This window comes from Aphelocoma coerulescens, unplaced genomic scaffold (assembly GCF_041296385.1).
Source record: "Aphelocoma coerulescens isolate FSJ_1873_10779 unplaced genomic scaffold, UR_Acoe_1.0 HiC_scaffold_60, whole genome shotgun sequence".
In the NCBI taxonomy this organism is placed as follows: domain Eukaryota; kingdom Metazoa; phylum Chordata; class Aves; order Passeriformes; family Corvidae; genus Aphelocoma; species Aphelocoma coerulescens.
In genome coordinates this window covers 1,484,757-1,552,008 of record NW_027183949.1, presented here as the reverse complement: position 1 = coordinate 1,552,008, position 67,252 = coordinate 1,484,757, and the positions used below count along the sequence as shown (strand labels likewise).

Below are 67,252 nucleotides of genomic sequence, written 5' to 3'. Positions count from 1 at the left end.
GATTTCTAACAGCAGGAGCAGAGATAGGGAACTCATTTAACCTCAGTAATTGCTGGGTGCGTGCAAGTCCAGAAGGATTCGATGACTGGCCTTGGCTGGCCCATCTGGCCCAACCCAAATGGTGGGTTAGAAACTTGAGCACAGTTCACGATAAAAACAGAGCTCTAGACCGAGGGTGGCGATCCCCGACCGCTGCCTTTTCATAGAAAAGGCATTTCTTGCCTAAATCGGATAAAGAGGAATATGTGTAGGAAAAAGTGTCTGTGGATGGATGTTGTCTCCTGGAATAGGTTGTATGCACCCACACTGTAAACTGTTCAATTGCAGCCAGTATAAAGGGAAATGGAATCAAACTCACGGACAGCTCTTTAATCATGGCTGGGTTAAGCGTTCCTATGAAGATTGTGAAAAGATACCCTTAAAGCACTTCCCGTATGATATTTTGGCTTGTCAACAAAGAATTTCTAATACTTAAATCTAAGATTGTAGGATGAAAAGAATTGTTATGAAGGTTGCAGTTTGTCTCTAGGTCAAAGGACTGATTGAAGTAGTGAGGCCTGAACAACAGGCCCTGACTGAGGCCTGAACAACAGGCTCTGAGGCAAAGTTGACATCTAGATGAACCTTCCAACCAAATGTTCTATTTGTATCTGCTCATTAACAAAGCATTAGTAGCAATATGCTCTATGTTCATTGGTGAAACACGGATTGACCTTTCTGTATTTAGAAACTGGACGAGGCCCCATCTGGCCTTGTTTGGGGCTTTAGGATCAAACTCCCTCGGTTCCTCCTTGAGCCCTGGCCAGGCTTTGGGAGAAACCAAAGAGGAGAATGAAACCAGATGTTCCCACACTAGCAGTGATGTCGGCTTGTTTGTTCAACGCTGTCAAAGCTGGGCCCTCTCACAGCGAGGTTGAAGCCTCGTTGCCCGCAAAGGTGGATGCACCTGCAGGAACTCCCAGGGTGCGGGAATGGCTCTCCAGTCCTTGGCTGTGACAGCTTCCCCCAGCTGATGTGAGGATGTGGATGATGGCAAGGCCTGAGGGTAACTGGTGCTGTCTCTTTCTTAATCACTACGGGCAATCTTTGGTAGGGATGATTGGGTGCTTTGCTGGGCTTCTCCTTTTGTGATTCTTTGCAGTTTTGCATTCTAATAACTTACACTATTCCTGAACTTGGTGTCTGTGTCTTTGGGGCTGACCCTGCCCACTGGCAAAACAGACGCTGAGGGCCCTCGGAGAACCAAAGGTGCCTTGCGACACCGTGGGGCCTCGTGTAACCAAGGGCACCCCAGTGACAGCGTGGGGCCCAAAGGAACCAAGGGGCCAGCGTGGCACTGCAAGGCCTCGTGGAACCATGGAGAGCATTGTGACACTGAGGGGAGTCTTATAATCAAGGGTCCATTGTTTTCCTCTCCCTGCCCCGGCCCCAGCCCTGCAAAGAAGCCCAGTCCTGTCTGGCCCTGCAGCAGGAACTGGAGGCACTGGAGGTGCGGGACAGTGACTCTGTGTCTGGAATGCTCAGGAGATCCTCAGCTCGGGCAGCTCCTGCAGCCCCAGGGCCCCGCTGCCCAGCACAGCAGCAGAGAGTTGGCTCTGGGGCTCCTCAGGCTGCTCCTGCTGCTATCCCAGGGACAGGGCAGCCTCTTGCCAGGGCTCCTCTGCACACACACGAGCTGCTGCTCTTCTCCTGGCCCATCCCAGCTCCCCACAGAGCCTTTCCCAGGGGAACACGTCTGTGCTGGCCTGAGCAGCCCTTGCTGTAGCCTCTGCCCTGCTGCCCACAGCCCCCGAGCTGGGGGTGCTGCTCTGCAGAGCATGGCGGCTGTGCTGCCCGGGGCCATGGGCTGCCTCTGCTGGGCTGTGCTGCTCAAGCTGGGAGACAGAGCTCTGCAGCTGATGGTGCTCCCTGCACGGACCCCCTCCCACACAGGCTCTGCTGTGGCCATGGAGGGTGCTCCGAGGTGCCTGCCTTGTTCCAGGGCTGGCGCATGGGCTGGGGCTGCCCTGGATCCTCCTCTGCAAGTTCCCAGAGGGTCAGACAGGTCACTGCCCAGACTCCTTTCCCTGTACCTGCTGTGTCCCCTGGGGCTGCAGAGCTCTCATGGCTCACAGGAAACATTCAGTCCTTTATCTCTGGGTGAGCCCACCCTGGACAGGCCTGTGCCCAGGGAGCTCCACTCACGGCTGATCCCTGGCACACACTGTCCCTGCAGGTCCCCTGCGTTCTCCTGGCAGCTCCCAAGTCCCTCCAGAAGAACATTCCCCTGCCATCAGGCCTGGCACAAGCTGCAGAGCCCCAGGAAGGTTCATCACAGACCATTCACCATCTGGTGGGCACTGGCCACCACCAAGCAAAACCTGAACCACACCTGAGTCTCTTGAAGGCCACACTGGGACCCTGATCTCATCCCACTGAGCCCTGGGAGAACAAGGAACACAGGCAGCCTCTTTAGAGTCTCTTCCTTGGGCCTCTTCCTGACAGTGACTGTGCAGGGAGAGCAAAGCCTTCCTGCAGTGCCTTCAGGAGATGCCCTTTGCTGATGGAACTGCTGTGGCGGAGCCCAGCTGTGTCCCAGCAGTGCCCATGGCCTGTCCCTGCCTGTGACACGCAGCAGGACTCGCACCACCCGCACAGAGCTGTTGGCCTTACACCATCACAGCAGCTCCAAAGGAGAGAGTGGAAGTAATAAGAGAGGAGCTCTGAAAAGACCAAGCTCTGCTGCTCCCTGGCTGTGCTGCTCTGCTGGGACTCTTCCCTGCCCCACCCTGCAAAACTGGTCCTGCCCTCCAGCTTCAGGGATGGACTCAACCAAAGGATCTTGAACAAAGACCTTGCTGATGGGTCCTTTCTTTCATGTGAATACACACAGAGCAGACTCCTCATTGACACAGTCCCTGTCAACAGTCCCATTCAGCCTGTAAACAGGGAATAAGATGCATAACAAAATCTTTTGGGTACAACATTAACATAGGAGAAGAAAAAAAGCCCCCAAAGCACCACCACCAAAACAACCTGAGAAGGCAGGCTGGGCCTCTAATGATTACACTTTAGCCTATGGAGCTGAAAACAGGCAGGTTTTTGCTTCTGGAAAGCATCCAGTCATCATTTTCCTCAGGGCATCCTTGAGCTCCTGGTTCCTCAGGCTGTAGATGAGGGACTTCAGGGCTGGAGGCAGCACTGAGTACAGAACTGGCAGTGCCAGGTCCACGGATGGGGAGGACCTGGAGGGGGGCTTCAAGCAGGCAACAAAGCCAGTGCTGAGGAACAGGGAGACCATGGCCAGGTGAGGGAGGCACGTGCAAAAGGCTTTGTGCCATCCCTGCTCAGAGGGGATCCTCAGCACAGCCCTGAAGATCTGCCCATAGGAGAAAAGAAGGAACACAAATGAACCAAAAGTTAAACAGATGGAAAACACAACAAGCCCGAGTTCCCTGAGGTGGCAGTGTGAGCAGGAGAGCTTGAGGAACTGTGGGATTTCACCCAAGAACTGGCCCAGGGCACTGCCCTGGCACAGGGGCAGGGAAAATGTATTGGCCGTGTGCAGCAGAGCATTGAGAAAGCCACTGGCCCAGGCAGCTGCTGCCATGTGAGCACAAGCTCTGCTGCCCAGGAGGGTCCCGTAGTGCAGGGGTTTGCAGAGGGACACGTAGCGGTCGTAGCACTCGACGGCGGCGAGGAGGGAAAACTCCGCTGAAATGAGGAAGACAAAGAGAGAGAGAAAGAGAAAGAGAGAAAAAGAGAGAAAGAGAGAAAGAGAGAAAGAGAGAAAGAGAGAAAGAGAGAAAGAGAGAAAGAGAGAAGAGGAAGAGGAAGAGGAAGAGGAAGAGGAAGAGGAAGAGGAAGAGGAAGAGGAAGAGGAAGAGGAAGAGGAAGAGAGAAAGAGAGAAAGAGAGAAAGAGAGAAAGAGAAAGAGAAAGAGAAAGAGAAAGAGAAAGAGAAAGAGAAAGAGAAAGAGAAAGAGAAGGAGAAAGAGAAAGAGAAGGAGAAAGAGAGAAGGAGAAAGAGAAAGAGAAAGGGGCTGTGCAGCACCTCCTGCGTAGGAGGTGGTTGTGGTGTCCCAAAATGGAATTGTGCATGGCTTTGGGGACAGTGGTGCAGATGGAGCCCAGGTCGGTGAGGGCAAGGGTCAGCAGGAAGAAGAACATGGGGCTGTGCAGGTGCTGGCCGCAGGCTCCGGCGCTGATGATGAGGCCGCTGCCCAGGAGGGCAGCCAGGGAGATGCCCAGGAAGAGACTGAAGTGCAGGAGCTGCAGCTGCCGCGTGTCTGCCAATGGCAGCAGGAGAAAGGGGCTGATGGAGCTGCTGTTGGACATTGGCTGTGTGTGGACATGGGGACCTGTTCATGGAGAAAAGTCAGTGACAGCTTAAGGGAAACGGCTCTCAGCCAAATCAAAGCCATGTCCCACAAATGCTTCTCCTGTCACACACTGACACCTTATGGGGATTCAGAGTGTCGCCACGGAGAACGGCTTTGGCTGGCCTGGGGCCTTGCGAGAGACGAGAGACGGGGCGGGCCGGGGCCGCGTCTGGCAGGAGGCGAGACAAAGAGCAAGAGGCGAGACAAAGAGCAGGATAGTTAACGGGAGATTGGGCGAGGAGATGGTAATCTGTAGCCCTTGGAGATGTAAAACATATAACCTTAGAAGCTGAAGTTTGTAGCTGCTGAACTGTGGGTTTGGAACAGTATATAAAGATGTGACTCGTGCGAGGAAATTTGGCTTTGCATGCGGCCGGCGAAGTCCGTGTTCCATCACCGACAACACCCTTCTGTTTTTCTAGCAGATCTTCCTTCAGCTCCAGCCGCAGCCCTGCTTGGTGCTGGCTGCGTGCGACATGAGTTTCAGGGCAATTGCTCCGGGGGGTTTTATAATTCAGCCTTGCTGTGCAGAAGTGGGAGGGGGACAGCCACCTGTCCTGGTGTTACACTTTGAAACCCCAGCTAACACAAGGGCACTCCCAGGGCCCAAGAACAGGAATGGCAAAAGCTGTTAAAGTGTTCTAGAGGTTTTTACAGCTCCTCTTCATCTCCCCGGCTGACTGGTTTTGGATGTCAGAAACACTCAGCATTGCTGCTGTCCTCGGGGAGAATAGAGCGAGTTCTGTGAGGCAAGGCGGTGAGTGGAGAGTGAGGGGAGGTGCTCTGTCACTCTGTCCTGTTCCAAGATCCTCTGGGCTTTCACCCTTGTCAGACAGAGGATAATCACCCTCCCATATTTCCCTTAGAAACCATCCCAACACTGCTGAGAGCAGATCGATCCACCACAGCCCATCAAATGTCCACCCCCTTCTCGAGGTCTCAGCCCCACATTGGTAGCCAAATACACACATGGCTCATTGCACCAACCCAACAGCACTTTGTCCATCATCAAACTTCTGTGTCTCACTGTGGGGCTTTCAGGTAACACAAAGATGCTACACGACCTGTTTGCGTCCTGGAGGGAAGCTCCGAGCTTAGGGGGAATCCTCAAGAAGAAAGCCAAGTGTCCTAATGATGGCATTGGATGTAGGGAGATGGAGCTCCTTCCCTGGCTGCATTGCCCACAGCCGGGCACTGGGGCCAGCGTCACCCTGAGCCAGCTGAGCCAGCTGTGCCCCCTCCCAGAGCCCCCCAGTGCCAGGCAGATGCTCCCGGCCCTGTGCTCTGCAGAGGGAACTGGGCCCGGGACCGCAGAGCTGCCCCACAGCTCTGCTGCAGCTCTGCCTGCACAGGAGGGGCTTCACGCCTTGGAGCCCCGGCCCTGAGGGCAGAGGCTTGGCTGAGGGAGAGAGGAGGGGAGGGGGCTTGTTCAGAGGGAGGGGCTGCACTCGAGGGCATCCTGTGGAGGTCTCTAAGCTCTCCGTGCCACAACATTTCTGCCTTTTGTTTTCTCTCATTGCCTGATCTTCTCTCTGCTTGCTGAAGATCTTCCTCCTGGAGATGTTTCCCTGTGCCTGATCTCTTCCTGCCAGCACTCACAGACCCCATATCTCTGTGCACTCTCCTTGGCCCTACAGAAACCTGCCTGTTTGCAGGGCACTGGCTGGGGACAGGTTCTGTTTGCAGGTGGGAGAAAGGACAGGTCAGACTAAGCCTGGCGGGTCCAGCAAAGGTGATGCCGGTGCTCTCCGTGGGCAGAGGAGTGCCTTGAAAGCACTTTAGGAAACTCCTGCAGAGCACTCAAGTTACACTTCCCATGCCTTAGGGACTCTTAAAAATGAAGAATTCCTTTATCACTTCCCCCCCTCCCATTCCGCAAGAGTAGGAAACGGAAAACACTCTCAGGAAATTTCATCTTTATAGAAAGGCTTGTCTTGGAAATATTACTGGACTGAGCCTAAGCCCTGAGCATGTCCTCATGTTCTACACCAGGGATACTCAGAGAATGTACTTCCTGAATCCACAGTCAGTGGTATGTTCCAGCTTGAGGAGATCATTTCAGGAACTGCAGCTGCTTTGTCCTGCAGCCAGAGGCTTCCTGTGTCAAGGGCTGGGAATGATTCTCCCCCGGTCACTTGTCAGCATCTTCCCAGCCCTAACTGATGGAACCCCTCTGTGCCTCTGTGCCGTGCCCGGGCTGGCTGCAGGCAGTGCCCCAGCTGCCGGAAAGGCAGATCCTGTCCCTCCCTCATTGCTCGGGACTCTTCCCGGGGCACTGGGATGTGGGCATGTGCAATGCCAAGGGCAGGACCATGGGGTGGCCCCTGCCATGCTGCTGAGCAGCAAAAAAGAGGCAATGAGGCCCCAGGGCTGCAAGGGTCACTTGTCTCCCAACTGGCCCCAGGGGCAGGGACAGCAGCCCTGGCCAAAGTGCTGCAGAAGTTGCCTCTGTCAGGGCCTTGCAGCTTCTGCACATCCCTCTGCCCTCTCCGGCCCAGGCTGTCCTACAGTGTCCGTGCCCTGTGTCTCTGTCCCTGCAGGCTGTCCTCATCCCCCCGGCTGCCCCACCTCCCCGGCCCCTTCCTTTGCTGATGGCTCTGCGGCCTGCCTGGCTCTGCCTTGGCACGCAAAGCCTTGGGCTGCTCCAGACTCCTTCTGGGGGACACGTGGCACCACAGCACTGCCCTGGGAGAGAAATTCCTTTCTCCTTGTGTCCAGTCTGGACCTCCCCAGCTGCCCTTTGCATTAATTCTTTCTTTTGCCGGCTGTTCTCTACTATGTCAAAAGGATCCACCATCTCTGAAACCACCCTTCAAGCCCTCCCAGGACTCTCCTCCACTGTCCTCAGGCTCCACTCCACTGAGCACAGAGCCCCTTTGTCCCTATGTAGTGATCATGTGCTTGAGGCCACGGGCACCTGGACAAGAAGGTCGGTTCTTTTCTACAGGAAGGAAACCACAGAACCCCAGTGTTTTGAAGGCAGATGAGAGGCAGCCACCAGAGGCCAAGGCAAGCCAGACCTGTCTGTCCTTGCAGCTTCTGTCTGAAAGCAACCCTTGGACATATGGGGAGTTTTGGAGGTGGAGTTCCATTTCAGCTGTGGGTGCCTGGACCGGAATGACAGCTCTTCTCCCCAGGAAGGAAAGGGCAGAGCCCCAGGGTTTCAAAGGCTGATTAGTGGTGGCTCAAGGAGGCCAAGGCCAGCCAGACCTGTTTGTCTTGGCAGCTTTTGTCTTGGAGCGATCCTTGGATAGAGGGAATTTGGGAGGCCAAATCCCAGTTTTGTCCATGGACGTCTGGCCAAGAAGGACAGTTCTTTTCCATTGGCAGAAAAGTGAGGAGCCCCAGTGTTTCAAAGGCAGATGAGAGCTGGCCCTCAGGAATGCAAGGGGAGCTGGACATTCCTGGCAGCTTTTGTCTGGGAGCTATTCCTTGGATAGATGGAATTTCAGAGGTGGATTCCCAGTTTTGGCCATGGATGGCTGGACTTGAAAGATGTTTTTTTCCATGGGAAGAAAAGCACAGCCCCCCCGTGTTTTGAAGGCAGATGAGAGGTGGCCCCTAAGAGGCCAAGGCCAGCCTGAGCTGTCTGTCCTGGCAGGTTTCACATGGGAACAATCCTCGGATAGAATCAAATTTGGAGGTAGAATCCTAATTTCAGCCATGGGTCCCTGGAGGAGAAGGACAGTTCTTTCCCACAGAAAGGAAAGCAAGGAACTCCAGCATTTCAGGGGCAGATGAGAAGCAACCCTCAACATGCCGAGGTCAGCCGGACCAGGCAGGTGGCCCCAGGGGGCCAAGCCAACCAGTCCTGTTCCATGTTCTTTGGATCCTTGGGGCCCTGCAGCATCACAATTTTGTTCCCCTGAGGCCCAGCAATATCACAGTGGTCTCCTTGGCTCTACAGCGGCACAAAGGCCCCTTGCTTCCATGAGGCCTTGCTGTGTCCAAACGGTTTCCTTGCTTCCATGGGGCTGCAAAATAACACTATTGCCCACTGGTTCCATGAGGTCACAGAGTGTCACAGTGGTCTCCATGATTCCATAAGGTCCTGCAGTGTCACAATGGCTCCTTGGTTCTATTGGGCTCCCCAGGATCACAGTGGCCCCTTGGTTCCACAAGGCCTGGCTGTGTCACACTGGCCCTTTGCTTCCATGAGACCTTGCAGTGTCACAATGGTTTCCTTGGTTCTATGAGGCCCTGTGGTGTCACAATGGCCCCTTGATTCCATTGGGCCTCTTACTGTTACGTAGTTCTTAGTTCCGTGATGCCCTGTAGTGTCACAGTGGTCTCCTTGGCCCCATGGTGCCACGCAGTGTCCCAAGGGCCCCTTGGTTCTATGAGGCCTGGCTGTGTCACAATGGCCCCTGGCTCCCATGAGGCCCTGTGATGTCACAATGGTCTCATTGGTTCCACGAGGCCCTGCAGGTCCACAATGGCCCTTCGGTGTCACAAGGCCTTGAAGTGTCATAATAGTCTCAGCGGGTTCCCCCGCTGCTTCACAATGGCCTCCTTGGTTCCGTGATGCCCCGTAGCGTAACAATGGTATCCTTGCTTCCACACAGTCAGAATGGCCCCGTGGCCTCATGGAGCCCCACAGTGTCACTGCGATCCCCTTGATTCCACGAGGCCCTGCCGTGCTACAATGACCCCTTGGTTATACAAGGCCCTGCGGTGTCACAATGGCCCCTTGGTTCTGAAGTGTGCAAGAGCCTAATCATAGGAGAAAGGCTCCAAAAAATGCTTTGTCATTATCACTGCTCAGCACCAGAAAGGCTTCAAAAGTGCTTCGTCATTATGGCTGCTTATCATAATCACTTTTGAACGCCTGGAAACTACGTGCCGTACGGGCCGTGCATAGCCCGCCTGGAGGCCCATAAAAAGGAAGGCAAAACTGGTGCAAAATGTGGAGGCGAAAGCGAAAGGTAGAATCCCTGCCCTTTGCCTTTCCCCACACCACCACCATCGCCAGCCACGAGACACCCTGAGGCCTCCGGGAGCCGACGCCGCCCGCCTGGGGAGAACCCCCCAATCCTTCACCCTGGACTGAAATCCCGAGTGAGCTGTGCAACCCCTACCCCTGCTCCTTCGTCCCAGGCGGACCGAGGTTCAGCTGCAAGCATGGAGCCTGCATCTCGGAGGACGGGCCGCCGCTTTCCAGCCAAACTGCTCCAGAGATGGGAAGAGGCAGATAAGACGCTTCAAACAGCAGGAAAAAAAAAGGCAAAAACTTCTCCACTTCCCCCACCCTGTCTCAGCAGCAACAAAGGTAGCACAGTGTGGTGGTGACTTATCCTATGCTTTTAGAGTAACCTTGGCTTTTTCTAACTCTTCTCTACTTTTCTCCTTCTTTCTCTTTGCCTCTCTTACCATTAGATAAACAGATACCCATTTTTTTGGCACCAACATTTAATCTCGTTTGGTTTTAATCTCGTCTCTGGGAATATTTTGAACCTTCAAAGTTCTTTCCTTTTTATACTCAGAGATTTTGTTTTCTTTGCCCTTCTGGGTGTAAATCGGATAGTAACAAAGTGTCATAATGGTCTCCACGCTTCCATGAGGCCCCACGATGTCACAATGGACTTTTGGTTCCATGAACTTTCGTTCTGTCAGCAACAGTCTCCTTGGGTCCGCAGTGTCACAATGGACCCTTGGCTCCATGAGGTTCAGTAGCGTAACATGGACGCCTTGATTCCATGAGGTTGTGTAGTGTCACAATGATCTCCTTGCTTCTGCGGCCCTGCTGTGTAACAATGGGCCTGTGGTTCCATGAAGTTCTGTACTGTCAACCATGATCTCCTTGCTTGCACAGTGTCATAACTGACCCTTGGTTCCATGAGGCGCCTGGCCTCCAACAGCCTCTAAGAGACCCTTATGGCCCCTCAAGGCCCCTCACAGCCCCTCATGACCCCTCGGTGCCCCTCACAGCTCCCCAGGGCCCCTCATGGCAGCTCACAGTCCCTCACAGTTCATGGCCCCTCATGACCCTTCACAGCCCCTAACAATCTCTCATGGCCCCTCACAGCACCTCATGGCCCCTCATGGCCCCTCACGGCCCCTCACGGCCCCTCACGACTCCTCATGACCCTTCACAGCCCCTAACAAACCCTCATGGCACCTCACAGCCCTTCACAGCCCCTCATGGCCTCTCACAGCCCAAGGCATGGGACTCCTTCCGAAGGAGAAGAGATCGGGCTCTGCTTGTTCTCCTTTTATTTTGGTCACTTCACAGTGATGAGTAAAGGAAAGCTGAAATGGAGCCTTTCCCCAGCATTTCCCTCTGGGATAATTGCGGGGCTGAAGCTCTGTGCTGGCGCTGGCCCATGTGTGAACATCGCTGCAGCCCCCCACAGCCTTTGCTGTCCCCCGTGTCCATTCCCGGTCCCTGAGACCCGCCCAGCTCTGGCAGCAGCAGGAGCCACCGCGCAGTGGGCCCTGTACCGGCACAGCCGGGGCTCCCGGCCAAGAGCAGCAGCAGCGCCAGCCCCTTCCCACCTGCTTGTGCCTCGGCTTCCCAAGAGGTTTTTCCCGGTGAATTTCTGGACTAGAGACACAATCAGCCACAAACAGACCTGATTCCTCAGAGCCCGGCTGTGCTGCCCTGATGCAACCTTCAGAGAAAGAAAGGATCCGGTTCCAGCACTGTTCCCAGCACTGTTTCACTCATCCTCAGGTGACAGCAGGAGGCTTTTCTTGCATTTGCCTTGGGAATTACAGATCATGGCTGCTCTTCCCCCTCTTCTGGTTGCCACTTGAATTTTATCTGAAAAACTGCAATTGCCTCTTTTGATCGGTGCTAGCCACAGTGCTTTTCTGATGGGGAATTCAGATGCTTTGTTGCAGGCATCCTGATTAGCAGATCTTGAAATGTTCACAGGTCTATAAGCAAAAAGTCGAGGAGAATGAAAGCCATACAGGCCACATTCACAGCGCTCAAACACAGCCCTGTTGCTGGTGCTCTTGAAATAGAATCAGCTGCCAGAGGCCAGCACAGAAATTGCCTCTGGAGTGTGGAATGAAACGAAAAAATCCACCGGGAGAAAGAGGAAGCAGAACTTCTGCACTCGCTTCATTGCTTCTTCCCAGCAGCAGGAGACGTGGATGTCCAGAGGTACGTCCCGCTGCTGCTGACCACAGTGAGAGCACAGCCTGCTGCCCAGTCCCAGCGGGACCCCGAGCCCAGCCCGGGGAGCTCCCGCAGCGTCGGCAGCTCAGCGGACGCGGTGCCAGGGCCGCAGCCCCGGGAACACGCCCGCCCATTGTGGGGCAGCGGCGCAGGCCCAATGTCCTGCGGCCCAAACTTGCTGCTGCTGCTGCTGCTGCTGCTGCTACGCAAGGCCCATCCTTCTCCCCCTGCTCCTCTCCCAGCACGGCGCAAATTGCACCTCGCGGGATGCTTCCCCGGAGGCTGCTCAGGCGCCCCGCTCCTCTTTCCACCTGAGCGTCACTGCGGAGGAATCTTTGGCGCACTTCCGTAAGCCCGGGCCTCTCGCTTCGTGCTGAATCGGGGATGCAAATGGCCTTGTTAGGAAAGTCAAAAGCCAAGGGAACGGATTAGGAATTATTCAAAAAAAACTACCCTTCTTCCAGGCAAGGTACACCAAGTCATTTCCCGCATTTCTCCTTTGCTGATTCTTTCAGTCGCCTGCTCGGCGAGCTCCAGCTTCTTCTGCTGCTTCCTGTGAACCGATTGCACTCTCGATTTGAGCACCAACGCACCAGATGTGCAAGCATCTACGCTGAACTCAGAAACCAACTGCCTCTGTCAGACCATTTTCACAGTCCAGCTCACTTGCAAGATGTCCACTGAGAGCTTGGAAGGATTAGCCCCCAGCTCTCCACTTCTGGCTGCAGGCTCCGGAGATTCTTTCTCTCCATTCAGCCAGCCTAACAATTGCTGCTACCCCCTCCTCCTGTTTCCTTAGCCTACAACAGTAACGACGAAAACCTTACCCACGGCACAACTCGCTAGTCCACCAGGAGGAGAAAGGACAAGTTGTCAAGCTCTCAAAACCTTGGTCCTGCTTTGCTGCAAGAGTCCTGCTGCACGCACAGTGTGGCAAGCCAAGAGAAGCTGCATGTGATGGCACATCTTGTGACAGGAGCTCCAGCTCGGTCTCCAGGAAAGGGTCTTGAAAAGAGCAAACATCACTGTGGACAAGATTCTTGCAAAAGCAAAACAGCTTCCCAGAAGGGACATGCAAACGGAAAGAAACAACCCAAGATGTTCCCGTATACTATTAATTGCTTCCCTTCTATGCTCCCCTTTTCTGTCTTGCACTAGTTCTACCTCACAGTCCTTCCAAACTGATCTTACCTCAAACACCTAGGACTTAGCAAGTTTGAGACACTCTACAATACCAAGAGCTACACACAGCTTGCCTTCTCCCTGTTTGGCTTTGAAAGCAATGCTGGAGACCCCAGAAGCCTGCCAAGGGAAGATTTTAGAGCCCAGTGCCTTGCTCGGCTCTGGCTTCTAGAGACAGGGCATGTGCTCCCATGGGACTGCACCCTCAGCAGTGACAATAGACAGCAGCAGCAACAAAGGTGATTCCCATGACACTGTCGCAGGGCTCAAGACTCCGTGTCTTGGCTTCACATGGCAAAGCTCACTGTCCGTTTGGACAGACTCAGCATCCAAACTAGTCTGCTTTTCTACCTGTGTCAATGAACAGAAGGAGAGGGAAACCAGCCAGCAGTTTCTTTGCAGAGAGGGCCTTTGTTCCAGGCTGAAAGTGCTGGATTGGCAGGGAGGAGGCAAACAGCTGAGAGCTTAGCTGCTCTATTGGACCGGCATCAGAACTCAGCAAAAAGAGTGTTTCCACTCTTTTATTTGAAGCCTCCTATCGGCAGTCTCCGATTTTCACCTGGAACCGGACAAGAAAACAGCAACAGCCCTGGCGACGAGGGCACCGCGCCGGGCACGGCCCCGCCGCTCGCACTGCCCACGCCGAGCGGCCGGGGAGCAGCGCTGCACCGCGCAGGGGCTGCACGTCTCCCTCCTCACGTCCTGCTCTGCCCTCCCACGGGGCTGCCTCTGCCTGGCGCTGGCAGGCTCCTCATTCAGCACTTTGCTCTGCTCCAGGCGAAAAGCGCGGACAGCGCTTTGGTTGCTCGCGAGCAAGAGACCGCGGCGCGGGGCGAGCCAGCAGCAGCAGGGGCAAGTTGCAAGACTGCCGCAAGGAAGAGTTACAATCTGGTGAAGAAGAAGCTAAACAAGACGGTGCGTTTGGCGCGGCTGCGGGAGGAAGAGATGCTCCGGGACTCCGCTTCGGCCCCGGAGCGGCCCGTGCTGGCCCGGGGCGCGCGGGGCTCGGCCGCGGGGCGCGCGGGGCAAAAACGGACACCCGGGCAACAGACACACGGACACGCGGACCAACGCTCCCAGCGCTTCGGCGGCAGCAGCGGCAGCAGCAGCAGCGGCAGCAGCGGCAGCAGCAGAAGAGCAATACAAGAGCAGCGGTTCTCCAGACCCTCTGCGTTCCTTCTCCTGTTCCTCCTCTCCTTCTCCCAGTGTCCCGCATCCCCTGTCCCGCTCTCCCTTCAGTGCTCCACCCCCTCCGCCCCTTCCGCGGCCTCCCTCTCCCCATGCCAGGCCGGGCCATGCGCCCGGCCCGCCCCCGGCCCCGGGCGGGGCTGCGCCCTCCCCGCCCCCGGGCGTCCCGCCGCGGTCTCGCCTCCGCCCGGCTTCTGCCCTACTGGCGGTGGCGCCGCTGGGCGGGCATCAGTGCCTGCCTCTTGGGCAGCACTGTTAGCCTCTGGCTCCGGCTGGCCCGGCCCCGGCCCCGGCCCCGGCCCCGGCCCCGGCTCCTCCCGGGACCCGCCGAGGAGACAGACGGCGCGGCCGCTCCCGCCGCGTCCGCGGCGTCTTCCCCGGTCCGAGCTCTTCCGCTCGGCAGCGCGGCCCCCGCCCCCGAGCCGCCGGTGTCCCCTTCGAAAGAGGCAACATCTGGGGATACCCGGCCCGGGGCGGTTGAGGAGCGCCCGGCGGCCGTTTCTGGCCCCGGGCCGAGCGCTGACAGCCGCGTCTCGCCGGCAGGGAATGCGCTGCAGGGCCTGAGGGAGCGCTACCTGGAGGGTTCGCTGCTGGGGCGCGGCGGCTTCGGCAGCGTCTTCGCGGCCACGCGGCTCTCGGACGGCGCCCCGGTGAGTGGCGGGGCCGGCGGCGGGCGCAGGAGGCGGGGGGCAAAGGAGGGCGCAGGAGAAGGAGGATGGGGCTCGGCAGGGCGGGCGGCGAGCTCAGCCCGCTGCTCCCCTTGGCTTGCAGGTGGCCATCAAATGGGTGCCACGGACCCGCATCCGTCATTGGGGCGAGCTGGTGAGTGAGCGGGGGGGATGGGGTGGGGGTGGTGGGCAGCGGGAGAAGGCGGGGCATGACGGGCGGGGATGAGCCGAGGCCCGGGAGGGTGGAAGGCGCCAGGACGCCTCGGGGGAGAGCGGGCGTGGGGGCAGCGGAGGGCGCAGAGCATCCCGGGCTGGGCGAGGGCTTCCCGAGCCCTGGCACGGCATCAGCCCCACTGACGGCATCGTGCTCCTCCCGCAGCCCAACGGCACCAGCGCACCACTCGAGGTCGTGCTGCTGGACAAGGTGTCCACCGGCTTCCCTGGTGTGGTGCAGCTCCTCGAGTGGCTCGAGCTGCCCAGCAACGTGGTGCTGGTGATGGAGCGGCCGGAGCAGTCTCAGGACCTGCTCCATTTCATTCGAGCGCGGGGCTTCCTGTCCGAGGAGGTGGCACGGGAGCTGTTCCGCCAGGTCCTGGAGGCCGTGCGGCACTGCACCAGCTGCGGGGTCCTTCACAGGGACCTGAAACCAGAGAACATCCTGGTTGACCTGGCCACGGGCCAGGCCAAATTGATTGACTTTGGCTGCGGCACCTACCTGCAAGACACAGCCTACACCAGCTTTGCAGGTGAGTCCTCACCAGGGTAGGCTCCCGGTGCCGGCATCTCGCGGCCCAACCTGGCTGTGGCAGCGGGGATTCTCCCTTTTGATGCCAGTCATGGGACCGAGTTTTCAGCCCAGTTGCTTTTGAGTGCGGGTGGCCGGGGGGCCATCTTCCAGCCCTGCTGGCAGCCTTCGCCAGCCACTCTGCCCAGGACTGGCGCTGGGGCTGGGGCAGCCAGTGTGACAAAAACACACCCATGGGTGGGGGTAGCAGAGGGGGGGGGGCCAGAAGCTGTGCACCCGCCGGTTTGGTGTGCAGGCAAGAACCGGCTTGGACTGCTCAGCTCGCCTTGTTTGCCTTGGCTTCAGAATGTTTTTTTGGGGCAATGCAGGCAGGGAGGGTGAAGGCATGGTTTTCCCACCCCCGGCACTGAGCGGGTTTTCCCTTTGCATGGAATGCTTGAGCCTTGCCAGGGCTTCCGCTGCCCTCTTGTGACACCGGTGGCTTCTTTTACAACCCCCAGTTTGTCCACAAGTCACAGGCGCTGGCGAGAGGGCAGCGGGTCATGCCGCGTGCCACCGGTGCGGCCCCTGCGTGCCCAGGGATGCTGGGGCGAGGCTCCGGGAGCAGGCAGCATCCCGCTAATGAAGTGCCTCTCTATTCCGTAGGAACACCAGCGTACAGCCCCCCGGAATGGACCCATTTTGGCTGGTACTACGGCGAGGCAGCTACCGTCTGGTCCCTGGGCATCGTGCTGCACCAGATGGTCTGCGGGCGGCACCCGTTCCCGAAGGGCCGGAACATCAGCTGGGGCCAGCTGTCGCTCCCAGAACGGCTCTCTCAAGGTGGATGCTCATCCCTGCGGCACGGGGGGAATAGCAGTACTGGGAGACAGCAGCGGGCTCATGAGCATCCCGCTCTGGCAGCTGCCGAGGAGGTGGCACATGCCTCGCTCTCCTGCTCTCCTCCAAAACAAAGAATGGATGGGAAAGTTCAGGCACAGCTCGGAGCCCCCATGGCATGGCCTGGGCATGGCAATAGTGGGGCAAAGCGGACAGGAGCCTTCTGCAACTGACCGGCGCTTTCTGGTTTCTCCCCACAGACTGCAAGGAACTGATCAGATGGTGTCTGTCCCTGCACTCCTTGGACAGGCCCTCATTAGAAGACCTGTCGTGTGATCCTTGGCTGCAGGATATTCATCATCCATAGAAGAAGGGAGAGAGCCACAGGCACACTTTGATCCAGGGAGCCGGTAAGTTACAGCTCCACACGTGCCTTGGCCAGAAGAAGCCAAGAAACGCAGGCTTTTTTGCCCTGCCTGTATTGCTGCGCAGGGGTCGTCAGATGGGGACCCGCAGCCCTTGTGCTGGCGCTGAGCTGCTCTTCCCAGCACTGGTGGCCGCCGTGCAAGCTGCTTTTGCTTGTCCTGCTTCACTGACAGCCGGGGCCCTGGGCGGGGCACTGACAGCCTGCTCTCAGCCGCAGGGAAGAAGGAGCCCCTGGAGAAGCTGTACTCCTGCTGCTGCTGGAGACATGGAGGACGACGTCAAGGATGGCAAGCTCTTCCTCGACCTGGCCACCGGCAAGCTGAAGATGATGGGCTTCGATTCTGGCACCTTCTTCAAAGCCAGGCTCCACAGCGAATTTACAGATGAGTCCACAGCCAGGGGGATGCTCCCAGATTTGGGCATTGCACGGCCTGGCCGGGAAGCAAAGGTTCCCCCCTTTGCTGGGGCGGATGCAACTAATTCTTCAGCCGGCTGCCAAGCTGCTTTTCGGCAGGGCGGGCGGGATGGGCTGGGGTGCTTAGGAAATGGGAGTCGGCCCCTGGCCCTGCCAACAGCCCCCACCGCCCACTGTTCCCCGGGCTGGGGCTGGGGCAGCCAGCCCGACACAAACAAGCCCCCATGGCAGGAGCAGAGGTGGCACTCCAGGAGCTGTGCACGGGCTGCTTTGTTTTGCAGGAAAGGAAGGGCTTGGGCTGCTCCACTCGGCTTGTTTGCTTTGGGCTCGCTGTGCCTGTTGGGGGTCAGTGCGGGGGGGAGGGGAGAAAGCGTGGGCTTCCCTCGCCCGAGGGTGGGTTTTTCCCCAGCATGTAGGGAAGGTTGGGCCTTCCTCAGGCCCCCAACAGAGAGAAGACTTTTTACCTTTTTTCTTGTTTCTCCTTTTTGTCTGTAATCCCTTTTCATTAATTTGTTGTTTGTTTCCCTTAAAGGAGGTGTTGTAGGTGGTGTCCAGTCTGGATCGGGAAGTGCTTGGGACCAGCTGCAGCGTGGATGGGACGGGGCCTTGGAGAAGGCTGAGGACATCGCTTGGGAGCAGCTTTTCTTCCGGCGGCGGGTGGCGTGCGGTGGGTCCCCGTCTTCTTGGCACGGCTGGGATAAGGGCTTTTGGGAGATGGCAGCGAGCACAGGAGCATCCCAATGGGCAGCTGCTGAGGAGGTGGATCTGCCACGGCTGGCTGCGGGCGGTGGCACGTGTCCTGCCATCCTGCTCTCCTGCCAAAGGCAGCAGTGACGGGCGGCTTCGGGCACCGCTCTGAGCACAGCCAGCACGGCCTGGGCACCACGGGCGGCTGGGACAAGGGGGACAGCAGCCTTCAAGTGACGGGCGGTTTCTGCTTTCTCTCCTTGCAGCCGGGCTCTGTGGATGCTGAGGCTGCTCTGGGCTCCGCCAGGGCTCTGCTGCGGCTCAGCACCGGGCCGGAAGAAGCCAAAGAAGAACCGGTGTGAGCCGCAGCAGAGACGTGCTCGAGCATTTCGGCAACGCAGCTCAAGCCTGCAGAGTGCACGCCTCCAGGGGAAAACATGACACCCCCCCCACCCCCAAAATAAACTTGTTCAATAACTTGTGAAATGAAATCAATCTGGGATGACCCCAAATGGCATTTCTCAGCTTGCTCAAGCTTTAGCTCAGCCCTTCTCTGAACAGTTCTCTGCCCCGCCTGCCTTTTACTTCACAAGTGCTCCCTCTTTTCCCCCAGTGAGTTGCCAGCTCAGGGCAGTCTCTGTCGCACTGTAGCCTTCCTTGATGCCTTTGACCACGAGGAGGAGCGAGCCCCAGGTTTAGGGACTCATCCTGTCACTGGCAGAAGAACAGCAATGTCTCAGAGGTCCGGTGAGACCTGAGTGTCATTCAAGAGCTGCCCTCCAGGCCTCAGCTCTCCTCACTGTTAGCTTCCCACTGCCCCTTTTCCTCGTCCTTCCAGCAGGATGAGCTCTGTGAATGCCCTTGACCCTCCCCACTCCTGCCAGCCCAGCCACCCAGCTCAGTTTGGCTTAAGCTGAAGCTTCTTTGTCTCCTCTGGCACGCCAGTGCAGTTCCCTCTGCGGGGAGCAGCAGCCCCAGAGCACAGCAGGCAACAGCGCAGGCCGCACCTGCACCGGCTCCCCTCCACGCGTGGCTGGGCTCTTGGTGGCAACTAAATGCTCCCTGTTTGCAGCTGTCCCTGGAGGATGGCCCCAGGGCAGAGCCCAGCCCGGCTCCCACTGCATCCCCCGGAGCTTGGGGCAGACAGTGGTCCCAGAGCTGAGGTTCATGGTGCGCAGCCGGCGCTGTGGCTCGCAGTCGGTGTTTGCAAGTGTTGCGTTCTCACCTCCTGCAACTTGTGGGGAAAAGGAGCTGTGCGGCCGGGCCAGCACTGCCCCTCTGGGCAGTGACACGGCTGAAGGTCTTTGCTGTTGCAGAGGAGCCGGCATGGAGCCTTAGCAGGGCCTGGCAGGTGTGGAGCCGGATCTCGCCCGCTGTCCGGGGCTCGCTGCCCGCCAACCGCCCCCACCCGCCGCGCTCCCTTCTGCAGGGACGGAAGGCTCTGGCTGCACAAGGGTTCCCATAATGTCTTTGTACCCGTGGCTGCGGAACGAACACGGAGAGCGAAAGTGTCAGTCACGTTGCTTGCACATTCCTTCCTTTAGATACAAGGCACAGATCTCTTAAAAGGATAGGCAGGGATAGAGATTTCCCACATAGCCCTCTTTGGCGTAACTCACCTTGTAAGCTGGCGTCAGGGGCATTTTTTTCCCGGCCCTGTGGGAGTAGGTGTCCAAGAGCTGAAGTGAGCAGCATTTAGAAGCAGTTTCAAGATTTCTAGGCAGGAAGTGGAGCTGACAAGCATCTGTGTAACTCACCGTATTCATCGTGGAGACACGAGACCTGGAAAAATCCCAGCTCTCTGTGCATTTGTGCAAAAGGGGGAAGCAGCAGAAAGACTTTGTGTCTGCTTGTCCAAGCTCCAAGGAGCTGGGGTGGCAAAGGGTGGCCTGGGCTGGTGGCAGGTGAAGTCCTGTTTCATGTCATCATAGAGTGGCACAGGACAAAGCTAAAAGCACCCACAGCCACACTGATGAAGTCTTTCTGATGCTGCACATCCTAGAGGAAAAGCTGCTGTCACACAATCCATTGGTATTTATAACTTTTATTTGCAATACTTTAGGTCCAAGTTTCAAACCGCAATATTTTTACACTCAAGACACGGTCATGCACAATCCATATTTCAATTTCCTATTGCTTCAACCACAATTTAAAATAACTTAATATTGACAGCAAAACGCAAAATCTTTAAAAAAGGATGCTGAGGTCAGTGAGATGGATCCATGCCATCAGCACATTTGCAAAGTAAATAACTTTGTTCTCTTTTTAAAAAGATCAGTTACCTCTTAATCCAAAGTTACAGAAGATTTTTCACTACACATTTGGTTTTTTCTCTTTCATATTTTTTCTGGTTTTTCTTTTTTCTAATTTTTTTTTTTTTAAGAGATAACACGTCTTAAAAAAGGATTGTACAGCAAAATGAGATACATTTCTGCTCAACAATGAAAATGTAGGCTCCTCCTCTGTTTACTTTTGTCTGGATACCCTGAAGAAAAAATCTAGCAGACACCAGCAGAGGTGTAAACGGGTTGCTTTGGACTAAAGTGGAGTTTAGCACTGGTGACATCCTGACCCAGTCAAGAGTTGCAGAATTCTTTTGCAGATCTCGAACCATGTCCTTGCGGGCACAGCACCTGCAGTGCTGATGCACCAGGGCACGAGAAGAACTCTGTTATTCCCGCACCGAATTTGGGCTCTGCCCAAGCAGGAGGTGCTGCAGTGCTTTGCTCCTCGTTGCCGTGTGGAGCAGCTCCCTTCCTGCTGGCTGAGCTGCTCAGGCAGAGCCCGGCAGCTCCTGACCCTGAAGGGCTGAGGCCTTTCCCCTGCTGCTGTGCTACAGACGGATTCAGCAGCATTGCTGTACGTGGGGATACACAGCGGGACCAAAAGCAGTTGCCTTTGTAGACCCTAAGCTGAAAGGTGAAAAATCTCAAGAGACGAGGATGGAAGAGACTGGCAGGCTGCCTGTTTGCTGTGCTGCCCCACTTGTGAGCGGCCCAGCTTTGCGTGAGGCAGAGTGAGAACAAGGGGCAGCTCCCTCCCTCCCAGCCCCGCAGCCAAGGGGTCCCTCCAGTCCTGGGGCTTGGGGCACCATCAGAAGCTTCCAAGCAAAGGTTATCTTTGAACTTGCTCATTCATGAAATGCGCACGGTCATGAGCGCTCTGATAGATGTATCCACCCATTAGTGAAACATGGATTGACCTTTCTGTATTTGGAAGCTGGACAAGGCCATGAAATCTGACATCTGGCCTTGTTTGGGGCTGTATGGTCCAAGTCAACTCCCTTGCTTCCTCCTTGAGCCCTGGCCAGGCTTTGGGAGAAACAAACGGGAGAATGAAACCAGATGTTCCCACGCTAGAAGTGCTGTCGGTTTGTTAGTTCAACACTATCAAAGGTGGGCCCTCTCACAGGGAGGTTGGAAGCCTCACCTGTGAGTGGAGGCACCTGCAGGAACTCCCAGTGTCCGGGAATGGCTCTCCAGTCCTTGGCTGTGACAGCTTCCCCCAGCTGATGGGTGGCTCTGGGTGATGGTAAAGTCTGAGGGTAACTGCTGCTGTCTCTTTCTTAATCACTACGGGCAATCTTTGGTAGGGATGATTGGGTGCATTGCTGAGCTTCTCCTTTTGTGATTCTTTGCTGCTTTGAACTACAGTAAATGACGCTGATTCCTTGAGTTGGTGTCTATGTCTTTGGTCCTGACCCTGCCCACTGGTAAAACAAATTTGATATAGTCTGGCCGGATCTCAACAAAATGCTGCTTTTTAAATGTAAGTGTAAGGAATCGGTCCCATCCAAAATTCCCGCATGGGAAGACCTTCCCTAGGGTTTGCTGGCTGTGGCGTGGGCTGAGGTCGGAGCTCCGTGCGAGCAATGAGGACGTCAATTGAAAGAAGCTGAAGCACTGGATGTATTAAAATGCATCCCAAAATTGCATATGGAAAAAGGAAAAGAACTTGTGGGTTTGGGAAGATGAGGGTGAATTTTGTTAACAGCATCTCAGAAACAGCACCAACAGAAGGAACGATTGTTGTTGAAACGCTCCCACATGGAGCGACAGAAGAAGTTTTTAATCTTGAGCTTGGATTTGTTTGAGCAAAGGAAATAATAATAATAACAACGAGAATAATAACAAAAAATAATGATCTACATGTTCATAATAAAATATAATAAAAATCGATGTTTATGTTTTCACATGTATATAATGACATTGTGAAATAATGCTCCAAATACCCATTTGTTAGCTTTGGCTGCTCAGGGATATAAGACTAAATACGCTACAGAAAAGGACTGGCCAGGACCCCAGCATCGCTGGGAAACTGTGGGAGATTGTATACAACAGATGAAGGAGGAAGGGATGAAAGTGGCTGTTTTTATAGGGTTTGCTGACGCTAGGACGTGGAATGCTTTGTCTGTTACTGCGAAAAATAAAGTGAGTAAGACTGCTGGGTTTTTCATATCCCAGACTACCCACAAGCTGCAGAACTGATTGAACAGATGAAGGGGTTGTTAAAAGAGCAGTTGAAAAATATAGGAGATGGGAATGTGTCGCAATGAAAAACCCACCTCCCAGATGTGCTCCATATCCTTAACAATGGGCCCACTGGGGAAATGGAAACCCCCTGGATGCGCATGGCTGCACCCAATTTGCAAATAGAACCACGGACAGTGACACTTTGACTTCCTGGGAAATTGTTCCGGGGGTGATGGTCCCTGACAGGGCCATCGCAGAGGCTGCAGGGCTGGACCTTTACGCATTAGAATTAATTAGGAAAAATCAGAAGCAAATGAGAATTATCAGTACCGGCAGAGGAATTCAGGTTCCTCCGGGACACTTTGGTTTGATAACTGCCCACTCAAGCTTGGCCTTGACAAGTGTTCATATGGTGGGAGGAGTGGTTGGTGCAGATTATCAAGGAGAAATTAAAGTAGTTCTGTTAAACAATAGTGAACAACACTGGATTATTCAACCCCACGGCAGGGTAGCACAGTTATTGATATTGCCAGTTTTTAAAACAACCGTGAAAAAAGGACATCCACTTCACATCACTACTGTTCATGGAGATAAAGGGTTTGGATCCACCAGTCCTAATCATGGAGCCAGAGTGTGGGTCCAGAGGCCAAATGGCCTGCCCGAGCCAGCTGAAGTAAGAGCTGTAAACAAAGACAACACTGTTTGAATCCTGAAACCTGGGTGAGAAAGATGGGCACATGTCCCTGCAGCCAAGTGTTCTGTGAGAGAACAAAGAGATGTTACAGGATATTGTTTTGCAGAGCCTGCCAGACCAAATCTCCCTGTTTGCCCCAATGGTCCCTTTGGAAAGTGCTCTGATCCACGGCGCTCGATGTGAAGACTGATGTGCCACTGAGTGAGTGACTTCTGCAGACAGAAAGGGACCACTTAGCAGTGAAACTATTGTTGATCTTGTTGATTTAATGTTTTCCTTGTAATCGGAGCACTGGTTGGGAAAATAGATTTCTAACAGCAGGAGCAGAGATAGGGAACTCATTTAACCTCAGTAATTGCTGGGTGCGTGGAAGTCCAGAAGGATTCGATGACTGGCCTTGGCTGGCCCATCTGGCCCAACCCAAATGGTGGGTTAGAAACTTGAGCACAGTTCACGATAAAAACAGAGCTCTAGACCGAGGGTGGCGATCCCCGACCGCTGCCTTTTCATAGAAAAGGCATTTCTTGCCTAAATCGGATAAAGAGGAATATGTGTAGGAAAAAGTGTCTGTGGATGGATGTTGTCTCCTGGAATAGGTTGTATGCACCCACACTGTAAACTGTTCAATTGCAGCCAGTATAAAGGGAAATGGAATCAAACTCACGGACAGCTCTTTAATCATGGCTGGGTTAAGCGTTCCTATGAAGATTGTGAAAAGATACCCTTAAAGCACTTCCCGTATGATATTTTGGCTTGTCAACAAAGAATTTCTAATACTTAAATCTAAGATTGTAGGATGAAAAGAATTGTTATGAAGGTTGCAGTTCGTCTCTAGGTCAAAGGACTGATTGAAGGAGTGAGGCCTGAACAACAGGCCCTGACTGAGGCCTGAACAACAGGCTCTGAGCCAAAGTTGACATCTAGATGAACCTTCCAACCAAATGTTCTATTTGTATCTGCTCATTAACAAAGCATTAGTAGCAATATGCTCTATGTTCATTGGTGAAACACGGATTGACCTTTCTGTATTTAGAAACTGGACGAGGCCCCATCTGGCCTTGTTTGGGGCTTTAGGATCAAACTCCCTCGGTTCCTCCTTGAGCCCTGGCCAGGCTTTGGGAGAAACCAAAGAGGAGAATGAAACCAGATGTTCCCACACTAGCAGTGATGTCGGCTTGTTTGTTCAACGCTGTCAAAGCTGGGCCCTCTCACAGCGAGGTTGAAGCCTCGTTGCCCGCAAAGGTGGATGCACCTGCAGGAACTCCCAGGGTGCGGGAATGGCTCTCCAGTCCTTGGCTGTGACAGCTTCCCCCAGCTGATGTGAGGATGTGGATGATGGCAAGGCCTGAGGGTAACTGGTGCTGTCTCTTTCTTAATCACTACGGGCAATCTTTGGTAGGGATGATTGGGTGCTTTGCTGGGCTTCTCCTTTTGTGATTCTTTGCAGTTTTGCATTCTAATAACTTACACTATTCCTGAACTTGGTGTCTGTGTCTTTGGGGCTGACCCTGCCCACTGGCAAAACAGACGCTGAGGGCCCTCGGAGAACCAAAGGTGCCTTGCGACACCGTGGGGCCTCGTGTAACCAAGGGCACCCCAGTGACAGCGTGGGGCCCAAAGGAACCAAGGGGCCAGCGTGGCACTGCAAGGCCTCGTGGAACCATGGAGAGCATTGTGACACTGAGGGGAGTCTTATAATCAAGGGTCCATTGTTTTCCTCTCCCTGCCCCGGCCCCAGCCCTGCAAAGAAGCCCAGTCCTGTCTGGCCCTGCAGCAGGAACTGGAGGCACTGGAGGTGCGGGACAGTGACTCTGTGTCTGGAATGCTCAGGAGATCCTCAGCTCGGGCAGCTCCTGCAGCCCCAGGGCCCCGCTGCCCAGCACAGCAGCAGAGAGTTGGCTCTGGGGCTCCTCAGGCTGCTCCTGCTGCTATCCCAGGGACAGGGCAGCCTCTTGCCAGGGCTCCTCTGCACACACACGAGCTGCTGCTCTTCTCCTGGCCCATCCCAGCTCCCCACAGAGCCTTTCCCAGGGAAACACGTCTGTGCTGGCCTGAGCAGCCCTTGCTGTAGCCTCTGCCCTGCTGCCCACAGCCCCCGAGCTGGGGGTGCTGCTCTGCAGAGCATGGCGGCTGTGCTGCCCGGGGCCATGGGCTGCCTCTGCTGGGCTGTGCTGCTCAAGCTGGGAGACAGAGCTCTGCAGCTGATGGTGCTCCCTGCACGGACCCCCTCCCACACAGGCTCTGCTGTGGCCATGGAGGGTGCTCCGAGGTGCCTGCCTTGTTCCAGGGCTGGCGCATGGGCTGGGGCTGCCCTGGATCCTCCTCTGCAAGTTCCCAGAGGGTCAGACAGGTCACTGCCCAGACTCCTTTCCCTGTACCTGCTGTGTCCCCTGGGGCTGCAGAGCTCTCATGGCTCACAGGAAACATTCAGTCCTTTATCTCTGGGTGAGCCCACCCTGGACAGGCCTGTGCCCAGGGAGCTCCACTCACGGCTGATCCCTGGCACACACTGTCCCTGCAGGTCCCCTGCGTTCTCCTGGCAGCTCCCAAGTCCCTCCAGAAGAACATTCCCCTGCCATCAGGCCTGGCACAAGCTGCAGAGCCCCAGGAAGGTTCATCACAGACCATTCACCATCTGGTGGGCACTGGCCACCACCAAGCAAAACCTGAACCACACCTGAGTCTCTTGAAGGCCACACTGGGACCCTGATCTCATCCCACTGAGCCCTGGGAGAACAAGGAACACAGGCAGCCTCTTTAGAGTCTCTTCCTTGGGCCTCTTCCTGACAGTGACTGTGCAGGGAGAGCAAAGCCTTCCTGCAGTGCCTTCAGGAGATGCCCTTTGCTGATGGAACTGCTGTGGCGGAGCCCAGCTGTGTCCCAGCAGTGCCCATGGCCTGTCCCTGCCTGTGACACGCAGCAGGACTCGCACCACCCGCACAGAGCTGTTGGCCTTACACCATCACAGCAGCTCCAAAGGAGAGAGTGGAAGTAATAAGAGAGGAGCTCTGAAAAGACCAAGCTCTGCTGCTCCCTGGCTGTGCTGCTCTGCTGGGACTCTTCCCTGCCCCACCCTGCAAAACTGGTCCTGCCCTCCAGCTTCAGGGATGGACTCAACCAAAGGATCTTGAACAAAGACCTTGCTGATGGGTCCTTTCTTTCATGTGAATACACACAGAGCAGACTCCTCATTGACACAGTCCCTGTCAACAGTCCCATTCAGCCTGTAAACAGGGAATAAGATGCATAACAAAATCTTTTGGGTACAACATTAACATAGGAGAAGAAAAAAAGCCCCCAAAGCACCACCACCAAAACAACCTGAGAAGGCAGGCTGGGCCTCTAATGATTACACTTTAGCCTATGGAGCTGAAAACAGGCAGGTTTTTGCTTCTGGAAAGCATCCAGTCATCATTTTCCTCAGGGCATCCTTGAGCTCCTGGTTCCTCAGGCTGTAGATGAGGGACTTCAGGGCTGGAGGCAGCACCGAGTACAGAACTGGCAGTGCCAGGTCCACGGATGGGGAGGACCTGGAGGGGGGCTTCAAGCAGGCAACAAAGCCAGTGCTGAGGAACAGGGAGACCATGGCCAGGTGAGGGAGGCACGTGCAAAAGGCTTTGTGCCATCCCTGCTCAGAGGGGATCCTCAGCACAGCCCTGAAGATCTGCCCATAGGAGAAAAGAAGGAACACAAATGAACCAAAAGTTAAACAGATGGAAAACACAACAAGCCCGAGTTCCCTGAGGTGGCAGTGTGAGCAGGAGAGCTTGAGGATGTGTGGGATTTCACCCAAGAACTGGCCCAGGGCACTGCCCTGGCACAGGGGCAGGGAAAATGTATTGGCCGTGTGCAGCAGAGCATTGAGAAAGCCACTGGCCCAGGCAGCTGCTGCCATGTGAGCACAAGCTCTGCTGCCCAGGAGGGTCCCGTAGTGCAGGGGTTTGCAGAGGGACACGTAGCGGTCGTAGCACTCGACGGCGGCGAGGAGGGAAAACTCCGCTGAAATGATGAAGACAAAGAGAGAGAGAAAGAGAAAGAGAGAAAAAGAGAGAAAGAGAGAAAGAGAGAAAAAGAGAAAGAGAGAAAGAGAGAAAGAGAGAAAGAGAGAAGAGGAAGAGGAAGAGGAAGAGGAAAAGGAAGAGGAAGAGGAAGAGGAAGAGGAAGAGGAAGAGGAAGAGAGAAAGAGAGAAAGAGAGAGAAAGAGAAAGAGAAAGAGAAAGAGAAAGAGAAAGAGAAAGAGAAAGAGAAAGAGAAAGAGAAAGAGAAAGAGAGAGAAAGAGAAAGAGAAAGAGAAGGAGAAAGAGAAAGAGAAGGAGAAAGAGAGAAGGAGAAAGAGAAAGAGAAAGGGGCTGTGCAGCACCTCCTGCGTAGGAGGTGGTTGTGGTGTCCCAAAATGGAATTGTGCATGGCTTTGGGGACAGTGGTGCAGATGGAGCCCAGGTCGGTGAGGGCAAGGGTCAGCAGGAAGAAGAACATGGGCGTGTGCAGGTGCTGGCCGCAGGCTCCGGCGCTGATGATGAGGCCGCTGCCCAGGAGGGCAGCCAGGGAGATGCCCAGGAAGAGACTGAAGTGCAGGAGCTGCAGCTGCCGCGTGTCTGCCAATGGCAGCAGGAGAAAGGGGCTGATGGAGCTGCTGTTGGACATTGGCTGTGTGTGGACATGGGGACCTGTTCATGGAGAAAAGTCAGTGACAGCTTAAGGGAAACGGCTCTCAGCCAAATCAAAGCCATGTCCCACAAATGCTTCTCCTGTCACACACTGACACCTTATGGGGATTCAGAGTGTCGCCACGGAGAACGGCTTTGGCTGGCCTGGGGCCTTGCGAGAGACGAGAGACGGGGCGGGCCGGGGTCGCGTCTGGCAGGAGGCGAGACAAAGAGCAAGAGGCGAGACAAAGAGCAGGATAGTTAACGGGAGATTGGGCGAGGAGATGGTAATCTGTAGCCCTTGGAGATGTAAAACATATAACCTTAGAAGCTGAAGTTTGTAGCTGCTGAACTGTGGGTTTGGAACAGTATATAAAGATGTGACTCGTGCGAGGAAATTTGGCTTTGCATGCGGCCGGCGAAGTCCGTGTTCCATCACCGACAACACCCTTCTGTTTTTCTAGCAGATCTTCCTTCAGCTCCAGCCGCAGCCCTGCTTGGTGCTGGCTGCGTGCGACATGAGTTTCAGGGCAATTGCTCCGGGGGGTTTTATAATTCAGCCTTGCTGTGCAGAAGTGGGAGGGGGACAGCCACCTGTCCTGGTGTTACACTTTGAAACCCCAGCTAACACAAGGGCACTCCCAGGGCCCAAGAACAGGAATGGCAAAAGCTGTTAAAGTGTTCTAGAGGTTTTTACAGCTCCTCTTCATCTCCCCGGCTGACTGGTTTTGGATGTCAGAAACACTCAGCATTGCTGCTGCCCTCGGGGAGAATAGAGCGAGTTCTGTGAGGCAAGGCGGTGAGTGGAGAGTGAGGGGAGGTGCTCTGTCACTCTGTCCTGTTCCAAGATCCTCTGGGCTTTCACCCTTGTCAGACAGAGGATAATCACCCTCCCATATTTCCCTTAGAAACCATCCCAACACTGCTGAGAGCAGATCGATCCACCACAGCCCATCAAATGTCCACCCCCTTCTCGAGGTCTCAGCCCCACATTGGTAGCCAAATACACACATGGCTCATTGCACCAACCCAACAGCACTTTGTCCATCATCAAACTTCTGTGTCTCACTGTGGGGCTTTCAGGTAACACAAAGATGCTACACGACCTGTTTGCGTCCTGGAGGGAAGCTCCGAGCTTAGGGGGAATCCTCAAGAAGAAAGCCAAGTGTCCTAATGATGGCATTGGATGTAGGGAGATGGAGCTCCTTCCCTGGCTGCATTGCCCACAGCCGGGCACTGGGGCCAGCGTCACCCTGAGCCAGCTGAGCCAGCTGTGCCCCCTCCCAGAGCCCCCCAGTGCCAGGCAGATGCTCCCGGCCCTGTGCTCTGCAGAGGGAACTGGGCCCGGGACCGCAGAGCTGCCCCACAGCTCTGCTGCAGCTCTGCCTGCACAGGAGGGGCTTCACGCCTTGGAGCCCCGGCCCTGAGGGCAGAGGCTTGGCTGAGGGAGAGAGGAGGGGAGGGGGCTTGTTCAGAGGGAGGGGCTGCACTCGAGGGCATCCTGTGGAGGTCTCTAAGCTCTCCGTGCCACAACATTTCTGCCTTTTGTTTTCTCTCATTGCCTGATCTTCTCTCTGCTTGCTGAAGATCTTCCTCCTGGAGATGTTTCCCTGTGCCTGATCTCTTCCTGCCAGCACTCACAGACCCCATATCTCTGTGCACTCTCCTTGGCCCTACAGAAACCTGCCTGTTTGCAGGGCACTGGCTGGGGACAGGTTCTGTTTGCAGGTGGGAGAAAGGACAGGTCAGACTAAGCCTGGCGGGTCCAGCAAAGGTGATGCCGGTGCTCTCCGTGGGCAGAGGAGTGCCTTGAAAGCACTTTAGGAAACTCCTGCAGAGCACTCAAGTTACACTTCCCATGCCTTAGGGACTCTTAAAAATGAAGAATTCCTTTATCACTTCCCCCCCTCCCATTCCGCAAGAGTAGGAAACGGAAAACACTCTCAGGAAATTTCATCTTTATAGAAAGGCTTGTCTTGGAAATATTACTGGACTGAGCCTAAGCCCTGAGCATGTCCTCATGTTCTACACCAGGGATACTCAGAGAATGTACTTCCTGAATCCACAGTCAGTGGTATGTTCCAGCTTGAGGAGATCATTTCAGGAACTGCAGCTGCTTTGTCCTGCAGCCAGAGGCTTCCTGTGTCAAGGGCTGGGAATGATTCTCCCCCGGTCACTTGTCAGCATCTTCCCAGCCCTAACTGATGGAACCCCTCTGTGCCTCTGTGCCGTGCCCGGGCTGGCTGCAGGCAGTGCCCCAGCTGCCGGAAAGGCAGATCCTGTCCCTCCCTCATTGCTCGGGACTCTTCCCGGGGCACTGGGATGTGGGCATGTGCAATGCCAAGGGCAGGACCATGGGGTGGCCCCTGCCATGCTGCTGAGCAGCAAAAAAGAGGCAATGAGGCCCCAGGGCTGCAAGGGTCACTTGTCTCCCAACTGGCCCCAGGGGCAGGGACAGCAGCCCTGGCCAAAGTGCTGCAGAAGTTGCCTCTGTCAGGGCCTTGCAGCTTCTGCACATCCCTCTGCCCTCTCCGGCCCAGGCTGTCCTACAGTGTCCGTGCCCTGTGTCTCTGTCCCTGCAGGCTGTCCTCATCCCCCCGGCTGCCCCACCTCCCCGGCCCCTTCCTTTGCTGATGGCTCTGCGGCCTGCCTGGCTCTGCCTTGGCACGCAAAGCCTTGGGCTGCTCCAGACTCCTTCTGGGGGACACGTGGCACCACAGCACTGCCCTGGGAGAGAAATTCCTTTCTCCTTGTGTCCAGTCTGGACCTCCCCAGCTGCCCTTTGCATTAATTCTTTCTTTTGCCGGCTGTTCTCTACTATGTCAAAAGGATCCACCATCTCTGAAACCACCCTTCAAGCCCTCCCAGGACTCTCCTCCACTGTCCTCAGGCTCCACTCCACTGAGCACAGAGCCCCTTTGTCCCTATGTAGTGATCATGTGCTTGAGGCCACGGGCACCTGGACAAGAAGGTCGGTTCTTTTCTACAGGAAGGAAACCACAGAACCCCAGTGTTTTGAAGGCAGATGAGAGGCAGCCACCAGAGGCCAAGGCAAGCCAGACCTGTCTGTCCTTGCAGCTTCTGTCTGAAAGCAACCCTTGGACATATGGGGAGTTTTGGAGGTGGAGTTCCATTTCAGCTGTGGGTGCCTGGACCGGAATGACAGCTCTTCTCCCCAGGAAGGAAAGGGCAGAGCCCCAGGGTTTCAAAGGCTGATTAGTGGTGGCTCAAGGAGGCCAAGGCCAGCCAGACCTGTTTGTCTTGGCAGCTTTTGTCTTGGAGCGATCCTTGGATAGAGGGAATTTGGGAGGCCAAATCCCAGTTTTGTCCATGGACGTCTGGCCAAGAAGGACAGTTCTTTTCCATTGGCAGAAAAGTGAGGAGCCCCAGTGTTTCAAAGGCAGATGAGAGCTGGCCCTCAGGAATGCAAGGGGAGCTGGCAGCTTTTGTCTGGGAGCTATTCCTTGGATAGATGGAATTTCAGAGGTGGATTCCCAGTTTTGGCCATGGATGGCTGGACTTGAAAGATGTTTTTTTCCATGGGAAGAAAAGCACAGCCCCCCCGTGTTTTGAAGGCAGATGAGAGGTGGCCCCTAAGAGGCCAAGGCCAGCCTGAGCTGTCTGTCCTGGCAGGTTTCACATGGGAACAATCCTCGGATAGAATCAAATTTGGAGGTAGAATCCTAATTTCAGCCATGGGTCCCTGGAGGAGAAGGACAGTTCTTTCCCACAGAAAGGAAAGCAAGGAACTCCAGCATTTCAGGGGCAGATGAGAAGCAACCCTCAACATGCCAAGGTCAGCCGGACCAGGCAGGTGGCCCCAGGGGGCCAAGCCAACCAGTCCTGTTCCATGTTCTTTGGATCCTTGGGGCCCTGCAGCATCACAATTTTGTTCCCCTGAGGCCCAGCAATATCACAGTGGTCTCCTTGGCTCTACAGCGGCACAAAGGCCCCTTGCTTCCATGAGGCCTTGCTGTGTCCAAACGGTTTCCTTGCTTCCATGGGGCTGCAAAATAACACTATGGCCCACTGGTTCCATGAGGTCACAGAGTGTCACAGTGGTCTCCATGATTCCATAAGGTCCTGCAGTGTCACAATGGCTCCTTGGTTCTATTGGGCTCCCCAGGATCACAGTGGCCCCTTGGTTCCACAAGGCCTGGCTGTGTCACACTGGCCCTTTGCTTCCATGAGACCTTGCAGTGTCACAATGGTTTCCTTGGTTCTATGAGGCCCTGTGGTGTCACAATGGCCCCTTGATTCCATTGGGCCTCTTACTGTTACGTAGTTCTTAGTTCCGTGATGCCCTGTAGTGTCACAGTGGTCTCCTTGGCCCCATGGTGCCACGCAGTGTCCCAAGGGCCCCTTGGTTCTATGAGGCCTGGCTGTGTCACAATGGCCCCTGGCTCCCATGAGGCCCTGTGATGTCACAATGGTCTCATTGGTTCCACGAGGCCCTGCAGTTCCACAATGGCCCTTCGGTGTCACAAGGCCTTGAAGTGTCATAATAGTCTCAGCGGGTTCCCCCGCTGCTTCACAATGGCCTCCTTGGTTCCGTGATGCCCCGTAGCGTAACAATGGTATCCTTGCTTCCACACAGTCAGAATGGCCCCGTGGCCTCATGGAGCCCCACAGTGTCACTGCGATCCCCTTGATTCCACGAGGCCCTGCCGTGCTACAATGACCCCTTGGTTATACAAGGCCCTGCGGTGTCACAATGGCCCCTTGGTTCTGAAGTGTGCAAGAGCCTAATCATAGGAGAAAGGCTCCAAAAAATGCTTTGTCATTATCACTGCTCAGCACCAGAAAGGCTTCAAAAGTGCTTCGTCATTATGGCTGCTTATCATAATCACTTTTGAACGCCTGGAAACTACGTGCCGTACGGGCCGTGCATAGCCCGCCTGGAGGCCCATAAAAAGGAAGGCAAAACTGGTGCAAAATGTGGAGGCGAAAGCGAAAGGTAGAATCCCTGCCCTTTGCCTTTCCCCACACCACCACCACCGCCAGCCACGAGACACCCTGAGGCCTCCGGGAGCCGACGCCGCCCGCCTGGGGAGAACCCCCCAATCCTTCACCCTGGACTGAAATCCCGAGTGAGCTGTGCAACCCCTACCCCTGCTCCTTCGTCCCAGGCGGACCGAGGTTCAGCTGCAAGCATGGAGCCTGCATCTCGGAGGACGGGCCGCCGCTTTCCAGCCAAACTGCTCCAGAGATGGGAAGAGGCAGATAAGACGCTTCAAACAGCAGGAAAAAAAAAGGCAAAAACTTCTCCACTTCCCCCACCCTGTCTCAGCAGCAACAAAGGTAGCACAGTGTGGTGGTGACTTATCCTATGCTTTTAGAGTAACCTTGGCTTTTTCTAACTCTTCTCTACTTTTCTCCTTCTTTCTCTTTGCCTCTCTTACCATTAGATAAACAGATACCCATTTTTTTGGCACCAACATTTAATCTCGTTTGGTTTTAATCTCGTCTCTGGGAATATTTTGAACCTTCAAAGTTCTTTCCTTTTTATACTCAGAGATTTTGTTTTCTTTGCCCTTCTGGGTGTAAATCGGATAGTAACAAAGTGTCATAATGGTCTCCACGCTTCCATGAGGCCCCACGATGTCACAATGGACTTTTGGTTCCATGAACTTTCGTTCTGTCAGCAACAGTCTCCTTGGGTCCGCAGTGTCACAATGGACCCTTGGCTCCATGAGGTTCAGTAGCGTAACATGGACGCCTTGATTCCATGAGGTTGTGTAGTGTCACAATGATCTCCTTGCTTCTGCGGCCCTGCTGTGTAACAATGGGCCTGTGGTTCCATGAAGTTCTGTACTGTCAACCATGATCTCCTTGCTTGCACAGTGTCATAACTGACCCTTGGTTCCATGAGGCGCCTGGCCTCCAACAGCCTCTAAGAGACCCTTATGGCCCCTCAAGGCCCCTCACAGCCCCTCATGACCCCTCGGTGCCCCTCACAGCTCCCCAGGGCCCCTCATGGCAGCTCACAGTCCCTCACAGTTCATGGCCCCTCATGACCCTTCACAGCCCCTAACAATCTCTCATGGCCCCTCACAGCACCTCATGGCCCCTCATGGCCCCTCACGGCCCCTCACGGCCCCTCACGACTCCTCATGACCCTTCACAGCCCCTAACAAACCCTCATGGCACCTCACAGCCCTTCACAGCCCCTCATGGCCTCTCACAGCCCAAGGCATGGGACTCCTTCCGAAGGAGAAGAGATCGGGCTCTGCTTGTTCTCCTTTTATTTTGGTCACTTCACAGTGATGAGTAAAGGAAAGCTGAAATGGAGCCTTTCCCCAGCATTTCCCTCTGGGATAATTGCGGGGCTGAAGCTCTGTGCTGGCGCTGGCCCATGTGTGAACATCGCTGCAGCCCCCCACAGCCTTTGCTGTCCCCCGTGTCCATTCCCGGTCCCTGAGACCCGCCCAGCTCTGGCAGCAGCAGGAGCCACCGCGCAGTGGGCCCTGTACCGGCACAGCCGGGGCTCCCGGCCAAGAGCAGCAGCAGCGCCAGCCCCTTCCCACCTGCTTGTGCCTCGGCTTCCCAAGAGGTTTTTCCCGGTGAATTTCTGGACTAGAGACACAATCAGCCACAAACAGACCTGATTCCTCAGAGCCCGGCTGTGCTGCCCTGATGCAACCTTCAGAGAAAGAAAGGATCCGGTTCCAGCACTGTTCCCAGCACTGTTTCACTCATCCTCAGGTGACAGCAGGAGGCTTTTCTTGCATTTGCCTTGGGAATTACAGATCATGGCTGCTCTTCCCCCTCTTCTGGTTGCCACTTGAATTTTATCTGAAAAACTGCAATTGCCTCTTTTGATCGGTGCTAGCCACAGTGCTTTTCTGATGGGGAATTCAGATGCTTTGTTGCAGGCATCCTGATTAGCAGATCTTGAAATGTTCACAGGTCTATAAGCAAAAAGTCGAGGAGAATGAAAGCCATACAGGCCACATTCACAGCGCTCAAACACAGCCCTGTTGCTGGTGCTCTTGAAATAGAATCAGCTGCCAGAGGCCAGCACAGAAATTGCCTCTGGAGTGTGGAATGAAACGAAAAAATCCACCGGGAGAAAGAGGAAGCAGAACTTCTGCACTCGCTTCATTGCTTCTTCCCAGCAGCAGGAGACGTGGATGTCCAGAGGTACGTCCCGCTGCTGCTGACCACAGTGAGAGCACAGCCTGCTGCCCAGTCCCAGCGGGACCCCGAGCCCAGCCCGGGGAGCTCCCGCAGCGTCGGCAGCTCAGCGGACGCGGTGCCAGGGCCGCAGCCCCGGGAACACGCCCGCCCATTGTGGGGCAGCGGCGCAGGCCCAATGTCCTGCGGCCCAAACTTGCTGCTGCTGCTGCTGCTGCTGCTGCTACGCAAGGCCCATCCTTCTCCCCCTGCTCCTCTCCCAGCACGGCGCAAATTGCACCTCGCGGGATGCTTCCCCAGAGGCTGCTCAGGCGCCCCGCTCCTCTTTCCACCTGAGCGTCACTGCGGAGGAATCTTTGGCGCACTTCCGTAAGCCCGGGCCTCTCGCTTCGTGCTGAATCGGGGATGCAAATGGCCTTGTTAGGAAAGTCAAAAGCCAAGGGAACGGATTAGGAATTATTCAAAAAAAACTACCCTTCTTCCAGGCAAGGTACACCAAGTCATTTCCCGCATTTCTCCTTTGCTGATTCTTTCAGTCGCCTGCTCGGCGAGCTCCAGCTTCTTCTGCTGCTTCCTGTGAACCGATTGCACTCTCGATTTGAGCACCAACGCACCAGATGTGCAAGCATCTACGCTGAACTCAGAAACCAACTGCCTCTGTCAGACCATTTTCACAGTCCAGCTCACTTGCAAGATGTCCACTGAGAGCTTGGAAGGATTAGCCCCCAGCTCTCCACTTCTGGCTGCAGGCTCCGGAGATTCTTTCTCTCCATTCAGCCAGCCTAACAATTGCTGCTACCCCCTCCTCCTGTTTCCTTAGCCTACAACAGTAACAACGAAAACCTTACCCACGGCACAACTCGCTAGTCCACCAGGAGGAGAAAGGACAAGTTGTCAAGCTCTCAAAACCTTGGTCCTGCTTTGCTGCAAGAGTCCTGCTGCACGCACAGTGTGGCAAGCCAAGAGAAGCTGCATGTGATGGCACATCTTGTGACAGGAGCTCCAGCTCGGTCTCCAGGAAAGGGTCTTGAAAAGAGCAAACATCACTGTGGACAAGATTCTTGCAAAAGCAAAACAGCTTCCCAGAAGGGACATGCAAACGGAAAGAAACAACCCAAGATGTTCCCGTATACTATTAATTGCTTCCCTTCTATGCTCCCCTTTTCTGTCTTGCACTAGTTCTACCTCACAGTCCTTCCAAACTGATCTTACCTCAAACACCTAGGACTTAGCAAGTTTGAGACACTCTACAATACCAAGAGCTACACACAGCTTGCCTTCTCCCTGTTTGGCTTTGAAAGCAATGCTGGAGACCCCAGAAGCCTGCCAAGGGAAGATTTTAGAGCCCAGTGCCTTGCTCGGCTCTGGCTTCTAGAGACAGGGCATGTGCTCCCATGGGACTGCACCCTCAGCAGTGACAACAGACAGCAGCAGCAACAAAGGTGATTCCCATGACACTGTCGCAGGGCTCAAGACTCCGTGTCTTGGCTTCACATGGCAAAGCTCACTGTCCGTTTGGACAGACTCAGCATCCAAACTAGTCTGCTTTTCTACCTGTGTCAATGAACAGAAGGAGAGGGAAACCAGCCAGCAGTTTCTTTGCAGAGAGGGCCTTTGTTCCAGGCTGAAAGTGCTGGATTGGCAGGGAGGAGGCAAACAGCTGAGAGCTTAGCTGCTCTATTGGACCGGCATCAGAACTCAGCAAAAAGAGTGTTTCCATTCTTTTATTTGAAGCCTCCTATCGGCAGTCTCCGATTTTCACCTGGAACCGGACAAGAAAACAGCAACAGCCCTGCCGACGAGGGCACCGCGCCGGGCACGGCCCCGCCGCTCGCACTGCCCACGCCGAGCGGCCGGGGAGCAGCGCTGCACCGCGCAGGGGCTGCACGTCTCCCTCCTCACGTCCTGCTCTGCCCTCCCACGGGGCTGCCTCTGCCTGGCGCTGGCAGGCTCCTCATTCAGCACTTTGCTCTGCTCCAGGCGAAAAGCGCGGACAGCGCTTTGGTTGCTCGCGAGCAAGAGACCGCGGCGCGGGGCGAGCCAGCAGCAGCAGGGGCAAGTTGCAAGACTGCCGCAAGGAAGAGTTACAATCTGGTGAAGAAGAAGCTAAACAAGACGGTGCGTTTGGCGCGGCTGCGGGAGGAAGAGATGCTCCGGGACTCCGCTTCGGCCCCGGAGCGGCCCGTGCTGGCGCGGGGCGCGCGGGGCTCGGCCGCGGGGCGCGCGGGGCAAAAACGGACACCCGGGCAACAGACACACGGACACGCGGACCAACGCTCCCAGCGCTTCGGCGGCAGCAGCGGCAGCAGCAGCAGCGGCAGCAGCGGCAGCAGCAGAAGAGCAATACAAGAGCAGCGGTTCTCCAGACCCTCTGCGTTCCTTCTCCTGTTCCTCCTCTCCTTCTCCCAGTGTCCCGCATCCCCTGTCCCGCTCTCCCTTCAGTGCTCCACCCCCTCCGCCCCTTCCGCGGCCTCCCTCTCCCCATGCCAGGCCGGGCCATGCGCCCGGCCCGCCCCCGGCCCCGGGCGGGGCTGCGCCCTCCCCGCCCCCGGGCGTCCCGCCGCGGTCTCGCCTCCGCCCGGCTCTTGCCCTACTGGCGGTGGCGCCGCTGGGCGGGCATCAGTGCCTGCCTCTTGGGCAGCACTGTTAGCCTCTGGCTCCGGCTGGCCCGGCCCCGGCCCCGGCCCCGGCCCCGGCCCCGGCCCCGGCTCCTCCCGGGACCCGCCGAGGAGACAGACGGCGCGGCCGCTCCCGCCGCGTCCGCGGCGTCTTCCCCGGTCCGAGCTCTTCCGCTCGGCAGCGCGGCCCCCGCCCCCGAGCCGCCGGTGTCCCCTTCGAAAGAGGCAACATCTGGGGATACCCGGCCCGGGGCGGTTGAGGAGCGCCCGGCGGCCGTTTCTGGCCCCGGGCCGAGCGCTGACAGCCGCGTCTCGCCGGCAGGGAATGCGCTGCAGGGCCTGAGGGAGCGCTACCTGGAGGGTTCGCTGCTGGGGCGCGGCGGCTTCGGCAGCGTCTTCGCGGCCACGCGGCTCTCGGACGGCGCCCCGGTGAGTGGCGGGGCCGGCGGCGGGCGCAGGAGGCGGGGGGCAAAGGAGGGCGCAGGAGAAGGAGGATGGGGCTCGGCAGGGCGGGCGGCGAGCTCAGCCCGCTGCTCCCCTTGGCTTGCAGGTGGCCATCAAATGGGTGCCACGGACCCGCATCCGTCATTGGGGCGAGCTGGTGAGTGAGCGGGGGGGATGGGGTGGGGGTGGTGGGCAGCGGGAGAAGGCGGGGCATGACGGGCGGGGATGAGCCGAGGCCCGGGAGGGTGGAAGGCGCCAGGACGCCTCGGGGGAGAGCGGGCGTGGGGGCAGCGGAGGGCGCAGAGCATCCCGGGCTGGGCGAGGGCTTCCCGAGCCCTGGCACGGCATCAGCCCCACTGACGGCATCGTGCTCCTCCCGCAGCCCAACGGCACCAGCGCACCACTCGAGGTCGTGCTGCTGGACAAGGTGTCCACCGGCTTCCCTGGTGTGGTGCAGCTCCTCGAGTGGCTCGAGCTGCCCAGCAACGTGGTGCTGGTGATGGAGCGGCCGGAGCAGTCTCAGGACCTGCTCCATTTCATTCGAGCGCGGGGCTTCCTGTCCGAGGAGGTGGCACGGGAGCTGTTCCGCCAGGTCCTGGAGGCCGTGCGGCACTGCACCAGCTGCGGGGTCCTTCACAGGGACCTGAAACCAGAGAACATCCTGGTTGACCTGGCCACGGGCCAGGCCAAATTGATTGACTTTGGCTGCGGCACCTACCTGCAAGACACAGCCTACACCAGCTTTGCAGGTGAGTCCTCACCAGGGTAGGCTCCCGGTGCCGGCATCTCGCGGCCCAACCTGGCTGTGGCAGCGGGGATTCTCCCTTTTGATGCCAGTCATGGGACCGAGTTTTCAGCCCAGTTGCTTTTGAGTGCGGGTGGCCGGGGGGCCATCTTCCAGCCCTGCTGGCAGCCTTCGCCAGCCACTCTGCCCAGGACTGGCGCTGGGGCTGGGGCAGCCAGTGTGACAAAAACACACCCATGGGTGGGGGTAGCAGAGGGGGGGGGGCCAGAAGCTGTGCACCCGCCGGTTTGGTGTGCAGGCAAGAACCGGCTTGGACTGCTCAGCTCGCCTTGTTTGCCTTGGCTTCAGAATGTTTTTTTGGGGCAATGCAGGCAGGGAGGGTGAAGGCATGGTTTTCCCACCCCCGGCACTGAGCGGGTTTTCCCTTTGCATGGAATGCTTGAGCCTTGCCAGGGCTTCCGCTGCCCTCTTGTGACACCGGTGGCTTCTTTTACAACCCCCAGTTTGTCCACAAGTCACAGGCGCTGGCGAGAGGGCAGCGGGTCATGCCGCGTGCCACCGGTGCGGCCCCTGCGTGCCCAGGGATGCTGGGGCGAGGCTCCGGGAGCAGGCAGCATCCCGCTAATGAAGTGCCTCTCTATTCCGTAGGAACACCAGCGTACAGCCCCCCGGAATGGACCCATTTTGGCTGGTACTACGGCGAGGCAGCTACCGTCTGGTCCCTGGGCATCGTGCTGCACCAGATGGTCTGCGGGCGGCACCCGTTCCCGAAGGGCCGGAACATCAGCTGGGGCCAGCTGTCGCTCCCAGAACGGCTCTCTCAAGGTGGATGCTCATCCCTGCGGCACGGGGGGAATAGCAGTACTGGGAGACAGCAGCGGGCTCATGAGCATCCCGCTCTGGCAGCTGCCGAGGAGGTGGCACATGCCTCGCTCTCCTGCTCTCCTCCAAAACAAAGAATGGATGGGAAAGTTCAGGCACAGCTCGGAGCCCCCATGGCATGGCCTGGGCATGGCAATAGTGGGGCAAAGCGGACAGGAGCCTTCTGCAACTGACCGGCGCTTTCTGGTTTCTCCCCACAGACTGCAAGGAACTGATCAGATGGTGTCTGTCCCTGCACTCCTTGGACAGGCCCTCATTAGAAGACCTGTCGTGTGATCCTTGGCTGCAGGATATTCATCATCCATAGAAGAAGGGAGAGAGCCACAGGCACACTTTGATCCAGGGAGCCGGTAAGTTACAGCTCCACACGTGCCTTGGCCAGAAGAAGCCAAGAAACGCAGGCTTTTTTGCCCTGCCTGTATTGCTGCGCAGGGGTCGTCAGATGGGGACCCGCAGCCCTTGTGCTGGCGCTGAGCTGCTCTTCCCAGCACTGGTGGCCGCCGTGCAAGCTGCTTTTGCTTGTCCTGCTTCACTGACAGCCGGGGCCCTGGGCGGGGCACTGACAGCCTGCTCTCAGCCGCAGGGAAGAAGGAGCCCCTGGAGAAGCTGTACTCCTGCTGCTGCTGGAGACATGGAGGACGACGTCAAGGATGGCAAGCTCTTCCTCGACCTGGCCACCGGCAAGCTGAAGATGATGGGCTTCGATTCTGGCACCTTCTTCAAAGCCAGGCTCCACAGCGAATTTACAGATGAGTCCACAGCCAGGGGGATGCTCCCAGATTTGGGCATTGCACGGCCTGGCCGGGAAGCAAAGGTTCCCCCCTTTGCTGGGGCGGATGCAACTAATTCTTCAGCCGGCTGCCAAGCTGCTTTTCGGCAGGGCGGGCGGGATGGGCTGGGGTGCTTAGGAAATGGGAGTCGGCCCCTGGCCCTGCCAACAGCCCCCACCGCCCACTGTTCCCCGGGCTGGGGCTGGGGCAGCCAGCCCGACACAAACAAGCCCCCATGGCAGGAGCAGAGGTGGCACTCCAGGAGCTGTGCACGGGCTGCTTTGTTTTGCAGGAAAGGAAGGGCTTGGGCTGCTCCACTCGGCTTGTTTGCTTTGGGCTCGCTGTGCCTGTTGGGGGTCAGTGCGGGGGGGAGGGGAGAAAGCGTGGGCTTCCCTCGCCCGAGGGTGGGTTTTTCCCCAGCATGTAGGGAAGGTTGGGCCTTCCTCAGGCCCCCAACAGAGAGAAGACTTTTTACCTTTTTTCTTGTTTCTCCTTTTTGTCTGTAATCCCTTTTCATTAATTTGTTGTTTGTTTCCCTTAAAGGAGGTGTTGTAGGTGGTGTCCAGTCTGGATCGGGAAGTGCTTGGGACCAGCTGCAGCGTGGATGGGACGGGGCCTTGGAGAAGGCTGAGGACATCGCTTGGGAGCAGCTTTTCTTCCGGCGGCGGGTGGCGTGCGGTGGGTCCCCGTCTTCTTGGCACGGCTGGGATAAGGGCTTTTGGGAGATGGCAGCGAGCACAGGAGCATCCCAATGGGCAGCTGCTGAGGAGGTGGATCTGCCACGGCTGGCTGCGGGCGGTGGCACGTGTCCTGCCATCCTGCTCTCCTGCCAAAGGCAGCAGTGACGGGCGGCTTCGGGCACCGCTCTGAGCACAGCCAGCACGGCCTGGGCACCACGGGCGGCTGGGACAAGGGGGACAGCAGCCTTCAAGTGACGGGCGGTTTCTGCTTTCTCTCCTTGCAGCCGGGCTCTGTGGATGCTGAGGCTGCTCTGGGCTCCGCCAGGGCTCTGCTGCGGCTCAGCACCGGGCCGGAAGAAGCCAAAGAAGAACCGGTGTGAGCCGCAGCAGAGACGTGCTCGAGCATTTCGGCAACGCAGCTCAAGCCTGCAGAGTGCACGCCTCCAGGGGAAAACATGACACCCCCCCCGCCCCCAAAATAAACTTGTTCAATAACTTGTGAAATGAAATCAATCTGGGATGACCCCAAATGGCATTTCTCAGCTTGCTCAAGCTTTAGCTCAGCCCTTCTCTGAACAGTTCTCTGCCCCGCCTGCCTTTTACTTCACAAGTGCTCCCTCTTTTCCCCCAGTGAGTTGCCAGCTCAGGGCAGTCTCTGTCGCACTGTAGCCTTCCTTGATGCCTTTGACCACGAGGAGGAGCGAGCCCCAGGTTTAGGGACTCATCCTGTCACTGGCAGAAGAACAGCAATGTCTCAGAGGTCCGGTGAGACCTGAGTGTCATTCAAGAGCTGCCCTCCAGGCCTCAGCTCTCCTCACTGTTAGCTTCCCACTGCCCCTTTTCCTCGTCCTTCCAGCAGGATGAGCTCTGTGAATGCCCTTGACCCTCCCCACTCCTGCCAGCCCAGCCACCCAGCTCAGTTTGGCTTAAGCTGAAGCTTCTTTGTCTCCTCTGGCACGCCAGTGCAGTTCCCTCTGCGGGGAGCAGCAGCCCCAGAGCACAGCAGGCAACAGCGCAGGCCGCACCTGCACCGGCTCCCCTCCACGCGTGGCTGGGCTCTTGGTGGCAACTAAATGCTCCCTGTTTGCAGCTGTCCCTGGAGGATGGCCCCAGGGCAGAGCCCAGCCCGGCTCCCACTGCATCCCCCGGAGCTTGGGGCAGACAGTGGTCCCAGAGCTGAGGTTCATGGTGCGCAGCCGGCGCTGTGGCTCGCAGTCGGTGTTTGCAAGTGTTGCGTTCTCACCTCCTGCAACTTGTGGGGAAAAGGAGCTGTGCGGCCGGGCCAGCACTGCCCCTCTGGGCAGTGACACGGCTGAAGGTCTTTGCTGTTGCAGAGGAGCCGGCATGGAGCCTTAGCAGGGCCTGGCAGGTGTGGAGCCGGATCTCGCCCGCTGTCCGGGGCTCGCTGCCCGCCAACCGCCCCCACCCGCCGCGCTCCCTTCTGCAGGGACGGAAGGCTCTGGCTGCACAAGGGTTCCCATAATGTCTTTGTACCCGTGGCTGCGGAACGAACACGGAGAGCGAAAGTGTCAGTCACGTTGCTTGCACATTCCTTCCTTTAGATACAAGGCACAGATCTCTTAAAAGGATAGGCAGGGATAGAGATTTCCCACATAGCCCTCTTTGGCGTAACTCACCTTGTAAGCTGGCGTCAGGGGCATTTTTTTCCCGGCCCTGTGGGAGTAGGTGTCCAAGAGCTGAAGTGAGCAGCATTTAGAAGCAGTTTCAAGATTTCTAGGCAGGAAGTGGAGCTGACAAGCATCTGTGTAACTCACCGTATTCATCGTGGAGACACGAGACCTGGAAAAATCCCAGCTCTCTGTGCATTTGTGCAAAAGGGGGAAGCAGCAGAAAGACTTTGTGTCTGCTTGTCCAAGCTCCAAGGAGCTGGGGTGGCAAAGGGTGGCCTGGGCTGGTGGCAGGTGAAGTCCTGTTTCATGTCATCATAGAGTGGCACAGGACAAAGCTAAAAGCACCCACAGCCACACTGATGAAGTCTTTCTGATGCTGCACATCCTAGAGGAAAAGCTGCTGTCACACAATCCATTGGTATTTATAACTTTTATTTGCAATACTTTAGGTCCAAGTTTCAAACCGCAATATTTTTACACTCAAGACACGGTCATGCACAATCCATATTTCAATTTCCTATTGCTTCAACCACAATTTAAAATAACTTAATATTGACAGCAAAACGCAAAATACTTAAAAAAGGATGCTGAGGTCAGTGAGATGGATCCATGCCATCAGCACATTTGCAAAGTAAATAACTTTGTTCTCTTTTTAAAAAGATCAGTTACCTCTTAATCCAAAGTTACAGAAGATTTTTCACTACACATTTGGTTTTTTCTCTTTCATATTTTTTCTGGTTTTTCTTTTTTCTAATTTTTTTTTTTTAAGAGATAACACGTCTTAAAAAAGGATTGTACAGCAAAATGAGATACATTTCTGCTCAACAATGAAAATGTAGGCTCCTCCTCTGTTTACTTTTGTCTGGATACCCTGAAGAAAAAATCTAGCAGACACCAGCAGAGGTGTAAAGGGGTTGCTTTGGACTAAAGTGGAGTTTAGCACTGGTGACATCCTGACCCAGTCAAGAGTTGCAGAATTCTTTTGCAGATCTCGAACCATGTGCTTGCGGGCACAGCACCTGCAGTGCTGATGCACCAGGGCACAAGAAGAACTCTCTTATTCCCGCACCGAATTTGGGCTCTGCCCAAGCAGGAGGTGCTGCAGTGCTTTGCTCCTCGTTGCCGTGTGGAGCAGCTCCCTTCCTGCTGGCTGAGCTGCTCAGGCAGAGCCCGGCAGCTCCTGACCCTGAAGGGCTGAGGCCTTTCCCCTGCTGCTGTGCTACAGACGGATTCAGCAGCATTGCTGTACGTGGGGATACACAGCGGGACCAAAAGCAGTTGCCTTTGTAGACCCTAAGCTGAAAGGTGAAAAATCTCAAGAGACGAGGATGGAAGAGACTGGCAGGCTGCCTGTTTGCTGTGCTGCCCCACTTGTGAGCGGCCCAGCTTTGCGTGAGGCAGAGTGAGAACAAGGGGCAGCTCCCTCCCTCCCAGCCCCGCAGCCAAGGGGTCCCTCCAGTCCTGGGGCTTGGGGCACCATCAGAAGCTTCCAAGCAAAGGTTATCTTTGAACTTGCTCATTCATGAAATGCGCACGGTCATGAGCGCTCTGATAGATGTATCCACCCATTAGTGAAACATGGATTGACCTTTCTGTATTTGGAAGCTGGACAAGGCCATGAAATCTGACATCTGGCCTTGTTTGGGGCTGTATGGTCCAAGTCAACTCCCTTGCTTCCTCCTTGAGCCCTGGCCAGGCTTTGGGAGAAACAAACGGGAGAATGAAACCAGATGTTCCCACGCTAGAAGTGCTGTCGGTTTGTTAGTTCAACACTATCAAAGGTGGGCCCTCTCACAGGGAGGTTGGAAGCCTCACCTGTGGGTGGAGGCACCTGCAGGAACTCCCAGTGTCCGGGAATGGCTCTCCAGTCCTTGGCTGTGACAGCTTCCCCCAGCTGATGGGTGGCTCTGGGTGATGGTAAAGTCTGAGGGTAACTGCTGCTGTCTCTTTCTTAATCACTACGGGCAATCTTTGGTAGGGATGATTGGGTGCATTGCTGAGCTTCTCCTTTTGTGATTCTTTGCTGCTTTGAACTACAGTAAATGACGCTGATTCCTTGAGTTGGTGTCTATGTCTTTGGTGCTGACCCTGCCCACTGGTAAAACAAATTTGGTATAGTCTGGCCGGATCACAACAAAATGCTGCTTTTTAAATGTAAGTGTAAGGAATCGGTCCCATCCAAAATTCCTGCATGGGAAGACCTTCCCTAGGGTTTGCTGGCTGTGGCGTGGGCTGAGGTCGGAGCTCCGTGCGAGCAATGAGGACGTCAATTGAAAGAAGCTGAAGCACTGGATGTATTAAAATGCATCCCAAAATTGCATATGGAAAAAGGAAAAGAACTTGTGGGTTTGGGAAGATGAGGGTGAATTTTGTTAACAGCATCTCGGAAACAGCACCAACAGAAGGAACGATTGTTGTTGAAACGCTCCCACATGGAGCGACAGAAGAAGTTTTTAATCTTGAGCTTGGATTTGTTTGAGCAAAGGAAATAATAATAATAACAACAATGAGAATAATAACAAAAAATAATGATCTACATGTATATAATATAATATAATAAAAATCAATGTTTATGTTTTCACATGTATATCATGACATTGTGAAATAATGCTCCAAATACCCATTTGTTAGCTTTGGCTGCTCAGGGATATAAGACTAAATACGCTACAGAAAAGGACTGGCCAGGACCCCAGCATCGCTGGGAGACTGTGGGAGATTGTATACAACAGATGAAGGAGGAAGGGATGAAAGTGGCTGTTTTTATAGGGTTTGCTGACGCTAGGACGTGGAATGCTTTGTCTGTTACTGCGAAAAATAAAGTGAGTAAGACTGCTGGGTTTTTCATATCCCAGACTATCCACAAGCTGCAGAACTGATTGAACAGATGAAGGGGTTGTTAAAAGAACAGTTGAAAAATATAGGAGATGGGAATGTGTCGCAATGAAAAACCCACCTCCCAGATGTGCTCCATATCCTTAACAATGGGCCCACTGGGGAAATGGAAACCCCCTGGATGCGCATGGCTGCACCCAATTTGCAAATAGAACCACGGACATTGACACTTTGACTTCCTGGGAAATTGTTCCAGGGGTGATGGTCCCTGACAGGGCCATCGCAGAGGCTGCAGGGCTGGACCTTTACGCATTAGAATTAATTAGGAAAAATCAGAAGCAAATGAGAGTTATCAGTACCGGCACAGGAATTCAGGTTCCTCCGGGACACTTTGGTTTGATAACTGCCCACTCAAGCTTGGCCTTGACAAGTGTTCATATGGTGGGAGGAGTGGTTGGTGCAGATTATCAAGGAGAAATTAAAGTAGTTCTGTTAAACAATAGTGAACAACACTGGATTATTCAACCCCACGGCAGGGTAGCACAGTTATTGATATTGCCAGTTTGTAAAACAACCGTGAAAAAAGGACATCCACTTCACATCACTACTGTTCATGGAGATAAAGGGTTTGGATCCACCAGTCCTGATCATGGAGCCAGAGTGTGGGTCCAGAGGCCAAATGGCCCGCCCGAGCCAGCTGAAGTAAGAGCTGTAAACAAAGACAACACTGTTTGAATCCTGAAACCTGGGTGAGAAAGATGGGCACATGTCCCTGCAGCCAAGTGTTCTGTGAGAGAACAAAGAGATGTTACAGGATATTGTTTTGCAGAGCCTGCCAGACCAAATCTCCCTGTTTGCCCCAATGGTCCCTTTGGAAAGTGCTCTGATCCACGGCGCTCGATGTGAAGACTGATGTGCCACTGAGTGAGTGACTTCTGCAGACAGAAAGGGACCACTTAACAGTGAAACTATTGTTGATCTTGTTGATTTAATGTTGTCCTTGTAATCGGAGCACTGGTTGGGAAAATAGCTTTCTAACAGCAGGAGCAGAGATAGGGAACTCATTTAACCTCAGTAATTGCTGGGTGCGTGCAAGTCCAGAAGGATCCGATGACTGGCCTTGGCTGGCCCATCTGGCCCAACCCAAATGGTGGGTTAGAAACTTGAGCACAGTTCACGATAAAAACAGAGCTCTAGACCGAGGGTGGCGATCCCCGACCGCTGCCTTTTCATAGAAAAGGCATTTCTTGCCTAAATCGGATAAAGAGGAATATGTGTAGGAAAAAGTGTCTGTGGATGGATGTTGTCTCCTGGAATAGGTTGTATGCACCCACACTGTAAACTGTTCAATTGCAGCCAGTATAAAGGGAAATGGAATCAAACTCACGGACAGCTCTTTAATCATGGCTGGGTTAAGCGTTCCTATGAAGATTGTGAAAAGATACCCTTAAAGCACTTCCCGTATGATATTTTGGCTTGTCAACAAAGAATTTCTAATACTTAAATCTAAGATTGTAGGATGAAAAGAATTGTTATGAAGGTTGCAGTTCGTCTCTAGGTCAAAGGACTGATTGAAGTAGTGAGGCCTGAACAACAGGCCCTGACTGAGGCCTGAACAACAGGCTCTGAGCCAAAGTTGACATCTAGATGAACCTTCCAACCAAATGTTCTATTTGTATCTGCTCATTAACAAAGCATTAGTAGCAATATGCTCTATGTTCATTGGTGAAACACGGATTGACCTTTCTGTATTTAGAAACTGGACGAGGCCCCATCTGGCCTTGTTTGGGGCTTTAGGATCAAACTCCCTCGGTTCCTCCTTGAGCCCTGGCCAGGCTTTGGGAGAAACCAAACAGGAGAATGAGACCAGATGTTCCCACACTAGCAGTGATGTCGGCTTGTTTGTTCAACGCTGTCAAAGCTGGGCCCTCTCACAGCGAGGTTGAAGCCTCGTTGCCCGCAAAGGTGGATGCACCTGCAGGAACTCCCAGGGTGCGGGAATGCCTCTCCAGTCCTTGGCTGTGACAGCTTCCCCCAGCTGATGTGAGGATGTGGATGATGGCAAGGCCTGAGGGTAACTGGTGCTGTCTCTTTCTTGATTACTGTACGCAATCTTTGGTAGTGATGATTGGGTGCTTTGCTGGGCTTCTCCTTTTGTGATTCTTTGCAGTTTTGCATTCTAATAACTTACACTATTCCTGAACTTGGTGTCTGTGTCTTTGGGGCTGACCCTGCCCACTGGCAAAACAGACGCTGAGGGCCCTCGGAGAACCAAAGGTGCCTTGTGACACCGTGGGGCCTCGTGTAACCAAGGGCACCCCAGTGACAGCGTGGGGCCCAAAGGAACCAAGGGGCCAGCGTGGCACTGCAAGGCCTCGTGGAACCATGGAGAGCATTGTGACACTGAGGGGAGTCTTATAATAATCAAGGGTCCATTGTTTTCCTCTCCCTGCCCCGGCCCCAGCCCTGCAAAGAAGCCCAGTCCTGTCTGGCCCTGCAGCAGGAACTGGAGGCACTGGAGGTGCGGGACAGTGACTCTGTGTCTGGAATGCTCAGGAGATCCTCAGCTCGGGCAGCTCCTGCAGCCCCAGGGCCCCGCTGCCCAGCACAGCAGCAGAGAGTTGGCTCTGGGGCTCCTCAGGCTGCTCCTGCTGCTATCCCAGGGACAGGGCAGCCTCTTGCCAGGGCTCCTCTGCACACACACGAGCTGCTGCTCTTCTCCTGGCCCATCCCAGCTCCCCACAGAGCCTTTCCCAGGGGAACACGTCTGTGCTGGCCTGAGCAGCCCTTGCTGTAGCCTCTGCCCTGCTGCCCACAGCCCCCGAGCTGGGGGTGCTGCTCTGCAGAGCATGGGGGCTGTGCTGCCCGGGGCCATGGGCTGCCTCTGCTGGGCTGTGCTGCTCAAGCTGGGAGACAGAGCTCTGCAGCTGATGGTGCTCCCTGCACGGACCCCCTCCCACACAGGCTCTGCTGTGGCCATGGAGGGTGCTCCGAGGTGCCTGCCTTGTTCCAGGGCTGGCGCATGGGCTGGGGCTGCCCTGGATCCTCCTCTGCAAGTTCCCAGAGGGTCAGACAGGTCACTGCCCAGACTCCTTTCCCTGTACCTGCTGTGTCCCCTGGGGCTGCAGAGCTCTCATGGCTCACAGGAAACATTCAGTCCTTTATCTCTGGGTGAGCCCACCCTGGACAGGCCTGTGCCCAGGGAGCTCCACTCACGGCTGATCCCTGGCACACACTGTCCCTGCAGGTCCCCTGCGTTCTCCTGGCAGCTCCCAAGTCCCTCCAGAAGAACATTCCCCTGCCATCAGGCCTGGCACAAGCTGCAGAGCCCCAGGAAGGTTCATCACAGACCATTCACCATCTGGTGGGCACTGGCCACCACCAAGCAAAACCTGAACCACACCTGAGTCTCTTGAAGGCCACACTGGGACCCTGATCTCATCCCACTGAGCCCTGGGAGAACAAGGAACACAGGCAGCCTCTTTAGAGTCTCTTCCTTGGGCCTCTTCCTGACAGTGACTGTGCAGGGAGAGCAAAGCCTTCCTGCAGTGCCTTCAGGAGATGCCCTTTGCTGATGGAACTGCTGTGGCGGAGCCCAGCTGTGTCCCAGCAGTGCCCATGGCCTGTCCCTGCCTGTGACACGCAGCAGGACTCGCACCACCCGCACAGAGCTGTTGGCCTTACACCATCACAGCAGCTCCAAAGGAGAGAGTGGAAGTAATAAGAGAGGAGCTCTGAAAAGACCAAGCTCTGCTGCTCCCTGGCTGTGCTGCTCTGCTGGGACTCTTCCCTGCCCCACGCCTGCAAAACTGGTCCTGCCCTCCAGCTTCAGGGATGGACTCAACCAAAGGATCTTGAACAAAGACCTTGCTGATGGGTCCTTTCTTTCATGTGAATACACACAGAGCAGACTCCTTATTGACACAGTCCCTGTCAACAGTCCCATTCAGCCTGTAAACAGGGAATAAGATGCATAACAAAATCTTTTGGGTACAACATTAACATAGGAAAAGAAAAAAAGCCCCCAAAGCACCACCACCAAAACAACCTGAGAAGGCAGGCTGGGCCTCTAATGATTACACTTTAGCCTATGGAGCTGAAAACAGGCAGGTTTTTGCTTCTGGAAAGCATCCAGTCATCATTTTCCTCAGGGCATCCTTGAGCTCCTGGTTCCTCAGGCTGTAGATGAGGGACTTCAGGGCTGGAGGCAGCACCGAGTACAGAACTGGCAGTGCCAGGTCCACGGATGGGGAGGACCTGGAGGGGGGCTTCAAGCAGGCAACAAAGCCAGTGCTGAGGAACAGGGAGACCATGGCCAGGTGAGGGAGGCACGTGCAAAAGGCTTTGTGCCATCCCTGCTCAGAGGGGATCCTCAGCACAGCCCTGAAGATCTGCACATAGGAGAAAAGAAGGAACACAAATGAACCAAAAGTTAAACAGATGGAAAACACAACAAGCCCGAGTTCCCTGAGGTGGCAGTGTGAGCAGGAGAGCTTGAGGATGTGTGGGATTTCACCCAAGAACTGGCCCAGGGCACTGCCCTGGCACAGGGGCAAGAAAAAGGTAGTGGCCGTGTGCAGCAGAGCATTGAGAAAGCCACTGGCCCAGGCAGCTGCTGCCATGTGAGCACAAGCTCTGCTGCCCAGGAGGGTCCCGTAGTGCAGGGGTTTGCAGAGGGACACGTAGCGGTCGTAGCACTCGACGGCGGCGAGGAGGGAAAACTCCGCTGAAATGAGGAAGACAAAGAGAGAGAGAAAGAGAAAGAGAGAAAAAGAGAGAAAGAGAGAAAGAGAGAAAGAGAGAAGAGGAAGAGGAAGAGGAAGAGGAAGAGGAAGAGGAAGAGGAAGAGGAAGAGGAAGAGGAAGAGGAAGAGGAAGAGAGAAAGAGAGAAAGAGAGAAAGAGAAAGAGAAGGAGAAAGAGAAAGAGAAGGAGAAAGAGAGAAGGAGAAAGGGAAAGAGAAAGGGGCTGTGCAGCACCTCCTGCGTAGGAGGTGGTTGTGGTGTCCCAAAATGGAATTGTGCATGGCTTTGGGGACAGTGGTGCAGATGGAGCCCAGGTCGGTGAGGGCAAGGGTCAGCAGGAAGAAGAACATGGGGCTGTGCAGGTGCTGGCCGCAGGCTCCGGCGCTGATGATGAGGCCGCTGCCCAGGAGGGCAGCCAGGGAGATGCCCAGGAAGAGGCAGAAGTGCAGGAGCTGCAGCTGCCGCGTGTCTGCCAATGGCAGCAGGAGAAAGGGGCTGATGGAGCTGCTGTTGGACATTGGCTGTGTGTGGACATGGGGACCTGTTCATGGAGAAAAGTCAGTGACAGCTTAAGGGAAACGGCTCTCAGCCAAATCAAAGCCATGTCCCACAAATGCTTCTCCTGTCACACACTGACACCTTATGGGGATTCAGAGTGTCGCCACGGAGAACGGCTTTGGCTGGCCTGGGGCCTTGCGAGAGACGAGAGACGGGGCGGGCCGGGGCCGCGTCTGGCAGGAGGCGAGACAAAGAGCAAGAGGCGAGACAAAGAGTAGGATAGTTAACGGGAGATTGGGCGAGGAGATGGTAATCTGTAGCCCTTGGAGATGTAAAACATATAACCTTAGAAGCTGAAGTTTGTAGCTGCTGAACTGTGGGTTTGGAACAGTATATAAAGATGTGACTCGTGCGAGGAAATTTGGCTTTGCATGCGGCCGGCGAAGTCCGTGTTCCATCACCGACAACACCCTTCTGTTTTTCTAGCAGATCTTCCTTCAGCTCCAGCCGCAGCCCTGCTTGGTGCTGGCTGCGTGCGACATGAGTTTCAGGGCAATTGCTCCGGGGGGTTTTATAATTCAGCCTTGCTGTGCAGAAGTGGGAGGGGGACAGCCACCTGTCCTGGTGTTACACTTTGAAACCCCAGCTAACACAAGGGCACTCCCAGGGCCCAAGAACAGGAATGGCAAAAGCTGTTAAAGTGTTCTAGAGGTTTTTACAGCTCCTCTTCATCTCCCCGGCTGACTGGTTTTGGATGTCAGAAACACTCAGCATTGCTGCTGTCCTCGGGGAGAATAGAGCGAGTTCTGTGAGGCAAGGCGGTGAGTGGAGAGTGAGGGGAGGTGCTCTGTCACTCTGTCCTGTTCCAAGATCCTCTGGGCTTTCACCCTTGTCAGACAGAGGATAATCACCCTCCCATATTTCCCTTAGAAACCATCCCAACACTGCTGAGAGCAGATCGATCCACCACAGCCCATCAAATGTCCATCCCCTTCTCGAGGTCTCAGCCCCACATTGGTAGCCAAATACACACATGGCTCATTGCACCAACCCAACAGCACTTTGTCCATCATCAAACTTCTGTGTCTCACTGTGGGGCTTTCAGGTAACACAAAGATGCTACACGACCTGTTTGCGTCCTGGAGGGAAGCTCCGAGCTTAGGGGGAATCCTCAAGAAGAAAGCCAAGTGTCCTAATGATGGCATTGGATGTAGGGAGATGGAGCTCCTTCCCTGGCTGCATTGCCCACAGCCGGGCACTGGGGCCAGCGTCACCCTGAGCCAGCTGAGCCAGCTGTGCCCCCTCCCAGAGCCCCCCAGTGCCAGGCAGATGCTCCCGGCCCTGTGCTCTGCAGAGGGAACTGGGCCCGGGACCGCAGAGCTGCCCCACAGCTCTGCTGCAGCTCTGCCTGCACAGGAGGGGCTTCACGCCTTGGAGCCCCGGCCCTGAGGGCAGAGGCTTGGCTGAGGGAGAGAGGAGGGGAGGGGGCTTGTTCAGAGGGAGGGGCTGCACTCGAGGGCATCCTGTGGAGGTCTCTAAGCTCTCCGTGCCACAACATTTCTGCCTTTTGTTTTCTCTCATTGCCTGATCTTCTCTCTGCTTGCTGAAGATCTTCCTCCTGGAGATGTTTCCCTGTGCCTGATCTCTTCCTGCCAGCACTCACAGACCCCATATCTCTGTGCACTCTCCTTGGCCCTACAGAAACCTGCCTGTTTGCAGGGCACTGGCTGGGGACAGGTTCTGTTTGCAGGTGGGAGAAAGGACAGGTCAGACTAAGCCTGGCGGGTCCAGCAAAGGTGATGCCGGTGCTCTCCGTGGGCAGAGGAGTGCCTTGAAAGCACTTTAGGAAACTCCTGCAGAGCACTCAAGTTTCACTTCCCATGCCTTAGGGACTCTTAAAAATGAAGAATTCCTTTATCACTTCCCCCCCTCCCATTCCGCAAGAGTAGGAAACGGAAAACACTCTCAGGAAATTTCATCTTTATAGAAAGGCTTGTCTTGGAAATATTACTGGACTGAGCCTAAGCCCTGAGCATGTCCTCATGTTCTACACCAGGGATACTCAGAGAATGTACTTCCTGAATCCACAGTCAGTGGTATGTTCCAGCTTGAGGAGATCATTTCAGGAACTGCAGCTGCTTTGTCCTGCAGCCAGAGGCTTCCTGTGTCAAGGGCTGGGAATGATTCTCCCCCGGTCACTTGTCAGCATCTTCCCAGCCCTAACTGATGGAACCCCTCTGTGCCTCTGTGCCGTGCCCGGGCTGGCTGCAGGCAGTGCCCCAGCCGCCGGAAAGGCAGATCCTGTCCCTCCCTCATTGCTCGGGACTCTTCCCGGGGCACTGGGATGTGGGCATGTGCAATGCCAAGGGCAGGACCATGGGGTGGCCCCTGCCATGCTGCTGAGCAGCAAAAAAGAGGCAATGAGGCCCCAGGGCTGCAAGGGTCACTTGTCTCCCAACTGGCCCCAGGGGCAGGGACAGCAGCCCTGGCCAAAGTGCTGCAGAAGTTGCCTCTGTCAGGGCCTTGCAGCTTCTGCACATCCCTCTGCCCTCTCCGGCCCAGGCTGTCCTACAGTGTCTGTGCCCTGTGTCTCTGTCCCTGCAGGCTGTCCTCATCCCCCCGGCTGCCCCACCTCACCGGCCCCTTCCTTTGCTGATGGCTCTGCGGCCTGCCTGGCTCTGCCTTGGCACGCAAAGCCTTGGGCTGCTCCAGACTCCTTCTGGGGGACACGTGGCACCACAGCACTGCCCTGGGAGAGAAATTCCTTTCTCCTTGTGTCCAGTCTGGACCTCCCCACCTGCCCTTTGCATTAATTCTTTCTTTTGCCGGCTGTTCTCTACTATGTCAAAAGGATCCACCATCTCTGAAACCACCCTTCAAGCCCTCCCAGGACTCTCCTCCACTGTCCTCAGGCTCCACTCCACTGAGCACAGAGCCCCTTTGTCCCTATGTAGTGATCATGTGCTTGAGGCCACGGGCACCTGGACAAGAAGGTCGGTTCTTTTCTACAGGAAGGAAACCACAGAACCCCAGTGTTTTGAAGGCAGATGAGAGGCAGCCACCAGAGGCCAAGGCAAGCCAGACCTGTCTGTCCTTGCAGCTTCTGTCTGAAAGCAACCCTTGGACATATGGGGAGTTTTGGAGGTGGAGTTCCATTTCAGCTGTGGGTGCCTGGACCGGAATGACAGCTCTTCTCCCCAGGAAGGAAAGGGCAGAGCCCCAGGGTTTCAAAGGCTGATTAGTGGTGGCTCAAGGAGGCCAAGGCCAGCCAGACCTGTTTGTCTTGGCAGCTTTTGTCTTGGAGCGATCCTTGGATAGAGGGAATTTGGGAGGCCAAATCCCAGTTTTGTCCATGGACGTCTGGCCAAGAAGGACAGTTCTTTTCCATTGGCAGAAAAGTGAGGAGCCCCAGTGTTTCAAAGGCAGATGAGAGCTGGCCCTCAGGAATGCAAGGGGAGCTGGACATTCCTGGCAGCTTTTGTCTGGGAGCTATTCCTTGGATAGATGGAATTTCAGAGGTGGATTCCCAGTTTTGGCCATGGATGGCTGGACTTGAAAGATGTTTTTTTCCATGGGAAGAAAAGCACAGCCCCCCACCCCGTGTTTTGAAGGCAGATGAGAGGTGGCCCCTAAGAGGCCAAGGCCAGCCTGAGCTGTCTGTCCTGGCAGGTTTCACATGGGAACAATCCTCGGATAGAATCAAATTTGGAGGTAGAATCCTAATTTCAGCCATGGGTCCCTGGAGGAGAAGGACAGTTCTTTCCCACAGAAAGGAAAGCAAGGAACTCCAGCATTTCAGGGGCAGATGAGAAGCAACCCTCAACATGCCAAGGTCAGCCGGACCAGGCAGGTGGCCCCAGGGGGCCAAGCCAACCAGTCCTGTTCCATGTTCTTTGGATCCTTGGGGCCCTGCAGCATCACAATTTTGTTCCCCTGAGGCCCAGCAATATCACAGTGGTCTCCTTGGCTCTACAGCGGCACAAAGGCCCCTTGCTTCCATGAGGCCTTGCTGTGTCCAAACGGTTTCCTTGCTTCCATGGGGCTGCAAAATACCACTATGGCCCACTGGTTCCATGAGGTCACAGAGTGTCACAGTGGTCTCCATGATTCCATAAGGTCCTGCAGTGTCACAATGGCTCCTTGGTTCTATTGGGCTCCCCAGGATCACAGTGGCCCCTTGGTTCCACAAGGCCTGGCTGTGTCACACTGGCCCTTTGCTTCCATGAGACCTTGCAGTGTCACAATGGTTTCCTTGGTTCTATGAGGCCCTGTGGTGTCACAATGGCCCCTTGATTCCATTGGGCCTCTTACTGTTACGTAGTTCTTAGTTCCGTGATGCCCTGTAGTGTCACAGTGGTCTCCTTGGCCCCATGGTGCCACGCAGTGTCCCAAGGGCCCCTTGGTTCTATGAGGCCTGGCTGTGTCACAATGGCCCCTGGCTCCCATGAGGCCCTGTGATGTCACAATGGTCTCATTGGTTCCACGAGGCCCTGCAGGTCCACAATGGCCCTTCGGTGTCACAAGGCCTTGAAGTGTCATAATAGTCTCAGCGGGTTCCCCCGCTGCTTCACAATGGCCTCCTTGGTTCCGTGATGCCCCGTAGCGTAACAATGGTATCCTTGCTTCCACACAGTCAGAATGGCCCCGTGGCCTCATGGAGCCCCACAGTGTCACTGCGATCCCCTTGATTCCACGAGGCCCTGCCGTGCTACAATGACCCCTTGGTTATACAAGGCCCTGCGGTGTCACAATGGCCCCTTGGTTCTGAAGTGTGCAAGAGCCTAATCATAGGAGAAAGGCTCCAAAAAATGCTTTGTCATTATCACTGCTCAGCACCAGAAAGGCTTCAAAAGTGCTTCGTCATTATGGCTGCTTATCATAATCACTTTTGAACGCCTGGAAACTACGTGCCGTACGGGACGTGCATAGCCCGCCTGGAGGCCCATAAAAAGGAAGGCAAAACTGGTGCAAAATGTGGAGGCGAAAGCGAAAGGTAGAATCCCTGCCCTTTGCCTTTCCCCACACCACCACCATCGCCAGCCACGAGACACCCTGAGGCCTCCGGGAGCCGACGCCGCCCGCCTGGGGAGAACCCCCCAATCCTTCACCCTGGACTGAAATCCCGAGTGAGCTGTGCAACCCCTACCCCTGCTCCTTCGTCCCAGGCGGACCGAGGTTCAGCTGCAAGCATGGAGCCTGCATCTCGGAGGACGGGCCGCCGCTTTCCAGCCAAACTGCTCCAGAGATGGGAAGAGGCAGATAAGACGCTTCAAACAGCAGGAAAAAAAAAGGCAAAAACTTCTCCACTTCCCCCACCCTGTCTCAGCAGCAACAAAGGTAGCACAGTGTGGTGGTGACTTATCCTATGCTTTTAGAGTAACCTTGGCTTTTTCTAACTCTTCTCTACTTTTCTCCGTCTTTCGCTTTGCCTCTCTTACCATTAGATAAACAGATACCCATTTTTTTGGCACCAACATTTAATCTCGTTTGGTTTTAATCTCGTCTCTGGGAATATTTTGAACCTTCAAAGTTCTTTCCTTTTTATACTCAGAGATTTTGTTTTCTTTGCCCTTCTGGGTGTAAATCAGATAGTAACAAAGTGTCATAATGGTCTCCACGCTTCCATGAGGCCCCACGATGTCACAATGGACTTTTGGTTCCATGAACTTTCGTTCTGTCAGCAACAGTCTCCTTGGGTCCGCAGTGTCACAATGGACCCTTGGCTCCATGAGGTTCAGTAGCGTAACATGGACGCCTTGATTCCATGAGGTCGTGTAGTGTCACAATGATCTCCTTGCTTCTGCGGCCCTGCTGTGTAACAATGGGCCTGTGGTTCCATGAAGTTCTGTACTGTCAACCATGATCTCCTTGCTTGCACAGTGTCATAACTGACCCTTGGTTCCATGAGGCGCCTGGCCTCCAACAGCCCCTAAGAGACCCTTATGGCCCCTCAAGGCCCCTCACAGCCCCTCATGACCCCTCGGTGCCCCTCACAGCTCCCCAGGGCCCCTCATGGCAGCTCACAGTCCCTCACAGTTCATGGCCCCTCATGACCCTTCACAGCCCCTAACAATCTCTCATGGCCCCTCACAGCACCTCATGGCCCCTCATGGCCCCTCACGGCCCCTCACGACTCCTCATGACCCTTCACAGCCCCTAACAAGCCCTCATGGCGCCTCACAGCCCTTCACAGCCCCTCATGGCCTCTCACAGCCCAAGGCATGGGACTCCTTCCGAAGGAGAAGAGATCGGGCTCTGCTTGTTCTCCTTTTATTTTGGTCACTTCACAGTGATGAGTAAAGGAAAGCTGAAATGGAGCCTTTCCCCAGCATTTCCCTCTGGGATAATTGCGGGGCTGAAGCTCTGTGCTGGCGCTGGCCCATGTGTGAACATCGCTGCAGCCCCCCACAGCCTTTGCTGTCCCCCGTGTCCATTCCCGGTCCCTGAGACCCGCCCAGCTCTGGCAGCAGCAGGAGCCACCGCGCAGTGGGCCCTGTACCGGCACAGCCGGGGCTCCTGGCCAAGAGCAGCAGCAGCGCCAGCCCCTTCCCACCTGCTTGTGCCTCGGCTTCCCAAGAGGTTTTTCCCGGTGAATTTCTGGACTAGAGACACAATCAGCCACAAACAGACCTGATTCCTCAGAGCCCGGCTGTGCTGCCCTGATGCAACCTTCAGAGAAAGAAAGGATCCGGTTCCAGCACTGTTCCCAGCACCGTTTCACTCATCCTCAGGTGACAGCAGGAGGCTTTTCTTGCGTTTGCCTTGGGAATTACAGATCATGGCTGCTCTTCCCCCTCTTCTGGTTGCCACTTGAATTTTATCTGAAAAACTGCAATTGCCTCTTTTGATCGGTGCTAGCCACAGTGCTTTTCTGATGGGGAATTCAGATGCTTTGTTGCAGGCATCCTGATTAGCAGATCTTGAAATGTTCACAGGTCTATAAGCAAAAAGTCAAGGAGAATGAAAGCCATACAGGCCACATTCACAGCGCTCAAACACAGCCCTTTTGCTGGTGCTCTTGAAATAGAATCAGCTGCCAGAGGCCAGCACAGAAATTGCCTCTGGAGTGTGGAATGAAACGAAAAAATCCACCGGGAGAAAGAGGAAGCAGAACTTCTGCACTCGCTTCATTGCTTCTTCCCAGCAGCAGGAGACGTGGATGTCCAGAGGTACGTCCCGCTGCTGCTGACCACAGTGAGAGCACAGCCTGCTGCCCAGTCCCAGCGGGAACCCGAGCCCAGCCCGGGGAGCTCCCGCAGCGTCGGCAGCTCAGCGGACGCGGTGCCAGGGCCGCAGCCCCGGGAACACGCCCGCCCATTGTGGGGCAGCGGCGCAGGCCCAATGTCCTGCGGCCCAAACTTGCTGCTGCTGCTGCTGCTGCTACGCAAGGCCCATCCTTCTCCCCCTGCTCCTCTCCCAGCACGGCGCAAATTGCACCTCGCGGGATGCTTCCCCGGAGGCTGCTCAGGCGCCCCGCTCCTCTTTCCACCTGAGCGTCACTGCGGAGGAATCTTTGGCGCACTTCCGTAAGCCCGGGCCTCTCGCTTCGTGCTGAATCGGGGATGCAAATGGCCTTGTTAGGAAAGTCAAAAGCCAAGGGAATGGATTAGGAATTATTTGAAAAAACTACCCTTCTTCCAGGCAAGGTACACCAAGTCATTTCCCGCATTTCTCCTTTGCTGATTCTTTCAGTCGCCTGCTCGGCGAGCTCCAGCTTCTTCTGCTGCTTCCTGTGAACCGATTGCACTCTCGATTTGAGCACCAACGCACCAGATGTGCAAGTATCTACGCTGAACTCAGAAACCAACTGCCTCTGTCAGACCATTTTCACAGTCCAGCTCACTTGCAAGATGTCCACTGAGAGCTTGGAAGGATTAGCCCCCAGCTCTCCACTTCTGGCTGCAGGCTCCGGAGATTCTTTCTCTCCATTCAGCCAGCCTAACAATTGCTGCTACCCCCTCCTCCTGTTTCCTTAGCCTACAACAGTAACGACGAAAACCTTACCCACGGCACAACTCGCTAGTCCACCAGGAGGAGAAAGGACAAGTTGTCAAGCTCTCAAAACCTTGGTCCTGCTTTGCTGCAAGAGTCCTGCTGCACGCACAGTGTGGCAAGCCAAGAGAAGCTGCATGTGATGGCACATCTTGTGACAGGAGCTCCAGCTCGGTCTCCAGGAAAGGGTCTTGAAAAGAGCAAACATCACTGTGGACAAGATTCTTGCAAAAGCAAAACAGCTTCCCAGAAGGGACATGCAAACGGAAAGAAACAACCCAAGATGTTCCCGTATACTATTAATTGCTTCCCTTCTATGCTCCCCTTTTCTGTCTTGCACTAGTTCTACCTCACAGTCCTTCCAAACTGATCTTACCTCAAACACCTAGGACTTAGCAAGTTTGAGACACTCTACAATACCAAGAGCTACACACAGCTTGCCTTCTCCCTGTTTGGCTTTGAAAGCAATGCTGGAGACCCCAGAAGCCTGCCAAGGGAAGATTTTAGAGCCCAGTGCCTTGCTCGGCTCTGGCTTCTAGAGACAGGGCATGTGCTCCCATGGGACTGCACCCTCAGCAGTGACAATAGACAGCAGCAGCAACAAAGGTGATTCCCATGACACTGTCGCAGGGCTCAAGACTCCGTGTCTTGGCTTCACATGGCAAAGCTCACTGTCCGTTTGGACAGACTCAGCATCCAAACTAGTCTGCTTTTCTACCTGTGTCAATGAACAGCAGGAGAGGGAAACCAGCCAGCAGTTTCTTTGCAGAGAGGGCCTTTGTTCCAGGCTGAAAGTGCTGGATTGGCAGGGAGGAGGCAAACAGCTGAGAGCTTAGCTGCTCTATTGGACCGGCATCAGAACTCAGCAAAAAGAGTGTTTCCATTCTTTTATTTGAAGCCTCCTATCGGCAGTCTCCGATTTTCACCTGGAACCGGACAAGAAAACAGCAACAGCCCTGCCGACGAGGGCACCGCGCCGGGCACGGCCCCGCCGCTCGCACTGCCCACGCCGAGCGGCCGGGGAGCAGCGCTGCACCGCGCAGGGGCTGCACGTCTCCCTCCTCACGTCCTGCTCTGCCCTCCCACGGGGCTGCCTCTGCCTGGCGCTGGCAGGCTCCTCATTCAGCACTTTGCTCTGCTCCAGGCGAAAAGCGCGGACAGCGCTTTGGTTGCTCGCGAGCAAGAGACCGCGGCGCGGGGCGAGCCAGCAGCAGCAGGGGCAAGTTGCAAGACTGCCGCAAGGAAGAGTTACAATCTGGTGAAGAAGAAGCTAAACAAGACGGTGCGTTTGGCGCGGCTGCGGGAGGAAGAGATGCTCCGGGACTCCGCTTCGGCCCCGGAGCGGCCCGTGCTGGCCCGGGGCGCGCGGGGCTCGGCCGCGGGGCGCGCGGGGGAAAAACGGACACCCGGGCAACAGACACACGGACACGCGGACCAACGCTCCCAGCGCTTCGGCGGCAGCAGCGGCAGCAGCAGCAGCGGCAGCAGCGGCAGCAGCAGCGGCAGCAGCAGAAGAGCAATACAAGAGCAGCGGTTCTCCAGACCCTCTGCGTTCCTTCTCCTGTTCCTCCTCTCCTTCTCCCAGTGTCCCGCATCCCCTGTCCCGCTCTCCCTTCAGTGCTCCACCCCCTCCGCCCCTTCCGCGGCCTCCCTCTCCCCATGCCAGGCCGGGCCATGCGCCCGGCCCGCCCCCGGCCCCGGGCGGGGCTGCGCCCTCCCCGCCCCCGGGCGTCCCGCCGCGGTCTCGCCTCCGCCCGGCTCTTGCCCTACTGGCGGTGGCGCCGCTGGGCGGGCATCAGTGCCTGCCTCTTGGGCAGCACTGTTAGCCTCTGGCTCCGGCTGGCCCGGCCCCGGCCCCGGCCCCGGCCCCGGCCCCGGCCCCGGCCCCGGCTCCTCCCGGGGCCCGCCGAGGAGACAGACGGCGCGGCCGCTCCCGCCGCGTCCGCGGCGTCTTCCCCGGTCCGAGCTCTTCCGCTCGGCAGCGCGGCCCCCGCCCCCGAGCCGCCGGTGTCCCCTTCGAAAGAGGCAACATCTGGGGATACCCGGCCCGGGGCGGTTGAGGAGCGCCCGGCGGCCGTTTCTGGCCCCGGGCCGAGCGCTGACAGCCGCGTCTCGCCGGCAGGGAATGCGCTGCAGGGCCTGAGGGAGCGCTACCTGGAGGGTTCGCTGCTGGGGCGCGGCGGCTTCGGCAGCGTCTTCGCGGCCACGCGGCTCTCGGACGGCGCCCCGGTGAGTGGCGGGGCCGGCGGCGGGCGCAGGAGGCGGGGGGCAAAGGAGGAGGGCGCAGGAGAAGGAGGATGGGGCTCGGCAGGGCGGGCGGCGAGCTCAGCCCGCTGCTCCCCTTGGCTTGCAGGTGGCCATCAAATGGGTGCCACGGACCCGCATCCGTCATTGGGGCGAGCTGGTGAGTGAGCGGGGGGGTAGGGGTGGGGGTGGTGGGCAGCGGGAGAAGGCGGGGCATGACGGGCGGGGATGAGCCGAGGCCCGGGAGGGTGGAAGGCGCCAGGACGCCTCGGGGGAGAGCGGGCGTGGGGGCAGCGGAGGGCGCAGAGCATCCCGGGCTGGGCGAGGGCTTCCCGAGCCCTGGCACGGCATCAGCCCCACTGACGGCATCGTGCTCCTCCCGCAGCCCAACGGCACCAGCGCACCACTCGAGGTCGTGCTGCTGGACAAGGTGTCCACCGGCTTCCCTGGTGTGGTGCAGCTCCTCGAGTGGCTCGAGCTCCCCAGCAACGTGGTGCTGGTGATGGAGCGGCCGGAGCAGTCTCAGGACCTGCTCCATTTCATTCGAGCGCGGGGCTTCCTGTCCGAGGAGGTGGCACGGGAGCTGTTCCGCCAGGTCCTGGAGGCCGTGCGGCACTGCACCAGCTGCGGGGTCCTTCACAGGGACCTGAAACCAGAGAACATCCTGGTTGACCTGGCCACGGGCCAGGCCAAATTGATTGACTTTGGCTGCGGCACCTACCTGCAAGACACAGCCTACACCAGCTTTGCAGGTGAGTCCTCACCAGGGTAGGCTCCCGGTGCCGGCATCTCGCGGCCCAACCTGGCTGTGGCAGCGGGGATTCTCCCTTTTGATGCCAGTCATGGGACCGAGTTTTCAGCCCAGTTGCTTTTGAGTGCGGGTGGCCGGGGGGCCATCTTCCAGCCCTGCTGGCAGCCTTCGCCAGCCACTCTGCCCAGGACTGGCGCTGGGGCTGGGGCAGCCAGTGTGACAAAAACACACCCGTGGGTGGGGGTAGCAGAGAGGGGGGGGCCAGAAGCTGTGCACCCGCCGGTTTGGTGTGCAGGCAAGAACCGGCTTGGACTGCTCAGCTCGCCTTGTTTGCCTTGGCTTCAGAATGTTTTTTTGGGGCAATGCAGGCAGGGAGGGTGAAGGCATGGTTTTCCCACCCCCGGCACTGAGCGGGTTTTCCCTTTGCATGGAATGCTTGAGCCTTGCCAGGGCTTCCGCTGCCCTCTTGTGACACCGGTGGCTTCTTTTACAACCCCCAGTTTGTCCACAAGTCACAGGCGCTGGCGAGAGGGCAGCGGGTCATGCCGCGTGCCACCGGTGCGGCCCCTGCGTGCCCAGGGATGCTGGGGCGAGGCTCCGGGAGCAGGCAGCATCCCGCTAATGAAGTGCCTCTCTATTCCGTAGGAACACCATCGTACAGCCCCCCGGAATGGACCCATTTTGGCTGGTACTACGGCGAGGCAGCTACCGTCTGGTCCCTGGGCATCGTGCTGCACCAGATGGTCTGCGGGCGGCACCCGTTCCCGAAGGGCCGGAACATCAGCTGGGGCCAGCTGTCGCTCCCAGAACGGCTCTCTCAAGGTGCATGCTCATCCCTGCGGCACGGGGGGAATAGCAGTACTGGGAGACAGCAGCGGGCTCATGAGCATCCCGCTCTGGCAGCTGCCGAGGAGGTGGCACATGCCTCGCTCTCCTGCTCTCCTCCAAAACAAAGAATGGATGGGAAAGTTCAGGCACAGCTCGGAGCCCCCATGGCATGGCCTGGGCATGGCAATAGTGGGGCAAAGCGGACAGGAGCCTTCTGCAACTGACCGGCGCTTTCTGGTTTCTCCCCACAGACTGCAAGGAACTGATCAGATGGTGTCTGTCCCTGCACTCCTTGGACAGGCCCTCATTAGAAGACCTGTCGTGTGATCCTTGGCTGCAGGATATTCATCATCCATAGAAGAAGGGAGAGAGCCACAGGCACACTTTGATCCAGGGAGCCGGTAAGTTACAGCTCCACACGTGCCTTGGCCAGAAGAAGCCAAGAAACGCAGGCTTTTTTGCCCTGCCTGTATTGCTGCACAGGGGTCGTCAGATGGGGACCCGCAGCCCTTGTGCTGGCGCTGAGCTGCTCTTCCCAGCACTGGTGGCCGCCGTGCAAGCTGCTTTTGCTTGTCCTGCTTCACTGACAGCCGGGGCCCTGGGCGGGGCACTGACAGCCTGCTCTCAGCCGCAGGGAAGAAGGAGCCCCTGGAGAAGCTGTACTCCTGCTGCTGCTGGAGACATGGAGGACGACGTCAAGGATGGCAAGCTCTTCCTCGACCTGGCCACCGGCAAGCTGAAGATGATGGGCTTCGATTCTGGCACCTTCTTCAAAGCCAGGCTCCACAGCGAATTTACAGATGAGTCCACAGCCAGGGGGATGCTCCCAGATTTGGGCATTGCACGGCCTGGCCGGGAAGCAAAGGTTCCCCCCTTTGCTGGGGCGGATGCAACTAATTCTTCAGCCGGCTGCCAAGCTGCTTTTCGGCAGGGCGGGCGGGATGGGCTGGGGTGCTTAGGAAATGGGAGTCGGCTCCTGGCCCTGCCAACAGCCCCCACCGCCCACTGTTCCCCGGGCTGGGGCTGGGGCAGCCAGCCCGACACAAACAAGCCCCCATGGCAGGAGCAGAGGTGGCACTCCAGGAGCTGTGCACGGGCTGCTTTGTTTTGCAGGAAAGGAAGGGCTTGGGCTGCTCCACTCGGCTTGTTTGCTTTGGGCTCGCTGTGCCTGTTGGGGGTCAGTGCGGGGGGGAGGGGAGAAAGCGTGGGCTTCCCTCGCCCGAGGGTGGGTTTTTCCCCAGCATGTAGGGAAGGTTGGGCCTTCCTCAGGCCCCCAACAGAGAGAAGACTTTTTACCTTTTTTCTTGTTTCTCCTTTTTGTCTGTAATCCCTTTTCATTAATTTGTTGTTTCTTTCCCTTAAAGGAGGTGTTGTAGGTGGTGTCCAGTCTGGATCGGGAAGTGCTTGGGACCAGCTGCGGCGTGGATGGGACGGGGCCTTGGAGAAGGCCGAGGACATCGCTTGGGAGCAGCTTTTCTTCCGGCGGCGGGTGGCGTGCGGTGGGTCCCCGTCTTCTTGGCACGGCTGGGATAAGGGCTTTTGGGAGATGGCAGCGAGCACAGGAGCATCCCAATGGGCAGCTGCTGAGGAGGTGGATCTGCCACGGCTGGCTGCGGGCGGTGGCACGTGTCCTGCCATCCTGCTCTCCTGCCAAAGGCAGCAGTGACGGGCGGCTTCGGGCACCGCTCTGAGCACAGCCAGCACGGCCTGGGCACCACGGGCGGCTGGGACAAGGGGGACAGCAGCCTTCAAGTGACGGGCGGTTTCTGCTTTCTCTCCTTGCAGCCGGGCTCTGTGGATGCTGAGGCTGCTCTGGGCTCCGCCAGGGCTCTGCTGCGGCTCAGCACCGGGCCGGAAGAAGCCAAAGAAGAACCGGTGTGAGCCGCAGCAGAGACGTGCTCGAGCATTTCGGCAACGCAGCTCAAGCCTGCAGAGTGCACGCCTCCAGGGGAAAACATGACACCCCCCCCGCCCCCAAAATAAACTTGTTCAATAACTTGTGAAATGAAATCAATCTGGGATGACCCCAAATGACATTTCTCAGCTTGCTCAAGCTTTAGCTCAGCCCTTCTCTGAACAGTTCTCTGCCCCGCCTGCCTTTTACTTCACAAGTGCTCCCTCTTTTCCCCCAGTGAGTTGCCAGCTCAGGGCAGTCTCTGTCGCACTGTAGCCTTCCTTGATGCCTTTGACCACGAGGAGGAGCGAGCCCCAGGTTTAGGGACTCATCCTGTCACTGGCAGAAGAACAGCAATGTCTCAGAGGTCCGGTGAGACCTGAGTGTCATTCAAGAGCTGCCCTCCAGGCCTCAGCTCTCCTCACTGTTAGCTTCCCACTGCCCCTTTTCCTCGTCCTTCCAGCAGGATGAGCTCTGTGAATGCCCTTGACCCTCCCCACTCCTGCCAGCCCAGCCACCCAGCTCAGTTTGGCTTAAGCTGAAGCTTCTTTGTCTCCTCTGGCACGCCAGTGCAGTTCCCTCTGCGGGGAGCAGCAGCCCCAGAGCACAGCAGGCAACAGCGCAGGCCGCACCTGCACCGGCTCCCCTCCACGCGTGGCTGGGCTCTTGGTGGCAACTAAATGCTCCCTGTTTGCAGCTGTCCCTGGAGGATGGCCCCAGGGCAGAGCCCAGCCCGGCTCCCACTGCATCCCCCGGAGCTTGGGGCAGACAGTGGTCCCAGAGCTGAGGTTCATGGTGCGCAGCCGGCGCTGTGGCTCGCAGTCGGTGTTTGCAAGTGTTGCGTTCTCACCTCCTGCAACTTGTGGGGAAAAGGAGCTGTGCGGCCGGGCCAGCACTGCCCCTCTGGGCAGTGACACGGCTGAAGGTCTTTGCTGTTGCAGAGGAGCCGGCATGGAGCCTTAGCAGGGCCTGGCAGGTGTGGAGCCGGATCTCGCCCGCTGTCCGGGGCTCGCTGCCCGCCAACCGCCCCCACCCGCCGCGCTCCCTTCTGCAGGGACAGAAGGCTCTGGCTGCACAAGGGTTCCCATAATGTCTTTGTACCCGTGGCTGCGGAACGAACACGGAGAGCGAAAGTGTCAGTCACGTTGCTTGCACATTCCTTCCTTTAGATACAAGGCACAGATCTCTTAAAAGGATAGGCAGGGATAGAGATTTCCCACATAGCCCCTCTTTGGCGTAACTCACCTTGTAAGCTGGCGTCAGGGGCATTTTTTTCCCGGCCCTGTGGGAGTAGGTGTCCAAGAGCTGAAGTGAGCAGCATTTAGAAGCAGTTTCAAGATTTCTAGGCAGGAAGTGGAGCTGACAAGCATCTGTGTAACTCACCGTATTCATCGTGGAGACACAAGACCTGGAAAAATCCCAGCTCTCTGTGCATTTGTGCAAAAGGGGGAAGCAGCAGAAAGACTTTGTGTCTGCTTGTCCAAGCTCCAAGGAGCTGGGGTGGCAAAGGGTGGCCTGGGCTGGTGGCAGGTGAAGTCCTGTTTCATGTCATCATAGAGTGGCACAGGACAAAGCTAAAAGCACCCACAGCCACACTGATGAAGTCTTTCTGATGCTGCACATCCTAGAGGAAAAGCTGCTGTCACACAATCCATTGGTATTTATAACTTTTATTTGCAATACTTTAGGTCCAAGTTTCAAACCGCAATATTTTTACACTCAAGACACGGTCATGCACAATCCATATTTCAATTTCCTATTGCTTCAACCACAATTTAAAATAACTTAATATTGACAACAAAACCCAAAATACTTAAAAAAGGATGCTGAGGTCAGTGAGATGGATCCATGCCATCAGCACATTTGCAAAGTAAATAACTTTGTTCTCTTTTTAAAAAGATCAGTTACCTCTTAATCCAAAGTTACAGAAGATTTTTCACTACACATTTGGTTTTTTCTCTTTCATATTTTTTCTGTTTTCTCTTTTTTCTTTTTTTTTTTTTTTTAAGAGATAACACGTCTTAAAAAAGGATTGTACAGCAAAATGAGATACATTTCTGCTCAACAATGAAAATGTAGGCTCCTCCTCTGTTTACTTTTGTCTGGATACCCTGAAGAAAAAATCTAGCAGACACCAGCAGAGGTGTAAAGGGGTTGCTTTGGACTAAAGTGGAGTTTAGCACTGGTGACATCCTGACCCAGTCAAGAGTTGCAGAATTCTTTTGCAGATCTCGAACCATGTGCTTGCGGGCACAGCACCTGCAGTGCTGATGCACCAGGGCACAAGAAGAACTCTCTTATTCCCGCACCGAATTTGGGCTCTGCCCAAGCAGGAGGTGCTGCAGTGCTTTGCTCCTCGTTGCCGTGTGGAGCAGCTCCCTTCCTGCTGGCTGAGCTGCTCAGGCAGAGCCCGGCAGCTCCTGACCCTGAAGGGCTGAGGCCTTTCCCCTGCTGCTGTGCTACAGACGGATTCAGCAGCATTGCTGTACGTGGGGATACACAGCGGGACCAAAAGCAGTTGCCTTTGTAGACCCTAAGCTGAAAGGTGAAAAATCTCAAGAGACGAGGATGGAAGAGACTGGCAGGCTGCCTGTTTGCTGTGCTGCCCCACTTGTGAGCGGCCCAGCTTTGCGTGAGGCAGAGTGAGAACAAGGGGCAGCTCCCTCCCTCCCAGCCCCGCAGCCAAGGGGCCCCTCCAGTCCTGGGGCTTGGGGCACCATCAGAACCTTCCAAGCAAAGGTTATCTTTGAACTTGCTCATTCATGAAATGCGCACGGTCATGAGCGCTCTGATAGATGTATCCACCCATTAGTGAAACATGGATTGACCTTTCTGTATTTGGAAGCTGGACAAGGCCATGAAATCTGACATCTGGCCTTGTTTGGGGCTGTATGGTCCAAGTCAACTCCCTTGCTTCCTCCTTGAGCCCTGGCCAGGCTTTGGGAGAAACAAACGGGAGAATGAAACCAGATGTTCCCACGCTAGAAGTGCTGTCGGTTTGTTAGTTCAACACTATCAAAGGTGGGCCCTCTCACAGGGAGGTTGGAAGCCTCACCTGTGGGTGGAGGCACCTGCAGGAACTCCCAGTGTCCGGGAATGGCTCTCCAGTCCTTGGCTGTGACAGCTTCCCCCAGC

At 56.1% G+C, this 67,252-nt stretch overlaps 6 protein-coding genes across 6 annotated transcripts; 3 read left to right on the top strand and 3 right to left on the bottom strand.

Annotated features, from left to right (window-relative positions):
* Window positions 1-3,055: 3,055 nt before the first annotated feature.
* LOC138101997 (olfactory receptor 14J1-like) lies at window positions 3,056-5,070 on the bottom strand. The gene is made up of 2 exons (XM_068999744.1): window positions 5,016-5,070; window positions 3,056-3,693 (listed from the first exon to the last, which is right to left on the bottom strand). Exons 1-2 carry the CDS (start codon window positions 5,068-5,070, stop codon window positions 3,056-3,058), a joined length of 693 nt encoding a protein of 230 aa, XP_068855845.1.
* An 8,878-nt stretch (window positions 5,071-13,948) lies between these two features.
* LOC138101972 (serine/threonine-protein kinase pim-1-like) lies at window positions 13,949-16,455 on the top strand. Its single transcript, XM_068999717.1, has 5 exons — window positions 13,949-14,506; window positions 14,628-14,678; window positions 14,904-15,270; window positions 15,915-16,091; window positions 16,349-16,455. The coding sequence occupies exons 1-5, from the start codon at window positions 13,949-13,951 to the stop codon at window positions 16,453-16,455; spliced, it is 1,260 nt and encodes a 419-aa protein (XP_068855818.1).
* Window positions 16,456-26,143: 9,688 nt separating this feature from the next.
* LOC138101996 (olfactory receptor 14J1-like) lies at window positions 26,144-28,138 on the bottom strand. The gene is made up of 2 exons (XM_068999743.1): window positions 28,126-28,138; window positions 26,144-26,781 (listed from the first exon to the last, which is right to left on the bottom strand). The coding sequence occupies exons 1-2, from the start codon at window positions 28,136-28,138 to the stop codon at window positions 26,144-26,146; spliced, it is 651 nt and encodes a 216-aa protein (XP_068855844.1).
* Window positions 28,139-37,048: 8,910 nt separating this feature from the next.
* Window positions 37,049-39,561, top strand: LOC138102072 (serine/threonine-protein kinase pim-1-like). Its single transcript, XM_068999831.1, has 5 exons — window positions 37,049-37,612; window positions 37,734-37,784; window positions 38,010-38,376; window positions 39,021-39,197; window positions 39,455-39,561. The coding sequence occupies exons 1-5, from the start codon at window positions 37,049-37,051 to the stop codon at window positions 39,559-39,561; spliced, it is 1,266 nt and encodes a 421-aa protein (XP_068855932.1).
* Window positions 39,562-49,255: 9,694 nt separating this feature from the next.
* Window positions 49,256-53,269, bottom strand: LOC138101995 (olfactory receptor 14J1-like). Its single transcript, XM_068999742.1, has 2 exons — window positions 53,206-53,269; window positions 49,256-49,893 (listed from the first exon to the last, which is right to left on the bottom strand). Exons 1-2 carry the CDS (start codon window positions 53,267-53,269, stop codon window positions 49,256-49,258), a joined length of 702 nt encoding a protein of 233 aa, XP_068855843.1.
* A 6,790-nt stretch (window positions 53,270-60,059) lies between these two features.
* LOC138102064 (serine/threonine-protein kinase pim-1-like) lies at window positions 60,060-62,581 on the top strand. Its single transcript, XM_068999821.1, has 5 exons — window positions 60,060-60,629; window positions 60,754-60,804; window positions 61,030-61,396; window positions 62,041-62,217; window positions 62,475-62,581. Exons 1-5 carry the CDS (start codon window positions 60,060-60,062, stop codon window positions 62,579-62,581), a joined length of 1,272 nt encoding a protein of 423 aa, XP_068855922.1.
* The last annotated feature ends 4,671 nt before the right edge of the window (window positions 62,582-67,252 follow it).

Bases quoted from the DNA above. Each gene is read 5' to 3' on its own strand.
- LOC138101997 (XM_068999744.1), bottom strand. From the start codon at position 5,070: ATGCTGAGTGTTTCTGACATCCAAAACCAGTCAGCCGGGGAGATGAAG. The intron at 3,694-5,015 runs GTAAAAACCTCT...TCCTCATTTCAG, and splicing joins CGGGGAGATGAAGAGGAGCT to CGGAGTTTTCCCTCCTCGCC.
- LOC138101972 (XM_068999717.1), top strand. From the start codon at position 13,949: ATGCCAGGCCGGGCCATGCGCCCGGCCCGCCCCCGGCCCCGGGCGGGG. The intron at 14,679-14,903 runs GTGAGTGAGCGG...CTCCTCCCGCAG, and splicing joins TCCGTCATTGGGGCGAGCTG to CCCAACGGCACCAGCGCACC. The intron at 15,271-15,914 runs GTGAGTCCTCAC...TCTATTCCGTAG, and splicing joins AGCCTACACCAGCTTTGCAG to GAACACCAGCGTACAGCCCC.
- LOC138102072 (XM_068999831.1), top strand. From the start codon at position 37,049: ATGCCAGGCCGGGCCATGCGCCCGGCCCGCCCCCGGCCCCGGGCGGGG. The intron at 37,785-38,009 runs GTGAGTGAGCGG...CTCCTCCCGCAG, and splicing joins TCCGTCATTGGGGCGAGCTG to CCCAACGGCACCAGCGCACC. The intron at 38,377-39,020 runs GTGAGTCCTCAC...TCTATTCCGTAG, and splicing joins AGCCTACACCAGCTTTGCAG to GAACACCAGCGTACAGCCCC.
- LOC138101995 (XM_068999742.1), bottom strand. From the start codon at position 53,269: ATGGTGGATCCTTTTGACATAGTAGAGAACAGCCGGCAAAAGAAAGAA. The intron at 49,894-53,205 runs GTGGGGAGGTCC...TCCTCATTTCAG, and splicing joins AGAATTAATGCAAAGGGCAG to CGGAGTTTTCCCTCCTCGCC.
- LOC138102064 (XM_068999821.1), top strand. From the start codon at position 60,060: ATGCCAGGCCGGGCCATGCGCCCGGCCCGCCCCCGGCCCCGGGCGGGG. The intron at 60,805-61,029 runs GTGAGTGAGCGG...CTCCTCCCGCAG, and splicing joins TCCGTCATTGGGGCGAGCTG to CCCAACGGCACCAGCGCACC. The intron at 62,218-62,474 runs GTGCATGCTCAT...TTCTCCCCACAG, and splicing joins CCCAGAACGGCTCTCTCAAG to ACTGCAAGGAACTGATCAGA.